This window comes from Geotrypetes seraphini, chromosome 5, assembly GCF_902459505.1.
Source record: "Geotrypetes seraphini chromosome 5, aGeoSer1.1, whole genome shotgun sequence".
Lineage (NCBI taxonomy): Eukaryota > Metazoa > Chordata > Amphibia > Gymnophiona > Dermophiidae > Geotrypetes > Geotrypetes seraphini.
The window spans coordinates 216,543,521-216,615,609 of NC_047088.1; the positions used below are offsets into that span (position 1 = coordinate 216,543,521).

Consider the following 72,089-nt stretch of genomic DNA (forward strand, 5'->3'; position numbering starts at 1 on the left):
ACACATTCTAATACTTTCTCTTCCTTTTCTTCATATTTTTCTAGGTGTAAAAAATGACCACAGTTATGCAAACACTTTGGAATTCTTGGAATCTAATTTACTCAGTAGTCCATCTACAGTCAGATCTGGTTTTCTGAATAAATATAGGTTCTCCAGTGAAAGCAGCTGCAAAAGCAGACTTAGCTCAATGACAGAAGACAGTGAGGATTGTTTCTACCAGATGTCTGCATTTGACGATTCAGCGAGTGAGACATTCAGTCGACAAGCAAGTGTGGAAGAAGACTGTTTTGTTATAAAGAACAATAACATTTCACCTAAGAAGACTTCATTGACAAGAACCAGAAGTATCAGTGTGGCCAGCAATGGAAGTGGATCTCTGTCACCTTCATGGGATTCAGGAAGTGTCTCAAATCTCTTTGGGACGCTTCCACGGAAAAATAGAAGAGGCAGTGTTCGCAAGCAACTCTTGAAGTATATTCCTGGCCTACACAGAGCAGTTGAAGAGGAAGAAAGTCATGGCTGATATTTCAGAATATAGTTTGAATATATTACAGTGTTAGATTAAAAAAAAATAAATTCCATGCAGAAGAACCTTAGTGTGGGTTATGAAAATTATGAGGCATGCAACGAAGGAAAGATGAACCTCTTGGACAATAAACTTTCCTGTCATCTCACACATGACTTTAAACAGAACTGACATAGCTTAGAGGGCATTATCATTGTATCCAACCATTATTTGTACAAAAAAAGAATCAAAAATCTTGTGGTGGATTGTAGCAATACAAATATTTATTTCCTAGGATCAGTAAAAGTACATCTTTAATTGCAGGATTTGTAAAAGAAAGTAGACATAGCGAAGAAGATGAGAGAAAATGATCATTTGCTACATAGCGTAATAAGTTATATGGAAGGGGGAGAGGACAGACAGTGGATGGAAGAGGGAAAGAGGATGGACAGTGGATGGAAGGGGCAGAGAGAGAGAGAGAGAGGGTGGATGCTGCAGGAAAGGAAGAGAGAGGACAGACACTGGATGGAAAGAATAGAGTGAAGAGAAGATGATCAAAGCAGAAATGACAAAAGGTAGAAAGAAATGTTACTTTAGAATAAAGTAGTATTGTAGTTGTATTGTAAATAAGGTAATCTTTTTATTGAACTACATGTTTTACTAATTTACATCTGATATATTTATATTTTGCATAGTATTAGGGGGACGCATGTCACTGTTTCTGTGATGTTGCATTGTATGCAAAATCTGGCTTCTTGGCAGTTCAGTTTAACTATTGTCTACATCAGCGTCTCTCAAACTTTCTCGAGCCGGGGCACACTAAAGATAGTGGTCACAGCTGGAGGCACCAGCAAGGGCGTGGACGTTGCCATGATGACATCACACACATACATGACATCATCACATCGACATCCACGCATGCACGGATGCCCTCCAGACGGGCCCTAAGACACCAGTAGGGGGTGCCTGAAGGGAAGAGGGCCAGAGATAAGGAGAGCACTGGTGTCAGCTGATTGCCTACAGTAGTGTTTCTCAACTAATTGAAGCTAAGTACTCCCTAAGCCTAACAAATATCAACTGAGTACCCCAACCACAGACCACCCAAGCTCCGCCCTAGGCCCACCCAAGCTCTGCCCCAGATCCCACCCCCTTTACTAATTGTAATGCAATTTTTCCATTCATTTTTCATATACACACAAAATACACTGCAGATATAAATTCTCAAAACTGACACATTTCAATCACTCTATTGAAACTAAAATAATTTCCCCTGCCTTTGTTGTCTGGTGGCTTTATTTTTCTGTGCTTTTAACTATGTTTCCAGTGGTATTAACTATTTTTCTCTCCTTCATTTTCTGTCTTGCATCCATCTTTGGAATTAACTTAACATTCAATTTTTCCATTTTTCTGCTTTCTTCACAAAATCTGTACTTCTCCATGTCTTACCTACCTCTCCTATCTCTCTCTCCTTCCCTCCCAGTTTCCATGGTTTGACATCTCTCTCCTTCCCTCCTTCCCCCCTCCCCCCAGTAGTCCAACATCTCTCTCCTTTCCTTCCAGTAGTCTGACATCTCTGTCCTTCCCTCCCTCCTCCCAGTGATCCAACATTTCTTTCTCTCTTTCTCCTACGTGACGGCAGCAGGAAGTCGCTAGACATGCAGCGCTGGCGCCGTACCACATTTTGAGAACGTTTGGTCCGACAAGACATGCCTCTTGCGGTGAGAGGCACGTCCTATAGCAAGTCAGCTGGCCAGCGCCTTTCTTCCTCCTCAGAGTGCCGCGGCACACTTAGAATCTCAGGAGGCACACAGCTTGCGATACACTGGTCTACATATTTCTATTTTTAGTTTGTGATTACTTATCCCATTCTGGACGAGGGTGTATCTGAAAAGGACATGTATTCTATAAGCATTGACTGAGCTGGATCGATCTATATTAATCTGGCTTTAGTTTTACAATGGGTATATTGATGTTCTAGTGCTCACTGCAGTGTTTAAGATGCTACCTGTTCCTAGGTGGACCCTTGCTTTATGGATTACTAGCTGATGCCCCGGCGTTGCACGGGTATTTAATTATAGCAATAACACTGTAAATTGATTCAAATAAAGATACTTTATAGTGGTGAATGAAATTATTTTTTTACAGCTTAATAAAAAGTACAATATTCAAATTATAATGTGAAATATTTGACAAAATGAATACAATACAACTAACGCAAAACGTGATTATAAACAACATTTTTAGTTTCACCTCCTGGAGCAAGAACATATAAATTATTGGGTGAACCCACCCTTGAGCAAGCAACATAGAGTTGTGGGCCGCGAGACCCCCAGAACATATCAGCCCAGGTAGTGAGGGATCTGCATACAAAGTTTCGTTCAAATCGGTCAAGCCGTTTTTGAATTACAGTGAGAATGACAGCTTTTTACATTATTTCCATTGACATGAATGGGTGAAATCTGATTTTCTGTTTGTAGCTCCGTCCACGTGTGCAGGTGGGCCGTGAGACCCCCAGAACATATCACCCCAGGTAGTGAGGGATCAGCATACCAAGTTTCGTTCAAATCGGTCAAGCCGTTTTTGAATTACTGTGAGAATGGCAGCTTTTTACATTATTTCCATTGACATGAATGGGTGAAATCTGATTTTCTGTTTGTAGCTCTGCCCACGTGTGCAGGTGGGCCGCGAGACCCCCAGAACATATCACCCCAGGTAGTGAGGGATCTGCATACCAAGTTTCGTTCAAATCGGTCAAGCCGTTTTTGAATTACTGTGAGAATGGCAGCTTTTTACATTTTTTCCATTGACATGAATGGGTGAAATCTGATTTTATGTTTGTAGCTCCGCCCATGTGTGCAGGTGGGCCGCGAGACCCCCAGGACATATCACCCCAGGTAGTGAGGGATCAGCATACCAAGTTTCGGTCAAATCGGTCAAGCCGTTTTTGAATTACTGTGAGAATGGCAGCTTTTTACATTTTTTCCATTGAAATGAATGGGTGATATCTGATTTTCTGTTTGTAGCTCCGCCCACGTGTGCAGGTGGGCCGCGATATCCCCAGAACATATCAGCCCAGGTAGTGAGGGATCTACATACAAAGTTTCGTTCAAATTGGTCAAGCCGTTTTTGAATTACAGTGAGAATGGCAGCTTTTTACATTATTTCCATTGACATGAATGGGTGAAATCTGATTTTCTGTTTGTAGCTCCGCCCACGTGTGCAGGTGGGCTGCGAGACCCCCAGAACATATCACCCCAGGTAGTGAGGGATCAGCATACCAAGTTTCGTTCAAATCGGTCAAGCCGTTTTTGAATTACTGTGAGAATGGCAGCTTTTTACATTTTTTCCATTGACATGAATGAGTGAAATCTGATTTTCTGTTTGTAGCTCCGCCCACGTGTGCAGGTGGGCCGCGAGACCCCAGAACATATCACCCCAGGTAGTGAGGGATCTGCATACCAAGTTTCGTTCAAATCGGTCAAGCCGTTTTTGAATTACTGTGAGAATGGCAGCTTTTTACATTTTTTCCATTGACATGAATGGGTGAAATCTGATTTTATGTTTGTAGCTCCGCCCACGTGTGCAGGTGGGCCGCGAGACCCCCAGAACATATCACCCCAGGTAGTGAGGGATCAGCATACCAAGTTTCGGTCAAATCGGTCAAGCCGTTTTTGAATTACTGTGAGAATGGCAGCTTTTTACATTTTTTCCATTGACATGAATGGGTGAAATCTGATATTATGTTTGTAGCTCCGCCCACGTGTGCAGGTGGGCTGCGAGACCCCCAGAACATATCATCCCAGGTAGTGAGGGATATGCATACCAAGTTTCGTTCAAATCGGTCAAGCCGTTTTTGCGTGATCGCGGCACATACACACACACACACATACATACACACATACATACCTTCGATTTTATATATATATAGATTACTAAAAAAATATGGATTATTACTAAAATATGAATTATTACAAAAAAAAATATTTTTTTATATAGAGGGAGGGATGTTAAAAAAATTATCAGCTGATTTGAGCTCAAGAATTTATCCGAGAGTCCACCGCCCTGACGCAGCCATTGCAGCGAAACGTCGGCGGAAGCGGACCTGTGAGGACAGCAATTTTGTTATTGAAACATTTCAACTTAGCCTAAGCTAAGTTACAGTTTTTTGGACCATTTACAATCCAGGCAGGAGGGGGAGGGAGGCCGATGAGGTTGTTTCTCTTTCTAGTGCGGATGATAAGCTGATTGCTGGCAGCGCACAGGGATCTTTGGCCCCTCCTCTTATGAAAGAAATTAATCAGTTTACACTTTATTCGGTTTAGAGATCGGGTTGGTGTATTGAGCACTGACCACTGGTCCATATTCTAACAGACAGAGTGTAATGCAGAGAGTTATTATATTTTGTTGCAGTTTTTCTCTCTGGTTCCTACATAATATATATTACAAAATTATCAGCCCCAGGTGTCAAATATACTAGGTGTGCCACTGTGCCAAACTTCTTATATTTTGTGCTGTTTACTGTTTGGCCTGGGAGGACAACTGTGCTCATCTCTCTTGAACTGTTCGCTCTACTAGGATGAGGCAGAACAAGCACAGCTATAAAATATTTGACATTATTGTAGTTTTAGGGGGGAAGTTATCAACTTGAGCTACCCACAGATGTTATTTGACTGTTAATCCCACTTACTAGTAATTAGCTCTCATTCCATAAAAGGGGACCTGCGATTAACAGCACAAATTAATAGTAAAACAACATGTCATAATGGTTGTCCACATTGATACTGTAACTACATCCCTTAGTTGTTTAAATGATGATAGAGAAGCATATCTAACAGGTTAGTTGATTTGTTCAAATAATAATGCTCATGAATTAATTAAAAATGTGCATGCCTGAAATCTGGACTATTTTTAAGGGATAATGTTCTGAAGTACATTTTCACAGCAACTGAACTGGGCACATATGAAGCTAGTGTAAGATTATTCTCCCCCTTGTTCAGGAAATAAAGTTTAAGGTGAACTTCCTGCAAAGTGAAGCAGTGTGGCCTACTTCACATCTGTCCTGATGTTGCAGAAAGTCAGACATGGCTTCCTGCCAGATCAGTCAGAATCAGAAACCTGCACCTGATCAGTCTTCAGATTTGTTTCTTATCTTAAGGCAGCGTCTCTCAAAGTTTTTTAAGCTCCTGTACACTAAATGGAGCATATTTGTTTTTGCGGCACATTATGACTGAAGTTATAAAATCGCAAAACCAACAAAAGATTAAATTTGGGAGTCATTTATTTAAAGTTCTGTAAGAACGAAGAAACTAAAGTAGAATAGAATTGCTAATCAATGTGATGGATGTGCTTGTTTTTGAGTGCAAATGAACTAAAAATGCGGCTCGATAGCCGACAAGCAAACATGTATTTCATAATCCACCATCTACAATTGTTCTTTTTTTTTTTTTCAATTTAATTTCTGTCAGAGCTGAAAAACCAGTGGGCAAATGTGTGTACCACATATAAATATGAGAGAATGAATGCAGAATGTATGGGGTTTAGTAGTTCATTTAATAAAGTGTGGAGCCCAATGAATACATTTGTTACCTCGCAATAAGGGTCATGTATCTTTCCTTTTCTTAGATTTCCTTACACATCCAGGGTGGGTGGGTGGGAGGAGGGAAACGTATTTTGAGGATTAAAATTACTTAATTATAATATTGTAATCACATCATATGTCTTATTGTATTAATAATTGGGAGAAAATGATTGTTATATGTATTGCTTATGTAGTTAATAGTGCGCTTTATGCAGTATTTTATCTTCAATTAATTGTATTGCACTGTCAAAGTTTGAAAATCAATAAAGATTAAAAAAAAAAAAAAAAAAAAAAAGGAGCTGAGAAGATCGAAATGGAGCTGAGAAGATTGAAATGGTAACAAAACCTTGATTGTTTTGTTGCTCAAATTAGAATAAACTAAACTAAACTAAACCTTAGGTTTGTATACCGCACCATCTCCATAGTCGTGGAGCTCGGCACGGTTTACAGGAATTGGGATGAGAAAGGAACTCCAAGGAAAGAAAGAAGATAACTACTGCATAAAAAATAAAATTACTTGCCATTTAGTTGTCAAGAACCAATCACATCAAAGAATGATGCTTGTCTAGGTAGTTGTATCCTTACGCACACAGATGCTCATAACATTGACAGACATACATGTCATCTATTCTCGTCTAAAATAAAGTAAAATTCTGGAATCTCTCTGGCTCACCATGGCACACAGTTTACGAGACACTGTCTTAAGGGGATACATTTTGTGGTTATGAACCTTTCTGATGACTAAAAGGTCTGTAGTGAGCTTCTTACTCTAATACTTGCCTTTGTTTGTGAACTAGATAAGGTTTGTAAATTAATTAATCTGTACGTCTGAAAAGTAGGAACTATTAAAGATTCCTTCTATAAAAGCCTTGCTATGATGTAACACAGACAGCATATGTTTTCATTATGCTGTTATTGTTAGAAAGCTTTTAAAAACATATTTATTCAGACATGGTTTTTGAAACTGTGCAGGTTAATTATCCATAGAATAGGGAACTTATTTATAGCTAGGAAGTAATTTGATGCAATGTTTGCCCATTGTTGGAGCTTTTAGCTTGTCTATTCACTTATAGGCAATGACCACACTGTCCTGAAAGCAATTGTCTTTATTATGTGGTTTTCCCTACAGATAACAAACTTGCATATGTATACATAGCTCAGTTACATGCATGCATATGTGGATATTCATAAATGAATACAATAGCACTGAAAAATGCACACAAATAATAATGCTGATATACTGTAGACCACGTGTCCACATGTATCAAACACAAGGCCTGTGGGCCGAATCTGGCCCACCTGGGATTTTTATGTGGCCCACAGCAATGTTCCCGTTCTTCCCCTTCTGAGCCCAATGTGTCCTCCTTTCTGCGCCAGTCTGACGCCGCCATTCCAGAAAGTCCGCTGGCCTCGGCAGCGACTCGGCAATGCTGTTCATGGCTCCCCCTCCTGCCCTCCATCCACCACGGTCCACCCGGGTGGAAACAGGAAGTTGCGCATCATTGGGGACAGACCACGGCAGGCAAAAAGCAGGAGGAGAAGCCACACACAGCACTCCTGAATCGCTGAGGCTGGCAGATTCCCCAGCCCAGCAGTGACATCGGACCGGCGCCAGAGGGAAAGGCACGATGGGCTGTGAAGAGAGTGAGATGAAGGGAGAGAGGTTGGACCTGGGGTACATAACATAGTAATATAACATAGTAGATGATGGCAATGGTCCATCTAGTCTGCCCAACCTGATTCAATTTAAATTTTTTTAATTTTTTCTTCTTAGCTATTTCTGGGCAAGAATCCAAAGCTCTACCTGATACTGTGCTTGGGTTCCAACTGCCTAAATCTCCGTTAAAACCTACTCCATCCCATCTAAACCCTCCCAGCCATTGAAGCCCTCTCCAGCCCATCCTCCCCCAAATGGCCATATACAGACACAAGGTAGTGTGGAAAAAGAGGGAGAACCGTTGGGAAGAGAAAGGGAGAAATGGTGGACCTGGGGGGAGGGAGGCAGACAGGGGGAGAGATGGGATTGGGGGCCAGTTGGGAAGAGAAAGGGAGAGAAGTTGAATCTGGAGATGGAAGGTGATGGAGAAATGTTAGGCCTGGGGGTGGAAAGGAGAGCTGCAGCATCTCTTTTTTTTTTTTTCTTCCATCTCATTGTTCAGCATCAAGGGGAAAGGGAAGAAGAACAACAGAAAAGAGATGGAGCAAAATGTTGGACCAAGAGGAGAGAGGAGGATAGATAGAAGGAAATGGGAGGCTGGGAAAGGAGTGAGATGGGAAATGGGAGAGCTTCAGAATAAGAGAAGATGGAAAATTGATAGGTAGCTGAAAATTTAAAAAGGAGAAAGATGAGACAGAAAAATTAACATCCATGGAAGTGAGCTTTGAAGATGTGCGCAGGCAGATAGAAAAACTAAAAACTGACAAATCCCCGGGTCCGGACGGAATCCATCCAAGGGTTCTGAAAAAAATTAAAGGAGAAGATAGCGGAACTACTGCAGCAAATTTGCAACCTATCCCTGAAAACAGGAGTGATTCCGGAGGATTGGAAGATAGCTAACATCACGTCCATCTTTAAAAAGGGATCAAGAGTAGACCCAGGAAACTACAGACTGGTGAGTCTCACCTCGGTTCCGGGGAAAATGGCGGAAGCACTGATAAAAGAAAACATCGATGAACATTTGGAAAGAAGCAAACTTCTGAAAACAAGCCAACATGGTTTCTGCAGGTGGAGATCGTGCCTAACTAACTTATTGCACTTCTTCGAAGGAATTAACAAACAGATGGACAGAGAAAACCCCATAGACATCATATACCTGGATTTCCAAAAAGCCTTTGACAAGGTGCCTCACGAGGGTTTACTCCGGAAACTGAAGAACCATGGGGTGGACGGAGACGTACATAGATGGATCAGAAACTGGTTGGCGAGTAGGAAACAGAGGGTAGGGGTGAAGGGCCACTACTCGGACTGGAGGAGAGTCACGAGTGGTGTTGCGCAGGGCTCGGTGCTCGGGCTGCTGCTATTTAATATATTCATAAATGATCTAGAAAGAGGGATGAAGTGTGAGGTAATAAAATTTGCGGACGACACCAAACTATTTAGTGGAGCTCGGACTAAGGAGGACTGCAAAAAATTGCAAAGGGACTTGAGCAAACTAGGGGAATGGGCAACGAAATGACAGATGAAGTTCAACGTTGAGAAATATAAAGTATTGTATCTGGGAAGCAGAAACCCGAGGTACAACTATACAATGGGAGGGATGTTAGTGAACGAGAGCACCCAAGAAAGGGACTTGGGGGTAATGGTGGACATGACAATGAAGCCGACGGCACAGTGCACAGCAGCCGCTAAGAGAGCGAATAGAATGCTAGGTATAATCAAGAAGGGTATTACAACCAGGATGAAAGAAGTTATCCTGCCGCTGTATCGGGCGATGGTGCGCCCACATCTGGAATACTGCGTCCAATATTGGTCGCCGTACCTTAAGAAGGATATGGCGTTACTCGAGAGGGTTCAGAGGAGAGCGACATGTCTGATAAAAGGGATGGAAAACCTTTCATATGCTGAGAGATTGGAGAAACTGGGTCTCTTTTCCCTAGAGAAGAGGAGACTTAGAGGGGATATGATAGAGACTTATAAGATCACGAGGGGCATAGAGAGAGTAGAGAGGGACAGATTCTTCAAACTTTCAAAAAATATAAGAACAAGAGGGCATTCGGAAAAACTGAAAGGGGACAGATTCAAAACAAATGCTAGGAAGTTCTTCTTTACCTAGCGTGTGGTGGACACCTGGAATGCGCTTCCAGAGGACGTAACAGGGCAGAGTACGGTATTGGGGTTTAAGAAAGGATTGGACAATTTCCTGCTGGAAAGGGGGATAGAAGGGTATAAATAGAGGATCACTGCACAGGTCCTGGACCTGTTGGGGCCGCCGCGTGAGCTGGCTGCTGGGCACGATGGACCTCAGGTCTGACCCAGCAGAGGCATTGCTTATGTTCTTATGTTCTTATGAGGGCAAGTTTTGAGTGAACAGAGGCAGAAAAGAAAAAAGGAGAAAAGTTGAAAGGGAAAAATCAATATGTTGGAGACAGGGACTGGAGCAAGAGAGAAGAGGAGAATAAAAATGGACAGCAGACACTGGAAAGAGAATTAGAAGATAGATAAAATCAGAAAGAGAAACTGGGACTAAAAGCAAAATGACCAGACAACAAAAGGTAGAAAAAATAATTTTATTTTCTGTTTTGTGGTTACAATATGTCAGATTTGAAATATGTATCCTGCCAGAGCTGGTGTTAGACAGAAAGCGTGAACTAGGACCTAAAAGAAAGGAAATGTCTTTTTTATTTATTTTGTAGTCGGTGTGGGGTTGGAAAGGTTGCATCCCTATACTTCTACTAAGACTAACCCCTTCCTTTGCTGGCGCGCAGCGTGGGTTTTAGCACCGGCGCCAGCAATTGACCTGACGCTCACAGAAGTCCTGTGAGCATCGGAGCTGCCACCGGTGTTGGGGCCCACACTGTGCACCATGCCTTGATCCCTCCAGTGGTCATCTGGTCAGTTTGGGTACCTTTTCTTGCCCTTATTGGGTCTAGCCCCAAACGTCCAAACTGTGCCCTGGATGTTTTGCAAAAAAATTGATTATTGCTGCAAAATGTCCAAGTGCTAAACCCACCCAAATCCTACCCATAAAATGCACTGCAGCCACAAAAGTCTAGTAAAATGTCCAGAAAGTAGGTTTCAAGACTGACGACTTGGACGTTTTTGTGAGAAAAACATCCGTGTGTCAGTTTATGCCATTTTATCGTCTTTCTGTTTTGAAAATGAGTCCCATAGGCTCTGAATCTTTTTCTCTAAATATAGGATTGAGACTGACTGCTGCTTCTTTTTCTCCAGAACAGAATAGGGGTACCAACATGTTGTTGGTTAAACAGTCTTGCCACTTAGGGATCCTTTTACTAAGGCGCGCTAACCGATTCAGTGTGCGTTAATCGATTTAGTGCTCGCTAAATGCTAATGTGTCCATAGAATATAACGGGCATGTTAGCATTCAGCATGCACTAATTGTTAGCGTGTGCTAAATCCAGTGGCGTACCTAGGGTATGTGGCACCCGGGGCCCATCATTTTTTGACACCCCCCCCCCCCATGTAAAAAAAATTTTTTTTTTTTTTTGCAATAACCATGAAATGGAATAAATGGTCAGAATAGAAACAGGCAGTGAAAATTTTCTTTTATTGAACCTCATATATGTAACCATTATTCCAAACATAACAAAACATAAATTATGTCTAAATTGTCATGACATTAGAAGTACATATGGAGTAGTTGCAGGCAGTGGCGTACTTAGGGTATGTGGCACCCAGGGCCCATCATTTTTTGACACCCCCCCCCATCTATATGAAAAATATGATTTTTAGTACCAATCTACATATCGCACCACAAGAGTGTACCTAGGAAAAGGCTGCATCTTAAACACTGCAGTGAGCACTAGAACACCAACACATACATTGTAAAACTAAACAAGCCAGATCCCGCACAGTCAATTGGTCCTGTAGTCAATGCCAACTGAAAACTATGTCTTTTTCATACACACAGAACAGAGATACACCCTCGCCCAAAATGGAATAATCACAAACTAAAAATAGAAATATGTAGACAAAAGTTAAACTGATCCGCCAAGAAACCAGACCCTGGATACAATGCAACACCACAAAAAACAGTAACACATGTCCTCTAATACAGTGCAAAATATAAAGACAGTAGATGTAAATTTGAAAAAACTGATACATAACAATCACCACTTTATAAATTAACAAATAAAAATAAAACAAATAATGAGATATAAAAAAATACAATTTTATTGGACTAATCCCCGTAAGCTCGGTCCCCATCCCCGCAAACCACCTGATTCCATCCACACAAGCCTTGAATTGTTTATATTAAAGTATAAAAAGAAACAATATTCTGTACAATTGTCAATTTATAAATCAGCGTCTTCTCCCCACTCTCTTCCCCATTTCCCTTCAGCATCCTCAGCCCACTCTCTCTCCACTTTCCTTCAGCGCACGCACATAAAAACAAGCAAGTAATTTTATATCATTTTCATTCTATTCATTCATAGAAATTAAAGTCTAGATAATGCCAGTCACATAACAAAACATGATTTTACAAAAATAATTCCCTGCAGTCAAGCCTGCAAGGATTATTAGATGTCTTTCAGCAGTTCCCCTCCCTCCCTCCCCCTTACCTTTGTGGCCAAGTCAAAATGATCTACCAACAATAAAATTTTAAAAACACAAAGCACGCTGTACGCAGAGAAAATGTTAATTATCATTTATATTCTGCGGGTTTTCAAAGAGGTCAAGGCAGATGACTTTATGCAATGTCACCTCAGTAACAACTATACAAAAATAGACAAATATTCCCCCTCCCTTTTTACTAAACTGCGATAGCGGTTTTTAGCGTAGGGAGCTGCGCTGAATGCCCCACGCTGCTCTCGACGCTCATAGGCTCCCTGCGCTAAAAAACTCTATTGCGGTTTAGTAAAAGGGGGCCATAGTGCAAAATATAGACAGCAGATATAAATTTTCAAAACGGACACATTTTGATCACTAAGTTGAAAATAAAATCATTTTTCCTACTTTTTTGTCTGGTGATTTCATGAGTCTCTGGTCCTTCTTCTGATCCTTCTTCTTTCTCTCTCCCCCTGGCTCCCCTCTTTATTTCTGCCTTTCTTTCTCTCTCCTCCTGGCCCCCCTCTTTCTTTCTGCCTTTCTTTCTCTCCCCCTTGACCCCCCTCTTTATTTCTGCCTTTCTTTCTCTCCCCTTGGTCCCCCTCTTTCTTTCTGCCTTTCTTTCTCTCTCCCCCTGGCCCTCCTCTTTCTTTCTGCCTTTCTTTCTCTCCCCCTTGACCCCCTCTTTATTTCTGCCTTTCTTTCTCTCCCCTTGGTCCCCCTCTTTATTTCTGCCTTTCTTTCTCTCCCCTTGGTCCCCCTCTTTCTTTCTGCCTTTCTTTCTCTCTCCCCCTGGCCCCCCCTCTTTATTTTTTCCTTTCTTTCTCTCTCCCCCTAGCCTGCACAAAGCCATCGTGCCGATTTCTTCACTTCCACGATTCTTTCCCTACCCTCACCCCCAAGCCAGCAGCCGATTTCTCCCTGCTCCTTCCCCGATGTCCTGATGTCCTGAACTTCATCGGGCAGCAGCAGCATTCACAATTCACTGATGTTGCCCGCTTCAGGCCTTCCTCTCTGTCGGGTCCTGTCTTCATGAAAACTGGAAGTAGGCAGGACCCGGCAGAGAACAAGGCCTGAAGCCGGCAACAGCAGCGAATTGTAAACGCTGCTGCTGCCCGAAGAAGGTAATGGAGCACCGAGGCAGTCCGCTTCTCCCCCCTCCCAGCCGAACCCCCGCTGACCCTCCTATCTCCCCCCCCCGTGAACCTTTCCGACCTTCCCAGCGAGAGCAGCAAACCTCCTTCGCGGCTTTCTCCTCCCTCTGCCGCGTTACTGATGACGTCATCAGTGATGCGGCAGAGGGAGGATAAAGCCGACGCTACTGGAGGGAGGTTTGCTGCTTTCGCTGGGAGGGTCAGAAAGGTTCACTTGGGGGGGGAGAGAGATAGGATGGTCAGCGGGGTTTCGGCTGGGAGAGGGGAGAAGCGGTCTGCCTTGGTGCTCCAAGGCCTGGCGCCATTACCTTTTTCGATAATGGCGCCGATGCTGCTTTCGCTGGGAGGGTAGGAGCGCGATAGGGACCGGGCCAGCTGTGCACCCCCCCCCTAAGGCGGCACCCGGGATGGACCTCCCCCTCGCCCCCCTTGGTACGCTACTGCCCTGGGGAAACAGCCTGCAACAAGATCGCGCGATGCCAGAGATCTTTGCCTGCTTCGGCTGTTTCATCCGCCGCGGTCCCGCCCCTCCTCTGACATCAGAGGAGGGGCAGGACCGTGGCGGAGGAAACAGTCGAAGCAGGCAAAGATGTCTGGCATCGCGATCTTGCTGCAGGCTGTTTCCAGACGCGACACCGGGCGCAGGGGGGGGGGGGGGTAACTGGACCGGACCGGGAGCACCCCCTCAGGGCTTTGTACCCGGGGCGGACCGCCCCCCCGCCCCCCCCTTGGTACGCCACTGGCTAAATCAGTTAGAGCGTGCTGAATCGGTTAGTGCCTCAAACTCTTTATCATAATACAACTGTATAGAAAATTTCCACATAGGTGGCTCTTTTTGTGTTGACAGCATAAGTAGATTAGATATGCATCTTGCAACTACTGAAATTCTACATGTGAATGGATGTGGAGACAAACTTAAACACCTTCAGTCAGACTTGTATGTCTCATTATATCAAAATACGCCCATTATTACATAAAAATGACTTCCATGACATTACAAAGAACCAGTCACAAGCAGTGGTGTAGTAAAGGGGAGTGGAGGGGCCATCCATCCTGGGCACTGTCTTGGTGGGGGTGTCGGCACCCATCCTCCTCTTTGCCCCCACCACTACCGCACACATGCCCCTTCCCTTAAGCCTCTCTAACGATCGTGGAACGAGCAGCCATCCCAACCTGCTGCTCGTGCCAGCATTGGCTCTTCCTCTGACGTCACTTCCTGGACCCGTGCCAAGGAAGTAACATCAGAGGAAGAGCCGATGCTGGAGTGAGCAGCAGGTTGGGGTTTGCTGCTTGCACCGCGAACACTAAAGAGGTACGGGAGAAGGGAAGGGGTGTGTGCGTGCGGCAGGAGAGGGTGGGGAAGAGGCAGATGGGGTGGGGTCAAATGTCTTCCATTTCTAGCTATGACACGTCAACACTGTCATTTCACTACAATAGAGACCTTGCCATTTTTCAGTCTGCCTTTCTCCTTCAGATACTTGTCAAAATTTAGACAATGTGCCAGCTGACTGCTGCCATTTGATAACCAACATATTTATTGTGTTTATTATCTTTCAAAACTGCCAGATAATGATCCTGCTCCCATTTCATACCAAGCTACAGGAATCAACTGCCCCCATGGATCAGGTCACATGAAGGACTCCTGAACTTTAGGAAAGCAATAAAGACATCTCTTCTCAGATATTTTTCTTGAGTGCTGACCCCAAGATGGACCCTAGCATTCAGTAACTATGATTTGGATTATTTTTCCCAATGTGCATCACTTTTCATTTGTCCACATTAAATTTCATCTGCCATTTGGACACCCAGTCTTCCAGTTTCCTAAGATCTTCCTGCAGTTTTTGACAGTCTGCATGAATTTTAACAACTTTGGACAGTTTAGTGTCATCTGCAAATTTAATCACCTCACTCGTTGTTCCAATTTCCAGATCATTTATAAATAAATTAAATAACACCGGTCCCAGTACAAATCCCTGTGGCACATCACTATTTACCCTCATCCATTGAGAAAAATGGCCATTTAACTCTACTCCGATAACCAATTCTTTTTTTTTTTTTTTTTTTTAAGAGTCATAGGATAGGAGGCACTTTGTCAAAAGCTTTCTGGAAATCTAGATATACTATATCAACTGGCTCACCTTTATCCACATGTTTATTCACACCTTCAAAGAAGTGAAGCAAATTGGTGAGGCAAGACATCATTCATGGTTTAATTTTGCCCAGTCCCTTTAACATGGAATTCTTTTCGGTCTGCTGTTTCAAGAAACTCTCATAACTTAACAACAAATTTCTAGACTGCATAACCATAAGTTCTATGCGGTTTACAAAAGATTATACTAAAGAAAAGAAAATGTATAGGTTTTATGAAGAACTTCCAAGTACCTAATTTTTTATTTATATTTTTATTTTATTGTAACCCGTTCTAAGCGAGGACGGGCTATAAAAATGAACAAATAAATAAATAAATAAAGAGTGCAGAAACAATTAATTTGTCAAAAATTTAGAAAAAAGATACGTTTCAGCAACTTTCTAAAGTGCTCATATGAAATAGAATTCGTTAAGAGTAATCGGAAATCTTTGTCATGATATGCTGCCTGAAAAGCAAGGGTATGCTCATGATATTTCTTACTTTTGCAGCCCTTAACCGACAGAAACACAAACAGAGCATGCGATCTTCTATTATTCTCTTAGAAGTACAAACTTTCATTTCCTTCAGTGAAGGAATTAAAATCTATTGGCAATATTTCCTGTTCCTTCTCGTATAAGTTTACAATGATTTGGAATGAAATTCCTTATCATATTAGAACTTTTTCCTCTCCAGATTTTTCGTAAATCGATGAAAATAATGCTGTTCCAACAGTTCTTGGAAAACGGTACTAAGGAGTGTTAAGTTTCCTGTTGTTTAGTAATTTCATTTGTTAGTGGTTACATAATTTGATTCTGTGTTTATTGAAATCTTATGTAAACCGAGTCGAGTCCCTGTTTTTAGGAGATGACACAGTATACAAATTTAAGGATTAGATTAGATTATATATTGTAGTTCCTTTTCTTGTTTACTGTGTACACCGCTCTGATATGTTCGTCAACCCAGGCGGTATATTAAGGTTTTAAATAAATAGAAACATAAATAAATGTAAACATGATATTCATTTGTACTCCATAAACTGGAATAAGTCAAGAACTGAAAAGTCAACTCTTCAAAATCTCTTCTGGCCTTCATACCAATTAGAAAACTTGGTAAAAGCACAAAAACAAAGGACCCACAAACATTAACATCCGTTTCTTGTGCACGTAGATGTTCTTTGGAAAATTAAAGCGACTAGACTTGAAAATACATCAGGAGAATGGCAATGAGGAAAGAGTTTGCTGAAGTAAAAGGCCACTGTTTTTACTCAACATCTTTGTCATTTGTCAAAAGAACCGAAAAAATGTGTTGTTTTAGACTTAAGTATATTAGAATTTGATGGGCTAATTTGAATGGAAATCTAATTTTCTGTCCATAGGACAGCATTTCAGTCATAACCACAAAATGCTTCTGATCAAAAACAGGATGTGGGTGGAATGGAGGCATATGTTCAGGTTTTTGCAGTCAGATGTAAGGAGAAACAACCAAAGTTTTTCTCAAAATGGATTGAGGAAAAAAATCTTTTGTTTATGTTTTGAATGCAGACGTGTAGGTTAATAATGAGATTCAAATTCAAATGAATTAAGCTGCAATCTGCTTCTAGAAGGCAAATGAAACACTATAGACAGAAACAGGATGCATCATTTTTTCTCAACTGCTGCAGGAGGTGATATAGAGGTCTACCCATGGGAAGGTTTGATTTAATTGTATTTACCCAAGGCCTTTTTATTGATAGTTGAAAGCAAGTTAAATTTAGGTACAGTAAGTATTCTTTGTCCTTAGAGGGTTTACAGAATAAGGGGCCTATTTACTAAGCCATATTATGGCAATAAAATATGTCAATTGGTATTAAGGTAATTGCCAATAGCACCCCATAACAGAAAAAAAAATTAAGGTCTAAAATGCAGTTAAAGATAATGAATCAAATGAAGCAGTTTATTATTTGCAAACATAATACAATAGTTTACAAATACAATTCACACTCTGTGTTCCAGGAAAGGTAGCAACATCTCTGGAAGCTTTGGCCTCCTAACATGAGATGATACATCTGAGGACTTAGGGCCGGATTCTCAAAACTCGCCGGTAAAATCCGGTGAGTCAATGTAGTGGATGTGATTTTTATTTTATGAACAATTCTCAGCAAAATACCATGTAAATTATATGCATGCTATTTGTGTGAAGAATCGCCGGTAAAGAGCGAGAGGAACTGTGCCTGGCGCTTGCTCAGAAGAACAATCGCTAAGCACAGCTCCTCTTTTCTGTCAAAGCTGTTCTCCCTGCCCTGATCAACTGAACCGCAGTTCCCCCCCATGTCCTGCTGGATCAGCTGATTAATTGGCAAGGAGAGCAGCAGAATGAAAAGTCCCCCCCCCCTCGCCAGCCGCTGCCTGTACCTCCCAACATCCTGTACAAGATCGGCAGGAAGGATGCACACTCCCTCTTGCCTCCCCCGCCCCCCTGTACCTTTAAATTGAAAGATGGCAGGAGGGATGCCCACTCTCTCTTGCCTCTGGCATCCTCTGCCCCCCCACAACCTCCCGACAGCCCCTCAACCCCTGTACCTTGAAATTAAAGGATGGCCAGAGGGATGTTCCTGGAGGACTCACAATGAAAAGAATTAAAAGAGTTAAAGTAGGATTTTAACTTAGGTCCTTTGGTTTAAAGTCCACTTGGCTAACCACTAGGTTACTCCTCAGACTTACATTAAACCCAGCTTTTTATATTCCATCATAGCCCTTATGAGTTCCAAGCGGATTACAATAAAGCAAATGACCGGAAACAAACCTGGCTAAACAGGCAATATTGAAAAATCATAAAAACAATCAGTTCAAAAATTTCTTGAATAAAACTGTTTTTAAAAGCTTTCTAAAATCTTAGGGGTCCTTTTACTAAGACGCTCTATCTATTTTAGCGCACGTTAAACACTAACGCATCCATTATAGTCTATGTACGAGCTAATATTTAGCATGCGCTATAACGGCTAGCGCGCCTTAGTGAAAGGACCCCCAAATAAGTTTATTCCAAATAGTTGGAGTTTGATAACTAAAAGAAGCACTAAGTTGACGGAATAGCTTAATTGAATTAGGTGATGGAAACTGTATCCAGCAAATAAGAAGGAGCTGAGCCATGTAAAATATTAAAAACCAATACAGAGAGCATATAAATTATCCTAGCAGAAATTGGTAACCAATGTAATTGAACAAAGTGAGGTGTAATCCTTTCATATTTGTTAAGAATGCCTATAATGGAAAGGTTTATTGCATTGCAACGGGGTTACTTTAAGAAGTTTCAGGATGTGTGGAAACCATTAACAAAGTATTGTAAAGATTAATTTGAAATTGTTTCCCTTATACTTATCGATTTAAGGTGTAGGGAGGGGGGAATTTTATTATTACATGTTTTATATGATGATGGAATATAAGGGTGGGTGGGATGGGAAAGGGGAAGGGATATGTTTTTATGCAATATATCAATGATTCTTTGTAAGTGAGGTAGTAAATGTTAATCTGAATGAATATTTTTAACACTGAATGTAATTTTGAAAATGAATAAAGAATAAAATTAAAAAAAAGAATGCCTATAATGCCTGAAGCTGTCAGAGATCCTGGTATCCCCTTTCAGTTTTCCTTTAAGGAGAAAGGAAGGGGTTAGCAACCACTGGGGGATTAAGGAGGTATCACGTCTTAATCCCCCTAGTGGTCAGAATCACAATTAATCTAATCTAATCTAATCTAATCTTCTATTTGTGAGTTGCACAAACCTATACAAACTCTATACAAGCAATTAAAGCACCTTTTTGTACCCTGGATGTTCCTGAAACAGGTCTAAATAAGAACATTCTTCTTTTTAGGCTTGGATGTTTCTTCCCCTTCATTAATCGCTGCTGGATGTCCTAATTTTGGGATCTCCCTAGTCATGCCCAAAACATGCCCACACCACACTTGCTATTTGGACATATGTGCATATCGGACTTCCAAATCCTGCATGATTGGGATTTGGATGTTTCAAACACATGGATGTCTATACGAAGGGGTGCTGAAAAGTTCTTAGCCCAATCAACCAACTTCCTAAATTCTGAGCATTATTTTGTCACTGTAACTGAAAAGAGTGTTATCTTATTTCGTTAAGTGACAAACGAAATCTGCAGAAACAAAATTCTGTGTTTTGACATTATTTCAGATCATTAATTGAACCATAGGCAGCAAAACGCTTTTTTTGTTGGGGGGGGGGGGCACAAGCTTCGCCCCAGACTCCACCCTCATAATAGTACTAATTCTAAAACCATTTTTTCCATTCATTTTTCATATATACGCACAATATAATCTTATTATTTTTTATTTAAATATCTTTATTCATTTTAAAGCTTAAAATAAGTGCACTTTAACAGCACTTAAATTCTTTCAAATTATATTTCATAACAAACACATGCATCATCCCCCCCCCTTCTATATATCCAACAATTGCACTTTACCATAATTAAATTAAAAGTATTTCCCCACCCTGGACGTGTATGTTCAAAGGGCAAAATCAACAATCACTCCATACAGAATTTTGTCAATGGCTCTCAAACATCCTTAAATTTCCTATAATGGCCTTGCTGTATGGCAATCATATGTTCCATTTTAAAAATGTGGCATAAAGATTCCCACCAGAAATTATAGTTTAACCGGTCCCAGTTTCTCCAGTTCTTCAAAATAAGTTGTATAGCAACTCCCATCATGATAAAGAGAAGTTTATTATCATGGGAAGATATTGGGCTTTTAGCCCTCATTAACATGCCAAATAGCACGGTATCGTACGTCAATGCCACTGGATTTTCCAATATTTTATTCACTTGACCCCAGGGAGGGACAGGCCTTCAAGGGGGGGACAGGCCTTCAAGGGGGACAGGCAGGCAGGCATTCAAGGGAGGGACAGGCCTTCAAGGGGGGGACAGGCCTTCAAGGGGGATAGGCAGGCAGACCTTCAAGGGGGACAGACAGACAGGCCTTCAAGAGGGGGACAGGCCTTCAAGGGGGACAGGCAGGCAGGCCTTCAAGGTGGGGACAGGCCTTTGGGGGGGTGCAGGCCTTCAAGGGGGGGACAGGCCTTCAGGGGTGGGAGGCAGACCTTTAAGGGGAACCGGCTTTCAGGGTTGGGGTGCCCTGGTGTAGAAGTACACAGAGGGAAGGGGGGGTGGTTCAAAGAGACGCACATATGCCGGACTTTGGGTGGGAAGAAATAATGGGTCTGAAAATAGAGGAGAGAGAGATGATGGACCATGGGTTTTAGGGAGGGAAGGTACAGAAAGGGAGAGAAGCTGGACACAAGGGATTGTGTGGAGGGGGGGATAGAGATACTGTAGTTGAGAAAAAAAAGGGAGAGATGGTGGACCCTGAGGTGGTGGAGAAGGAGGGAGAGATGCTGGATGAAAGGGTAGTTAAGAAAAGGTGGATCTGTGGAGGGAGATGAAAAAAAGGAAAGATGCCAGACCTCCTGGGGAGGGAAGGGAAATGGAAGGGGAGGACAGAGATGGCAGATGGATGGTTAGCATACAGAAAGAAGAAAGAAGGAGACCCTGGCAAGCAAGTTATCAGAAGACAACCAGAGCCTTGGACCAACAAGATCTGAAAAATAACCAGATAACAAAAGGTAGAAAAACTAATTTTATTTTCTGTTTTGTGATTACAATATATCAGATTTGAAATGTGCATCCTGCCAGAGCTGGTGTTAGACCGCAAACGTGAGCTAGGATTTAACAGAGAGGAAAAGTCCTTTTTGTTTCTTTATTTTATTTACACCACAGCGCCAGTGTAGTTAAGAAAAGCCAAAGAGGGGTGAAAAAGCTATAAAATAAACCCAAAAGGATGTTTGAAAAAAAACACCCAATTGGGCAGGAAAATTGAACCGAAAAACCAATTCAATAGGCTGAATCGAATTGAAATGTTTTTTTTTTTTCCTGAATCGGGCAGCACTAGTTTGTGCTACTGTCTTAGACTTTAGGACCTGGGATTGGGGAGAGATGGCATCTTCAGTACTTTATAATGCAAGTGAAATGAGAATTTGGTCAGACTTTTGAAGGGTCTGCAGAAGAAAAATATTGTATAGGCCGGGGACATGAGACAGCAGGAAACGGGAACTTTTCTTCCTTCTATTTTTGTGAATGGCAAGGCTGAGGATGCCAGAGAGTTCAGTTAAAATATGTGCTTTATAAGAAAATATAATAATGTGTTTTATAAAGTTTATAAGCATTGCTGGCCTACCCGGTGAGGTGTTCCTAGTGGTGGTGGTGGTGGCAGTGTTGAGAGGAAGAGGTGGTCTGGGAAATTCTGCTGAGCAAACTCCGGGCCCATTTCCACCCCCAGTTAGTTCACTCCACTCAACAGGTTCACACACTGAGTGGGTCTTTGGGTGTTGTGTCTGGGTAGTTGTTTTGGGATCTCTTCCAGTGGTTTGTCAGTATCTCCTTGTGGTCCAAGGAAGGAAACTTTGTTAACCTTAGCATTGACCTTCAGAATATGTTTGTAACAGCGCTGCTTGTGTGGCATTAGGCTATGTAGTGATCGAAAGAAAAAACCAGACCTTTGCACATTTTTGCACTATATGGTGGGTGTATGAGGAGATTCACATTTCCTGCACAGCTAAGTCCGTGTGAAGTTACCTTGTGCTGTATTTGACATCTAGCAAGGTCTCTGTTTGGAAGGAAAGATCTAAGATTAAAAATGAAGTGGCCAGAAGTTATGGTAAAAAGCAGATAGCATAGCTGGTTTTAAGAAAGATTTGGACAAATTCCTGGAGGAAAAGTCCTTAGTCTATTATTAAGACATGGGGGAAGTGTCTTTTTGCCCTGGATCGGTATCATGGAATGTTGCTACTCTTTGGGTTTTGACCAGGTACTAGTGACCTGGATTAGCTACCATGAGAATGGGCTACTGGGCATGATGGACCATTGGTCTGACCCAGTTAGGCTCTTCTTATGTTATGTTCTCATCTGTAGGGGCCTTTGTTTTCACTTCTTATTTTAATGTATTTATTTTCTCGGAACTTATCAGTGTTTTTTATAATGGGAACAAAAATAGAAGAGAATGAATGTATGTGGAATGGGGGGGGGGAGGGTAACTAATTTCTTCAGCTAAATAATTCAATCCACCTCAACCAGACATAGGAGAACTCAGGCACCATTCACACATCCTCCAACCAAAAATGTCAAAAGAAAAAAACTGTTTGACAGCCTCCTAGCCATTCGAGCTTCAACACTCGACCCCCAACTCTACAACCTATTGACCTCGACCACAGACTACAAAACCTTCAAAAAAGAAATGCCCAGATCACCACTACATCTACAAGTATACCCCCACAACGTCTACACTTTTTGCCCATAATGAACCAAAAAAACGCCTAAGCCCCAAACGTCTAACACAAGGGCTTTTAGGCGAAGGAGGAGCCAGTCCTTCGCCTAAAAGCTGGATTCTATAACCGGTGTCTGTCAAAAACACCAGTTACAGAATCCCCCCCCACAACGATCCAGGCAGGAGGGTGCCCAAGCCCTCCTGCCATGTCGAACCGCGACCCCCCCCACACCGACAACATCAGGGCAATAGGGAGCTCAAGCCCTCTTGCCCCGTCGAACCACAACCCCCCCGATGGCATCGGGGCAAGAAGGAGCTCAAGCCCTTTTGCCCCGCGGCAGCTGCAGCACCCCCAATGATATCGGGGCAAGAGGGAGCCCAAGCCCTCTTGCCCCAGCGATCCTGCCTCCCCCAACTCAATATGGCCAGGAGGGAACCCAAGCTTATTCTGATTGGCCCAGGCACCTCAGGCCCCACCTGTGGGTGGAGTTTCTGCCGCCTGGGCCAATCCAGCCCCATTCTGAACCCGGCTGGCCTGCCAGACGGGCGGGTTTGGCACCTGTATGTCTGGCCAACTAAAAGGTACTGGGAAGGGGGGGGTGGGGGGGTCGGTGGAGTCGGCCAGGGGGGTCGCGGGTCGGTGGGGGGTCAATCGGGGGTTCTGGGGGGGCAGTCATTGGGGGGAGGGGGGTGGTGTCAAGGGCAGGAGGGCCTGGGATCCCTTCTGCCCGTATTGTAGTGGGGGTGGGGTGTAGGGGGTCGCCGGGGACAGGAGGGCTTGGGCTCTATCCTGGCCCAATCCAGTCGGGGAGGTCGCCGGAGCCAGGAGAGCTTGGGCTCTCTCCTGGCCCGTTGTGTCGGAGGGGGGGTCACTGGGGCCAGGATGGCTTGGGCTCCCTCTTGCCCTGATATCGTCGGGGGTGCCGCGGCTGCCACGGGGCAAGAGGGCTTGAGCTCCCTCTTGCCCCGATGTTGTGTGTGTGTGTGGGGGTGATGCATCGCAGCAGGAGAGATGCCTCATCTCCCCTACCACGATGCCATCACTTCTCTACCCGAACTGCTGTGACCCGCTGCAGGAGAGATAGGGCATCTCTCCTGTCCCGGGTCGGGGCAGTTCGGGTAGAGGAGTGATGGCATCGCGGTAGGGGAGATGAGGCATCTCTCCTGCCATGATGCTTGCGGTGGAGGGGTAGTCAGGTTTCTGGGGCCGCTGAGCTGATCGCAGCAGCCACAATCAGCTCAGCGGCCCCTTTTTCGGCACTTAGATCTGGTTTGACTTCGTCTAAGTCAAAAAGGTCTAAGTGCCGACTAGGCAACCTGCCTACGGTTTTGGTTATACCTGTTGTACGCCTAGGTGTAGGTCGGCCCACCTCCCGCCCTTTCCCCTCCTGTAAACACGCCTCTTTTCTCTCTGTGCGTTTAGTGGCAGGGGAAAGGCCTAAGCTGTTTTTAGATACATCTAAAAACCAGCTTTGGTTATGGGTACTTGGACGATCAGGCTTTTTGATCGTCCAAGTAGCCATTTAGGACACTTTTTAGATGGGGTTTTTAAAAAAAAATTATGAACCCCTTAATATGCTACATCCACATGGACTTAACAATGAGATAGAATGGCTGGCGTTTCTTTAATCTTTAAGTTTGACAGCCCCTCTCCCAGGACATTCTATACATGATGTCATCACGTTTACTACATCATGATGTCATGACGTATTTTTTTGAAAAACCGTGCTAGTGGACCGAGTCTTCCTGGCAGTTGGAACATTTAGAATTCACTTTTTCACCCAGCAGCGGTATGTATCATTATTAAGTTTTTTGCGTTTTTCGCTCATGGTCAGCCTGGTGAAAGATTATAAGGTTCTAGTGTGAGTATTGGAATCTTTTATCCACACTTGACGTAAATTTTTTCATTTTTAGATGTGATTGCATGTCACGAAGTTAATGAGCTAAGGAATCCTTTTGAATAGGCACAAATTCGGGTCTCTTGAAGTAGGAATCGAAACGGGGCTACGTCGGGACCCCATAAATCCTATTTAAAAGCTAAGTGGAAGTATACTACTTTTGAAATACAGTGATGATTGCATGTTGATACATGAAGAGAAGTTATCACCTTTTTTGTATTACTAAAAGATTTACCAAAGTCTTGGAGTGTGATCAATGTTTTATGAAGTTGCAATGACTGGAAGGTGAACTCTTACCACAGGGAGGTTTTCAGTCTTCCCTTCAGAGTTTCATGTCTCTGAGCATTTTATATAGATTTTTGATCACCCTTCATAGATAGGTTATTATTTTTTGAGGTCAGTTCATTTTTGTGCATACATCCATCTTTAGCATTAACTTTTAACATTCAACTTTTTTCCATTTTTCTGCTTTCTTCTCAAAATCTACTTTTCCATGCCTTCCCTTCCCATCTATGTGCATTCTTTCTTCTCCCCTATTCCCATCTATCCATAAGAAACATTTCTTCTTATCTCTTCCCTGCCACACCCACTGCTGTGCATCATCTCCTCCCTCTGTCTCCCCTTCTCCTCCATCCCTATGCACCATCTCATCCCTCTCTCATGGTCGGACATCTCTGTCTTCTGTCCTCCCCCTTCAAATGGTCTGGCATCTTTCTCTTCTCCTTTCCAAAGCCTGGAATCTCTCTCCTCTTTCATGGTCTGGCATCTCTCTCTCTCCTTCCCTCCCACTTCCTAAGGTCTAACATCTCTCTCCTCTCCTGTCTGCTGTCTGGCATCTCTCTCCCCTCCTTCCCTTCCATTCTGTGGTCTGGCATCTCTCTCTCTCTCCTTCCCATTCCAGTGGTCTGACATCTCTCCCTTCTTTGGGTCATCTCTCCTCCTTCTCAGTGTAACATTTCTCTCTCCCTCCTCTCCACCACTATCATGTCCAACAATTCTTCCTTTCCCCATACTTGTACATCATCTCTCTTTCCCTCTCACGCCACACACCTATGTCCAACAATTCTCCGTTCCTTTTCCCTTCCTGACAGCATTTCTTCCTCTCCCTTCCCACTACTCCACCTTTGCAGCATTACATTACATTACAGATTTCTATTCCGCCATTACCTTTTGGTTCAAAGCGGGTTACAAAAAGAGTTATGGAAGAAGGGTTACAATGTTAGATCAGAGAAGGTTTCCAAGAGAGGGAAAAGTAGGATCTGGGGTTAGGGAGGGGATGGTAAGAGGGGGGTTAAGCTTTATCATGGTATTAAGCTTTATTAAGGGATTTCTTGAAGAGTATAGTTTTTATTTCCTTTCTGAACATCTTTCTGAGCAGCTCTCTTTTCCTGTTTTCCTAATACCCCCCCGCCCCCATGCATTTGTCCTTCCTAACCCTTTCCCAGTATGTGCAGTATAAGCCTTCTCAACCCCCTGAGCATCTGTCCTCCCTGCCTTCCCAACTCCCTACCCCCTGCACCCAGTCTCTACCTGCCAGGCTCTGCACCCAGCCCCCAGTCCCCCCCTGTCAAACTCTGCACCCAGTCCCCTTCCATGTCAGGCACTGCACCCAGCACCCCTACTGCTACTATTAATTATTTCTATAGCGCTACCAGACATACACAGCACTGTACAGAATCACAAAGAAGACAGTCAATGCTCCAAAGAGCTTACAATCTAAACAGACAAACAGGATGTCATGGATACAGTTAGGGGGAACGGTTAATCTGCTGGCTAGGTTGGAGGGCAGAGGATGGATTTTCAGTGCATCTTCTTGTCCAGTTTGTCTGTCTTGTCTAGATTGCAGGCTCTTGTGAACAGGGACTGTCTCTTCTGTTTTGATGTAAAGCGCTGTGAATTAATTGTAATAGTAGCAGTAGAGGCTGGGAAAGAGCATGCTTTGACATTCAAGACCCTGCGCAGGCCTGGCAAGAGGAAGAAGCTCTTTCAGAAGCGTGTTTGGGCCCCAAGCGAAGGCGCTCACTCAGCAGTGTCTCCATTCAAAGTGACACACAGCTCCTTCCCAGGATGCGGCCAAGAGCCACACGGAAGTACTCCGTCCCCTCTCACCCAAGCTCTGGCGCCCACCTCTTTACCACTGTACTATAGCGCTTGTACTCCTCCTCCTGCGCCCAACACATGGCCACACTCCAAGCCTTCGAAGCGCCTGCTTCTGCCCACTGCACCTCTGGACCACCAGGGATCAATTTTTTGGGGAGGCCATGGCCCCTGTGGGCCCCCCCCCCATTCTGACGCCTATGGATTGAACCATATCCACATCATTCTCTTCTTAGTTGTGCTGAGAACTTTTCAGCACCCCTTCGTATACTTTGAAAATAAGCACCATAGGCACCCATGTGTCTTCAAAATGAGAGGCTAAAAATAAACACCTTCTCTGTCTCTCTGCCTAAGCACCCTGTTATGAAAGTACCCTCCTCATTTCTAAATGCATCTTTTAATTTTAATTATGCAAGACATTAGACTTGTCCAAGGGCACAAATAATATAGGATGGAAACCTATGTAGGAGGTTTTTCATATCTTTTCAACCAACCACACCAAGTCAAAACCTCTAATTTTTCCATTTCTAAACTGTTGCCTCAATGTAGTATTTAGCCAACAATCTGCCTACGTTGGTGGTTGATAAAAAGATCATATCATCCTGCCTAATTTGAATTCACAAAAAAGCTTGACACTCTGTTTCAAGGTTTAAACTTTGCAGATGTAACATTAAGCATGGACAAATATAATGCTACTCTAATCACTTGTGATAAGTGTGCTCATGTCCAATTCAATTCTCTCTATCATAAATCTTGTAGAGAATGGAATGAGCTACTTCCTTCCAATCAGATACCAATGGCACCCTTTCATTCTGAGTAACAGTTGTTGAATAATAATTGAACTGTAATATGAGTTTTGATTTTCTGCTTGCTCCAGGGACCAATGACGGCACATGTGACTGCTCCCTACTGCATTCAAGATGTAATTCAGTTGTAAATATAGATGCATTTAAATGTGCCTTATGTGTTAACTGTAATCTCCAATTTCAAACCCAGAAAAGAAAACAGTCTAAGAAAACCCATTGCCTTATTCCATTTTCATTTAGAGCCACTAAGATCTAGAATAGCATCTTGAAATATTGAGAATTATTGCAAGTTTCAAGTTTCAAGTTTATTGGTTTTTTATATCCCGACCATAAAACAAATATCTGGCCGGTTAACAATAAAATTCAAATAGGAAGAAATGACATATTTAATGGAGATTTAGGAAGATAAGTGGGAAAAATAACAACATATAAAACATATAAACGGACCTGACAGTGAGGGTAAATGGGGAGGTAGGGAAAAAAAGTTACATAATCTTAGCAGAAATGAGATAGAGGGAAGGGATATAACATAGAGGGCGGGGGTGCATGATATGAGCGAAATGCGCTGAAGATAAAGATTGGATATAAAAAAAAAAAAAGGTAAACAACACATCTATGACATGCTTAGAGATCACCCTGTTTTGCTTTCACAAGAAGGCATATTGTATATTGTTAGTTTCATCTTGTGCCACTCATCCTGCAGCTAGCAATTTGCAATCACACAGCTGCCATCCATGTTCAATAAGTACATGAAGAATTTGAGCATTCATATTTACAGTTGAGTTATGTTTTACATCAGAACTGTTTAATCTTGGACACGTGGAGGGTAATTCTTTCTATCTAGTTCTAGGTGGCAAAAGGCACTTACATGGAGATATATTAGTAATTTATGCGTGCAAGCTACCATGTAGCTTCTTATATCCCTATAATCACAGTTACTCTTTATAAGTATAATTAAATATTGTTATATATTGTGGAAATCTCAGACCCAAAAACCCGTGAATGGTGATGTCACCATAATGAGGTTCAATTAGGGGACCATCATAGATTTTCACCGTCCCCACAACCATCCAAGTAAGAATTATGTGAAAAACAAAATAAACAAACAAATTGAACAAAACTTATCTGTGGATAGGATGGTATGATATCGGTATTGAGCCTCATCGGTGATTGAATGATTCTAGTGCTTGTGACATGTTAAAAACAATCGTTGCAATTCCTTTATACTATATGCTTGTCCCTCCGACTCGAGTTTCGAATGACTTCCTTCTTCAGGGAAGGACTGTATAAGAACAAGTATACTGGAAAAACAGGAAAGACAACCCAAATGTATCGAAAAATTTTTTATATAAATATCCTTACTATTATATACGGGATTCTGTGTTAGCCTAATCGTAAATGAAAATTCCTTCAAAGTCAAAATAAATCTAATATTACTCACGAATCTCATGTTAGTACCGGCTCCACAGTACGGAAAGAGCAGAAAGCTGGACTGAGTAAATCTAAAAACGCACTGGCCTTAAATAGGATTGAAATTGGATTAAAACGAGGCAGACGTCACATCTAACACATTCAATTTCCTGAGTTACTTTGAATCAACAGTTTCTTAATTAAACGAGAAATTGTGATCGTGAGTTAAAAAGGCTCCCGAAGCAGGCCGTATCGGCCAAAACACGTGCGTGTTGAGCCACCGCACAAGACTATGATTTGTTGATTAAAATTGTACACCATCATTTTCGAACCTCCACTGTTGTCTGCTGGCTCTGATTGTGTGTGTGGAGGTTTCTCTCCTAGTTTTTGCTTTGGCTTCTTATATCTCGCAGTTTTCAGCAAGGAATCATTGCAGCTTACAATAAGATTAGGATCAAGTGAATGGTCTCTGATTTGAGGTTTGATGGGAAAGTTCGTTGGTCACAAATTTGAATTTTGGTGGGAAATTCATTCCTGCCTCATTCACCTAAAGCCCCAACCAACTGGGTGTGAGGACCCACTATATATATAGAAAGACAGACCTCATAGCAAGCCCTGAAGAAAGCCACAGCATGATGGCTGAAACGTTGGTTCTACCTCACCAGATGTGGCAAGGCCCAGATAATTGCAACAAGCATGATGCCAGCCATGGAAACTTAAGAGAACAAATTTTAAAGATGTTTTTAGGTCTTCTGCATGTAGCTTTGGGGGTAAACATAGTGGTGGCAGTTTTTTTGCTAAATAAGAGAAGATATTTACTTCATACAGTTGAAAGATCTTAAGAACTTTGACCTTCTTTAAAGACAACCATTTTTTTGAGTCTTCAAAGTGTGACCACGAACCTGGAAGGTGAACTCTTTTTTAGGGAGGTCTAACATCCTTCCCTTCAGAGTTTCATATCTCTGAGCTTGTTTACAAGTCACTCGGGCCACACTTTACAGACTTGTTTTCAATGAAACCAGGTTGTTGTGATATTTATACCTTTACTGGTTTCTCTTTGTTTGATATTCATAACCCTGAACTATTCTTAAGGAAAAAAGTTTTTATATCTGGCACACTACCATAAATGCTTTATAGTTTTTGTAAGTACTTAATATAGCTTTTCCGACCTCACACTTGCTGGGCATGCTGAACTCCATCTGTGTATTATACAGTATATAGGTAATTAGATTTTTACATTAAAGTTTAAAACTCTACATAATTATACATGAGTGCGTATTATATTCAAGAAAATATGATATATGAATGCTGCCTGCATAGAGGTCCCACCCCTAAAGAGTCTAAGGAGTACAAACGAATCAAGCATAAGTCTTTTGTACGGCAGCATATGCAACAATGCTCATCGGTTTCAACCCACACATCTCTAGTATAAACAGTTCTTTCCTTTCGTTATATTATCTGTTTAAATAGAATTGAATACAGCTATGATTTCAATTACTTGCTCTTGTAGGTGTTCCCTGCATGTAAGCTTAGTGTAATAGCATGTAACTATATATAAAATGTGTCTCCCAAGTGCAGTAGAGTGTTATCTGCACCCTATGATGCAAACCAACCATTTGTGTAAATGTTAATGTTCTCCTTAAGCCATGGGGAGAAGGGCAGCTTGAATAACATTTTTTTTTCTTTTTTTGTCAAATCTTTTTATTATTCAAAAAAGAACAGAACATGAAATAGAGTGACATTTCCATTCTTCACAATTCCATTATGAACCATAAACATGTCAAACAACTACTTAAAATCAGACAAGTGACTTTCTTACAAAATGTGCAACCCCTCTTCAAAGGTCATGCTCTTCTCCTGCCCAACACTTGACCCCCCAAAAGCTAAATTATCCACTCTTCTACAAATTAAACTTTCTAATGTACAAACCATTATACATAGTGGAAAATTAAGCAACATTAACCAATTACTGATAAGACAGATATTGGTGCTTAGCAGGGAAGATGAGGGCATTGTTCACAGAAATAGAGAATGAGGGAAAAGGAGAGACAGGTTTAGGTAGAAAGATAAGATGCTCAGTCTTGGCCATGTTTAATTTTAGATGGTGGTGAGACATCCAGGTAACAATAAGAACATAAGAATTGCTATACTGGGACAGACCGAAGGTCTCTCAAGCTCAGCATCCTGTTTCCAACAGTGGCCAACCCAGGTTCCAAGTCCCTAGCTAGATTCCAAGTAGTAAAACAGATTTTACGCTGCTTATCCTAGGAATAAGCAGTAGACTTTCCCATCTCAATAATGACCTATGGACTTCTCTTTTAGGAAATTATCCAACTCTCTTTCAAACTCTGCTAAGCTAACTGATTCCACCACATTATGCCACAACAAATTCCAGAGTTTTAATTAAAAACCGAGTGAAAAAATATTTTCTCCAGTCTGTTTTAAATCTACTACTTAGTAGCGTCATCATACGTCCCCTAGTCCTAATATTTTTGGAAAGAGTGAACAAGCGATTTACATCTACCCTTTCCACTCCACTCAGTATTTTATAGACCTCTTATCATATCACCCTTGAGCCGTCTCTTCTCCAAACTGAAGAGACCTAGCCACTTTAGCCTTTCCTTATAGGGAAGTCGTCCCATCCCTTTTATCATTTTTGTCACCCTTCTCTGTTCTGTTTCAGACAAGCAGGTTGAAACATAAGATTGAATGTCTGTTGAGATTTCAGGTATAGAAATATAGATCTATGACTTATCTGAAGGCCATTGGAGGAGATTAGAGCACCAAGGGAAGAATAGATGGAAAAAATAAATGGTCCCAGGACAGAGTTCTGAGGTACGCCAAGTGACAGTGGTGAAGGAGGATCAACCATAGTATATGCTAAAGCTAAAAAGCCTACCTTTTAGAGGCCTCTGTATCGCTCCATGTGCAACTTCATTTTGAGTATTGTTTTCAATTCTGGCCACCTTGTCTCACAAAAGATATAGCAGAACTAGAAAAGGTTCAAAGAAGAGCAACCAAGATGATAAAAGGCATGGAACTCCTCTTGTAAAAGGAAAGTCTAAAGAGGTTAGGGCTCTTCAGCTTGGAAAAAAGACAGCTGAGGGGAGATATGATTGAAATCTACAAAATCCTGAGTGGTATAGAATGGGTTCAAAAGGATCCATTTTTTTATTCCATCAAAAATTACAAAGACTAGGGGACACTTGATAAAATTACAGGAAAATACTTTTAAAAGCAATAAGAGGACATATTTTTTCACTCAGAGAATATGAGGGGTGCTCTACCCCTCATATTCTCATATTATCTACCTGAGTATGAAAGAAAGTAGCAAGCGGTTTGAAACAAGTCTATGCATGCCGTGACATCTCTCAACATTACTCATGCACAGTTGCAGCTCAGTGTGAGATTAACATTCCAAGAGATAGGATGCCAGAAGAGTCCTCATGTGAATCAAGTATGAAACTGCTAGATTTGGAGCATCGTTCAGTGATAAAATTTCTCACAAAAGAAGGGAAAAATCCAAAGGAGATCCATGAATGCATCACTGTAATTTATGTGGGGTAGAGAGTCCATTGAAGATGACCCTCACACTGGATGGTCAGTGAAAGCAACTTCAACAGAAATGTGCAAAATAGTCGAGGATTTAATTTTGTCAGACAGATAAATTAGTTTCCCAAATAGCTGGAGAAATGGGCATCTCGGCAGGTACAGTTTGGAAAATAATTCATAAAAAGTTGGGCATGTACAAGGTTAGTGCAAGATGGGTTCCAATTATGCTGACCCCATGTCAGAAGGCCACAAAGCTCCAGTACTGTCAGGAGAACTTGGAGATGCTATATGAAGACCAAGTGAATTTTTTTTTTTCATCATTTGGTGACTGGAGATGATACTGAGTCTAAAATAGAGTCAATGCAGTGGAAGTACAAGTCATCCCCCACCCACAAAAAATTCAAGAGAAAAGTCTGCAGGCAAAGTCATGGCAAATGTCTTCTGGGATGATGAAGGACTTTTGCTTCTGGATCATGCCACATAAGACAACCATAACTGGGGAGAGTTACACCAACACAATGATCGCTTTACAGGAGTCAATCAAGAAGAAAAGACATAGAAAACTCACTGCATTTGTGCTGCTTCTTCACTATAATGTGCCGATGCACATGTCAGAACAATTACAGGATGTAGATTTCAGCAGTTGAACCATCCACCCTACAGTCCTGACCTGGCTCCCTTGGATTATTTCCTGTTCCGCCAGAAGACGTATGAGGAGAGACTGGAAGCCCTGAATATGTATACCCTAGAGGAAAGGAGAGACAGGGGAGATATGATTCAGACGTTCAAATACTTAAAGGGTATTAACGTAGAACAAAATCTTTTCCAGAGAAAGGAAAATGGTAAAACCAGAGGACATAATTTGAGGTTGAGGGGTGGTAGATTCAGGGGCAATGTTAGGAAATTCTATTTTACGGAGAGGGTGGTGGATGCCTGGAATGCGCTCCCGAGAGAGGTGGTGGAGAGTAAAACTGTGACTGAGTTCAAAGAAGCGTGGGATGAACACAGAAGATTTAGAATCAGAAAATAATATTAAATATTGAACTAAGGCCAGTTACTGGGCAGACTTGCACGGTCTGTGTCGGTGTATGGCCGTTTGGTGGAGGATGGGCAGGGGAGGGCTTCAATGGCTGGGAGGGTGTAGATGGGCTGGAGTAAGTCTTAACAGAGATTTCGGCAGTTGGAACCCAAGCATAGTACCGGGTAAAGCTTTGGATTCTTGCCCAGAAATAGCTAAGAAGAAAAAAAATAAAATAAAAAATTTAAATTGAATCAGGTTGGGCAGACTGGATGGACCATTCGGGTCTTTATCTGCCGTCATCTACTATGTTACTATGTTACTATGAGTTTTGAAGAAATCTCTCCGTGGACAGCGGTTTTCAAAAGATGAAGACGTCATGGAAGCTGTGATGTCTTGGTTTGAGGGTCAAACAGAAGAATTCTTTTCAAAGGGATTAAAGTCACTGGAGTTTCAGGGGTTCAGGATGGGGTGCTGGGGGGGTCAAGGAGGCCCATCAGTAGGAGGGAGTGGGCATTCCTCCTGTTGATTGGATGTGTGTGTGTGTGTGTGTGTGTGTGTGTCAGGGGTGTTAGGCAGGAGGGAGTGGGCATCCCTCCTGCCGATTGGATATGGGAATATGTGTGTGTGTGTGGGGGGGGGATCAAGGATCGTTAGGTAGGAGGGAGTGGACATCCCTCCTGCTGATCATGGATGTTGAGGCATGGGTGTCAGAGGCATTGCCCCCCTGATCAGCTCAGCCAGCAGGACTCCCCGAAGCCGTAGTTTTGAGGAGTCCTGCCAGCTCAGCTGATGGAGGATTCCCATGCCATAATCAGCTCAGCCAACCGTGTCTACTTTTGCAACTGAAACGTAGGTCAGTATTTTGGAGGCCTACATTTCAGGCATCTGTCACAGCTCTAGGGAGATGCATAGGGACACTTAGATTCGCCCAAGGCCACTTTCGTGTGAAACCACACCCACGCCCCTCTGCGTCTCCCTAGACCCGCAACAAATATCTACAGTGTAAGTGTCCTTCCTGCATGCTTTTATTTTAACAATGTGTGTTTTGATTGGCTGCCAGATGGCGATAGGACACCTACTGCCGCCTACAATTGGGATGCCCGTTTGTAGAATCAGCCCCTATGTGCCTTATGCACTTTAGTAAAAGGACTCTTGTGTGTGTTACCTTAACTAACTATGAAATTATTTGTATCTGGGAGATAGTTTTGTTCTGGTTTGTATGGTTTTAAAAAATATTTGAACTAAAAAAGACTGATCTTTCATTTTTGAGTTCTTTTATACTTCTGGAGAGTATACCATTCAGTCCTGAAGATTTATTAATTTTTATTATGTCCGTTTGCTTCATTACATATTCCAGATTCACCATAATGTGCTTAAATTCCTGATTTATCACCATCAATGAATGTGTTTGGTTGGATATTTATTCAACATCCATTTCAGTACAGATTCAAGCAAAAAAAAATTTTTAAATTGTTTTTCAGCTATGTTCTCATTCTTCCTCATTGTCCCTTTTAGCTCTTGGTTATCTAATGGCCCAACAGAATCCCTGGCAAACCTCTTGATTTCAATATACTTCGAAAATATCATTATTAATTTTTTCTATATGGCAAATTTCCTTTCAAATTGGATTTTGTTGACCTGCCTTATTAAAGCTTATCCTCTAATTTGCTATTCTTTATGCTCTTTCCTTTTTTTCTTTATTTGAATCAGCTTTTAATTTTTTGAAAGATGTCTCTTTTGCCATTAAGGCCTGGATTCTATAAACGGCATCTTAAGTTTGGTGCCAGCAGGCGCCCTACCAGAACCTAACAAGTTGACAATGCCAATGAAATAAAAAAAGAAGAAAAAAGCATTTAAAATAGAAAATGTGGCACCTAAATTAACAGCACCTGATTCACGCCTACGGAGGCGCTTTGTGATGCCTAACACCACTGTAGGCATGGCTAATGCTGGAAGTTGGACTTAAAATAATTGGTAAGGATCCCCTTAGGCTCCCAACGAGAATGGCACCTGCAGTTTAAATTTGACACAATTAAAAGTATACAAATAACGGGATTTCAGTACGGGCTCAATCAACCCTCCGAATCACAAGAAGCCCCAGGCAGGCATTCATAGGTGATTAGCACCAGACCGGAGGTCTAAATAAACCTTGCCCCGTACATCATCTGTTCCCTTATTTTAAAACAAAAATTTTTTTGTATAAATAAATATAAATATAAAGTGCAGGTGTGCATTCAAAGAAGGGAGGAAAAGGAGATATAAGGTGCTTGAAATCCCCCCAAAATCAATCAGAAATAGTGATCAGTCAAAAATAATCATGGATGACGTGTAAAGAAAAAAGTCACAATTAAATAGCAGGCCTCTAAGGTGCAATTCAACTTAGCTGAGTTCTCTCCGGTTCATATCGCCGCTATATCTCCTCTCGACAAGGCCCCGTTTTGAAATCTTCGTCAGGAGTGGGGAGTGCTGAAGAGACGAAAGAACCAGTCTTATTAAATCAGAGTAAGTATGCAATCAATCCTGCTCCGCTGACAGCAGCGTAGTCACACTGGAACTGGAGACAGTGAAAAACAATGGTGTCCAGAGAATTCAAAGACGCTCAGGAGCCCCGCCCACAGCAACGCACTCAGAAACGTAATGACATATGTTTAACGTAAGAACTCACAGCTGAAAAATATAAAACATTAAAAGGACTGGAACAAAGCCCCATATGCCAAAACAAACCTATGTAAACGTATACCGAATGTTCAGTATTTATGTGGAAGAACACTTATGTACATTTTCATTCAATCCAAAAGGGGGGAATGCCATAAGATGAAAAATCCAAAAGTTCTCCCTTTGTAATAAGTAAGTATTTCTGTCACCACTGGAGAACATAGGTATCTGTTCCAAAATGCACTATTTAAGTTGAGCAAAAGTATGATGACGCATGATGTTATGGGAAACCATGGGGGCCGACTGTTTCCCCGTATTCAAACAACTACGGTGTTCTATTAATCTGACTTTTATTGCCCGAGTTGTACAACCCACATAAATGAGATCACAGGGACAAGATATCACGTAAATTATAAAACTTGACTCACAAGACGTAATGGACTTGAGGCTGTAAGTCTACCCAGTTGTAGGATGAATCCAAGAGTCATCAATGTGAGAGATATCATACAAGGAACAATAACCACATGGAGAGTGGAAGCCAATGTCTGTGGAATGATGAAAGTTCGAACAAAAATCAGAGGAAACTAAATGTTCAGATAAGTTCTTACCTCATGTGAAGGCAATACATGGATTATCTCTAAATGCTGGATGCAGTTGTAAAATATGCCAGTGATTTTGAATACTTTTAGCTACCACTGATGTTTGAGTGGAGTGGGAAATGACACAAACTTGACTGGAAGTGGCATTAGGCATCATAAAGCACCTCTGTAGGCATGATTCACATAAAAGATAGAAGCCAGAAATGTAGGCCTTGAAAACCCTGCCCTACATTTCTACATTTTCCGAAGCTGCGAGTCTATAAATTGCACCATTGCATGATTGGCATGCGATTGGTGGCCATTTTTAAGGTATCCACCAACAACGGCACCATTTATAGAATCCGGGCCTAATAGCCTTTTATTTTTTACTTCACTATTTAATCATGTTGGCGGTCCTTTGGTCTTTGTTGATCTTTTCCCACTTACCCTTGATCTGGACATCAAAGTGTCCATGCCACTTGCAAACTTAACCTTTGTAACTGCTTCTTTAAATGCACATGGGGCTCCAGGCTGGAGATAGGACTGTTCTACTACTAGGACTAACTATACTTTAAAGAAGAACAACTACACGATGGTGGTTTGAAAAAATTTATTTAAAAAAAGCAGTTTAAACAATGTAGTCTCCATCAAGGGCTATATACTTAGTTCAGCGAATTTCCAGGTTTTTCATAGCTTATGAAAAAATGGAAACTTGCTGTATAGCTCTCAATGGAGACTATGTTGTTTAACTTGCTTTTTTTTTTTTTTTTTTAGCAAACTTTTCAAACCACCCTTGTACTTTACAGAAAAAGGTTTACTCAGAAAGGGAGTAAAGGGGACAGGTGATTCAATGGGTATTTTCTAAAGACTGAGAGAGTGAGGTAAAGGGTCCAGCAAGGATGCTTCCAATTACAAAACTGGTTAAATTGAGCTTGCAATGTCTCAACATTGCTTAAAACTATGATGTAAGCTGATAATCAAATTATTATCATTTTATCAATGTTGTAGGTTGGATTTTGAATTTTATAGGGTCAAATAATTTGTTTTATTTTTCCAAAAACATATGAAATAAACTCATTGTTTGACTAGTAGTACTCAAGATTTATTAGACCAAAAGCTATTTGGGAATGTTAAGCTGGTTATACATAACTAATGTGATGAAAGGTGGTCACTTGCTGTGGATTAAAGACTTAGAACAATTGTAGCTCCAGTTTTAAGAGAATGCACAAAGAGCCATTATGACAAAACTACACAATCACTGTTTATTCCCACTAGGCTGACATGCTGAACGTTGACCTCTACATTCCAGCACAAAAGATTCATTACTTCAGATGTTTTCTCTATGTAAGTGAAAAAAAAAAAAAAATCTGTGCAATTAATTATGCAAACAGAAAATGCAAGCAACGGAGAAGACTGATTGGCTAGGTTTTAGAAAGGAAATGCTGGCCAATCTTTGATTAAATCCTTTCCTGTAGTTTGCTATAAGCCTTCAGATGAAGAAACTGTTGAGTGTTAGAGAAAAGACCATATCGTTGATGTGCTTACAAAACTTTAGATTCTATTACCATAAGGAACGTGTGCTATTAAGAAGATAATTAGAGAGAGGAAATAATTTTAATCATGTCAGATGAAGCCTTAACCTCCTCAAGCATATCTGAGTATTATGGAAGCATATCCAGTGAAGACACCCAGGTACCGATAATTGATATTATTGATGGAACTGGAAAACCTATTGGAATGGTTCTTCTTGAGAACGCAAAACTTGGATCTGAAGACACTTTTGTGCATGAAAATCAAGAAGAAAATAGGAAGATGGCACATGACATTTCAAAATCTGGACGTTCAGTCCAGCTGCCAAATGACATGAAAACAGAAGGTATTGTGACTATGTCATTTCAAAACTGAAGTTTGTTTTTTGACGTAATGTTGGTGACAAAATGCACCACATGGGCTTTTATTTCAAATTTCTGTTGGAAGATGCTATTGAGAATGATGGCATGCTCACATTTAAAATGGATAACAAATAGTGGGCAAGCCTTAGCTTAATCTATAATTTAAACAGTATGTAGAAAATATGAAGGCAGATAGGGATAGTACACCCTGCAGGAGTAATGTAGACTCCCCTTTAGATCTCCAATTTAGCTTCATTTCTTGCATGTTCTTATTTCATGCTTTCTGGAAGTCTGTTACAGTTTTGCTTCCACCACCTCTACATCAGAGGATATATCCACCATCTTACAAAGAAATATCTATTTATTTTATTCTTCCTTTTTTTATTTTTTAGTAAATTTTATTTAAAAAAAACACCCAGGACTAAAAATATGTCACTCCAATAATTTTTTTCATAAACTCAATATATAGATGCTGTCATCAGAAAGCTTATGGCTAATTCATTCACAGATCACACGAGTGTCTATAGTAAGTGTGATCGAATTAAGTACTTTATATATTTATGTACTATTTCTTTGAATCTCTGAAAATAATGCAGTAATCCTTCATAATTTTCCCATAGACTGCTTAAATCGTCCTTGATCCCATTATTTGCTTATTTGTTTATTTAATTTAACTTATTTATATAACTTAACTAGCTGATGGCCCGGCGTTGCACGGGTATTTAATTATAGCAATAACACTGTAAATGGATTCAAATAAAGATACTTTATAGTGGTGAATGAAATTTATTTTTACAGCTTTATAAAAAGTACAATATTCAAATTATAATGTGAAATATTTGACAAAATGAATACAATACAACTAACACAAAACTTGATTAGAAACAACATTTTTAGTTTCACCTCCAGGAGCAAGAACATATAAATTCTTGGGTGAAGAGACCCCCAGAACATAGCACCCCAGGTAGTGAGGGCGTTCAAATCAGTCAAGCCGTTTTTGATGTACTGTGAGAATGGCAGCTGTTTACATTTTTTCCATTGACTTGAATGGGTGAAATCTGATTTTCTGTTTGTAGCTCCGCCCACGTGTGCAGGTGGGCCGCGAGACCCCCAGAACATATCACACCAGGTAGTGAGGGATCTGCATACCAAGGTTTGTTCAAATCGGTCAAGCCGTTTTTGAATTACTGTGAGAATGGCAGCTTTTTACATTTTTTCCATTGACTTGAATGGGTGAAATCTGATTTTCTGTTTGTAGCTCCGCCCACGTGTGCAGGTGGGCCGCGAGACCCCCAGAACATATCACCCCAGGTAGTGAGGGATCTGCATACCAAGTTTCGTTCAAATCGGTCAAGCCGTTTTTGCGTGGTTGCGGCACATACATACATACACACATACATACCTCCGATTTTATATATATAGATTAGTAAAAATGACTTTGCTTAAGCACTTATCTTTCTTTTTCAAGGATTCTGTCATATTGATTTCTATTCATCTCTACTTGTAAATTGTGAAACATTGTAAACATTGTAGAGACAGATATGTCGCAGTTAAATTCACAATGTATATGATGGTTTCACAATTTATCTTTAGAAGAATGAATAGCATTTAAGTCTTTGCAGTATAACATAGATAAAGAGAAACAGAAAAATGAAGGCATATAAAGATCACATGATCTACCTAGTCTGCCCAAACAACAATCTGCTATCCCCTATATTGTTGCTCCAACATCATCTTTGATAGAGAGCACTTTCAATCTCCTCAGCAAACTAAAATCACCCTTTGTTGAGCAAGATTCTACCCTACTCCTTTATCTATACTTCCCACATAGCCAAAAAGTTCTGACTTTCCCAATAGATCATCCAAAACATCCCTTATCAGGGCTGGATTAATCAATAGGCACAGTAGGTACATGCCTAGGGCCTGAAACTGTGAGGGGGGCCCACTGAAGGAGGACAACTCACCTTGCCATTTTTTTAAAAACAGCAACGGCCCCCTCCCGGCATCCATGGTAATGGGCCCCCCCTCCTGGCATCAAAGGCAAAGGGCCACCCCCCCATCGACGGCAATGTGGCTGGCTCTGTTACAGGAAGGTCCCGCGATGACTGCTTCTGCTGGTCCATCCCTCTCCAATGTCACTTACTTGCTCCGGAAGAAGTGACTTTGGAGGGGGATGAACTGCAGACGTAGTCATCGCGGAACCTTCCTGTAACAGATACAGCCACATTGCTGTTGATTGTGGGGGGAGGCCCGTTGCTGTTGTTGCAGGGGAGCACATTGCTGTTGATGCGGTTGGGGCCCATTGCTGTTGATGCAGGGGGGGGGAGTAACAAGTTGCTGTCAGTTGTTCTAATTCTGCTTTTGGGCTGCCTTTTGCAAAGGAGCTCAGAGGGCAGAGCCGACAGCTGCAATGTTTGGAGGGGAAGAGAGAAAGGAGCATGGAAGGGTGGTGGAGGGAGAGAAAGGGGGCAGGGTGGTGGAGGAAGAGAAAGGGGACAGGGTGGTATGGAAGGGTTGTGAGAAGGATGGTATCGAAGGGTAGTGAAGGGAGAGAAAGGGGAAGATGCTGATGGAACTGGTGTGCAAGGAAAGGGAAGAGAAACATAAGGGGGAAGGATACTGGATGGAATTGGGTTGGAGGAAAGAAGGGGGCAGATGCTGATGGAATTGGTATGTAGGGAAAGGGGAGAGAGACATAAGGGGGAAGGATACTGGATGCAATTGGGTTGGAGGGAAAGAAAGGGGCAGATGCTGATGGAAGTGGGGGGAAGGGAGAAGAGAGAGTGAAATGCCAGATCACGGGGATGTGGGAGAGGGAAGGAAAGGAGAGGAAAGAGATGCCAGACCATTAGAGGAAGGAAGGGAAGGAGATGGATGCCACAACAATGGGAGGGGAGGGAGAAAGAAATGGAAGGGAGAGCCAGACAATTTCTGGAAGAGGCAAAGAAAGAAGGCAGATGCCATATGGAAAAGGCAGAGAGATGGCAGACAGTGGATGGCAGGAAGAGAATGATGAGAAGATGAGGAAAGCAGAAACCAGACAACAAAGGTAGAAAAAAATTTCTATTTGTTATATTTATTTATTTTTGCTTTAGGATAAGGTATTATTGTAGTTGTATTGATAATCATTTATAAATAGAAAATGGAAATAAGATGATACTGTTTATTGAACTAATTTTAATACATTTTATACTAATTTAGAGACCATAACTCCTTTCTTCAGGTCAGGACAGGGATACTGTAACAGCAGTATAGTTTACTGATCTGAAGAAAGAGGTTTTAACCTCTGAAAGCTAAGTGAGAAATGTATTAGTTCAATAAAATGAAGGGCGCTAAATTTTCTTCCCGGCATGCCCCATGCCTCCTACCCAAATGCAAAATATAAATCGGTGGGCTTGCCAAAGCCCTGCCAGCTGAAGATCTCTTCCTCTAGGAAGGAAGGGGAGTTTTGCTCAGAGATGTTTGGAGGTTGCATAGAAGAAAAACTGTACACTGGCACTGGTATGGTAATCTTTGTTGTTAGTTTTGAATTTTAAATTAAAAGAAATAAAGTGAATAAATAAAGAAGTAAGTAAGAAAAAGAGTAAATACATGGGGGTGTGGCAGATGGCGGGGCATGGTGGGGTGGGGGCATGGGGGCCCAGTGTACTTGTGTGCCTAGGGGCCCTCGACAAATTAATCCTGCCCTGTCCCTTATATGCTTGATACTTGGATGTCAGAAAAGCAGAGCTTGCCAATAGGGTAGGAGCCCTATTCAAATTGTCCCCCACCTCCCCCACCCCACACACACATAACACTGGGTTTGTAGCAAAGGAGAATTCTTCAAATTGATTTCTAAAATCTCCTCAGGTACAGAAGGTCCGACCAGAGAACAAGGTGCAAAGATTTTCAATTCAGAATCCTTTTCTAGCCTATGCACAGATGGTGGCCGCCTTACATAACCTCAGTTGCCAAGAGAGCCATAAGTGATTTAATATCTTCCTTCCATGCCCAGAAGTTGATGCCCATCATAATCTAATCTAATCTAATCCACGATTTCTGAATCACTCTAATACCATTTAGTTCAAGGCGATTTACATCAAAAAGAAGTCATAATAATTCTATGGGAAAATGCAATTCCTTGGATAAAAAGATATCTTTACAAATCTTTAACAAAAAATACTAACTTTACAATCTATCATATAAAAATGTTTTCAACATTCTTCAAAATTTCCAATAATTAACTTCTGTCCTTATTTGTATAGGTAAATCATTCCAAATAAGAATAGAAGTATATGTAAAAGAAGAATTAAATTGACATTTTAAAATGTATACCTCTGAAAGGGGGAAACTGCAATATAGATGTATTACTCAATCTAATAGATGAATAATGCAAACGTGAAAAGAACAGTGAGACGATTGGAAGCTTCTGCCTGTATAATATGATAAATCAAACAGTTTTAAACTCTATGGGGCAAATTCTATAAACGGCGTCCTGATTGTAGGCAACAATAGGCGTCCTACTGCTGTCTAACCAGCCAATCGGGACACATGTTTTCTTAACCCCCCCCCAAGGGAAGCCACCTACATTGTAAGTGTCTGTCGTGGGTGCAGGGTGGTGCCTAGGGATGCTTAAACTCGCCGAAGGCAAGGACTGGGTGTGGTTTCGCTTAGAAGTTGCCTTAGGCGAGCTTAGGCGTCTCCCTAGGGCTGTGGTAGGCACCTGAAATGTAGACCAGCAGGCATGATGCCCGCTATCTCCTGCTGGAACCCCTGAAACAATCCCTCCTGTCACCACCTCCAAAATAATTCCCAGCAGAAGGGATGCCCACTCCCTTCTGCCAGCCCCCCCAAATACTTGATCCTCCTGAACCCCCCTACCCCCAAAACCCCGACCCCCCCATACTCCATAGTCCACCCAGACTCCCCCAGACCTTAATGAGCAAGGCCAGCTGGAGGGATGCCTACTCCCTTTGGCTGGCAGGCCCGCCTCTTCAGAATGACGGGCCTTCTCTTTCCCGGTGCATCCTGGGATGGACTGGGGAAGGGCCTAAGACTCTGATTGGCCCAGGCACCTAAGGCCCCTCCCATAGGAGGGGCTTTAGGCACCTGGGCCAACAGGAGTCTTAGACCTTCTTCCCAGTGCATTTTGGGATGAACTGGGAGTGGCCTAAGACTCTGATTGGCCAGATCCCTAAGGCCCCTCAGCCCCAGCCTGATAGTTTCCTCCATGGCATCCCGCATCTTTGTACTTCCCTCCTTTTCAACCCTCTCCCCATGGCATCCAGCATTTCTTTCCTCTCCTCCGTCTCCATTGGATCAAGAATTTCTTGCCTTTCCTACTTCCCTCACCCCCCTCTTCAGCATCTTTCTCTTTTCCTTCCTCCCACATCATTTCTAGAATTTCTCTCCTTCCATACCTCCCTCACACCCTTTTCAGCATGTCTCTCCTTCACTCCTCTCCTCATGGTCTCTAGCATCTCTCTCCTTCCTTTCCCCACTTCAATATTTCTCTGCTTTTCCAGCATTTTATCATGAGTTGATTATTTGCTTACTTTATTCCTCCTGGACTGCAACTCTACAATCTTCATAAGAAGAGGCATTACAGGGCTAAGCAGTGCAGGGCCTTGACCATCTTGTGCATGCTCAAGGCCCTGCAGCTTCTGTCCCCCCAGAAACAGGAAATTCAAATGGGAGAAGGAGCTGACAGTCCACGAGCATGCCCAGATGCCCAAGGCCCCACACTGGCTGGCCACACAATGCCTCTTCTTATGCAGATTGTGGAGTTGTAGCCCTGGGGAAGTGAGGTGAGAAGAGAGGCAGGAAAGGAAAATTTTGGGGGGTGCTATGGCACCTATAGCTCCTTAATTCCAATGCCTATGATGGTTTTCACCAACCTATGGTATTGCAGTCCCACAGTTTGCTGACGCCTTTGGCAAATGAATAATGCAAGCGACTTTATTTCATGGACCTGGAAGCACTGGGCAAGCTGCATTATAGTATTTACAGTATATAGTACGGAGTTGCTTTACATGCATTCGTATGTAATGAAAGGCAACCTATATATTGTTGTATTAGGGCACCACAATCAGCATTAGAGCCATTCAACACAAATAAAGGGGCAACGCAGCTTGATAAATACTCCTCTTAGGTTTTCACATCTCTTTTAAACTTAGCAAACTTAATAATCACCTAGGCTGAAATAGTTTTGCAAGATTAGATTCAGTAATAATGAACAAAGAAATGTATATATGCTTATGTAAATGAAAACCACCGTATATAATACCTAAATTATATGCCTTACTAATAATGCTACATGGAATTTTAATCCGTATATTTATACTGTCAATTCTGTCTTACATTTTCTACAGAAAATCAGGTAGAAAATAGCTCTTTTATGGAAGAGAGAAAAGATGACATGACCTCCCAGGAATCAACAATTAATGAAATGGTAGCAGGGAAAGGTAACAAGAAATAAAATACAGCTTACATTAGCAATGTTGAAAAAAACTAAACAATTTAACATGATATGGGGATATAAAATGCTTCTTGATAGTAAATAATATGAACCGATATGAAAGAATGTTAGCAGATCAATCAGGAAAGACCAAAAATGTTAAAGACATTTGGAATCTATTGGATACATTTGTTAAATACCTTAAAGATTAATAATTTACCAGCCAGATTTAATTTATTTTTATTCTAATGCACGTACATTCAGGACAGGGGAGGGAGGGTATGGTTAATTGACTCACGTTTAATGCAAGTATATAAGTGCTATTTATTGAAATTTTGGATGTTTAAATGTTGCGCTTTTTATCTATATATATAAAATCGGATGTATGTATGTATGTGCCGCGATCACGCAAAAACGGCTTGACCGATTTGAACGAAACTTGGTATGCAGATCCCTCACTACCTGGGATGATATGTTCTGGGGGTCTCGCGGCCCACCTGCACACGTGGGCGGAGCTACAAACAGAAAATCTTATTTCACCCATTCATGTCAATGGAAAGGATGTAAAAAGCTGCCATTCTCACAGTAATTCCAACTATAAAACACTTTCTATGACACTATAACCACTAGGGACATTGTTTCTATTCTACCACAGACACCATACATATAGAGTTTGTATGTTCTAACTGTGTTTGTAACTGTTTCCTTCATGCACCCCAGTTCATAATGTTATTACATTACATGAGTACTCACATATGCTGAACTAGGCACACAGGTTCCATTCTGAACCGGGAAAAAACTGCATGGAGTTTCTTTTCAACCTGAGTTTCCACATATTGAGTTGTTTAAATCAATACTGAAACTTTTGGATGCCACTTATTCCAACAGATCTTCTTTTTCAGTTTAAGAGATTGCTAATTCCAGTGAGACTTGCATTCATTCACCACTATAAAGTATCTTTATTTGAATCCATTTACAGTGTTATTGCTATAATTAAATACCCGTGCAACGCCGGGGCATCAGCTAGTATGCTTTATAAAATCAATAAAGAATTTAAAACACACACACACAAAAAAAAACATGATATGGGGATATAAAATGCTTCTTAATAGTAAACAATAAACGGTGCTAATTTAATGAATAATGAAAATGCAATAGGCCTGACTTAACTTGCAGACTAGTGACTCTGTGATCACGTGGGAGTGAGCTGCCTCGAGGGAGGGATACCCAGAGCTTAACTGACCCAAGGAGTTCCAAAGGTCAGGAATAGATGACCGGAAGTGAACAGGCAGATGGCTGTATCAACCTAATTCCTGAAAGGGGGTACTAGTCTATCCAAGAGAGGCTAGGTGGGTGGAGACAGGAATAAACTATCCCAAACTTGCCAAAGTGTTATGTTTTGTTGGAATATGAAGGGGAACTTTATGTTTGCAATGAACTTACTCAACTGAATTGCATCCTCATTTGCGTACAAACTGGAACAGATAAAAAGGAGCCTTTTGAAATAGAAAAAATGACTCCTAGAGATTTGATTCAACACATAAGAGAGAAGACGACTTTCTCTTTTCTGCCTCCTGTGGTGGACTCCAGATGTTTTCACCCTGAGAGAAAGGAGACCCTGTTGTTTGGACCTTTGGAGCAAGAAGGCATAGAAGCGGAGAACTTGGAATAGGAACTCCATGGATAACCCTCAAGGGCAGGAATGCTGGCATTAAGCCTAACCCTTAGCAAGCTCAGACTACAAGACTCAATCTATCCTATCAATAGGCAGTAAAGGAAACCCTCAGCAGGCAGTGGAGACTCAGCCTATACTGTCAGTAGGCAGCACCAGAGCATCACAGAATCATATAAGACAAGAGAGGCATGGCTGACCACAAGATAGTTTTGACTAAAAATTAGCTATGTTGAAGTCCCCCCCCCTGGTCTATAGCAGTGTTTTTCAACCTTTTTACACCTATGGACCAGCAGAAATAAAATAATTATTCTGTGGACCGGCATCGATCCGTGGACTGGCGGTTGAAGAACACTGGGCTAAGTCGTGGGCCAGAACCTGCCCATCTCTACCCAATCTCCACCCCAGACTCCGCCCCCATAACAGTACTAATTGCACCTTGCACGTCCCATGCCTCATCTGGATGCCTTCCCTCTGATGTTGCAACATCAGAGAAAAGGCTTCCGGTTCAGGCGCAGGATGCCCGTAGGAGCCACTGCCTGTGGCTTTGTGCACTGAATCAGTTAGGAAGAGGGAGCTGGCTCGAAGATAACGCCGCATCGATCGGCGGTTGAAAAACACTGCTTTGGGCCTGATGCACTTGCTGGCCCTGTGGACCGGCAGGAAATTTCTGTGGACCGGCACTGGTCCATGGACCGGCGGTTGAAGAACACTGGTCTATAGTATTACAATTTAAGTGCAATTATGAATTGCCTACAGTGTTATTAATGTGTGTGGCACTTTGAGCATGAGTATATTATGTGTGTAAATATTTAGAAGAATGGTATCTATGTACATATATGTACACCCATTTGCATAAATGTTGAAATTCCATCAAAGCGCTATTTTGTAAATACTTGTTTAATTTACATAACATGTACTGTATTTGAAAGGGGGGGGTCAAACCTATGCACTTAACTTATAGAAAACTCTGCAAGTTACTGTATGTGCTTATTTCCAATATTCAGGTGCCATCACACATCAGCTTTATGGCTGGCATGAATACTTGTGCCTAAATTCTAGACCTGTATATCACCTGTCAAGCTAGTATTTTATAAAGGAAAGTAGGTGCCTATATTCCTTTATAGAATAGGCTTCCTACCAGATGGCCTGTTATAGAACTGCCCTGAGATACCGTTAAGAACATTATAACAGTCACACTGGGTCAAGCCAATAGTGCATCTAGCCCAGTTTCCTGTTCCCAGCAGTGGTTAATCCTGGACATAATACCTGGCAGAAACACAAATAGTAGCAAGATTCCATGCTACCGATCCAGGGCACGTAGTGGCTTCCTCCATGTCAGTCTCAATAGCACACTATGGACTTTTTCTCAAGGAACATATCAAACCTTAAACCTAGCTACGCTAACCACTGTAATCACATCACTGTTTGCATGCATGTGCTTAGATACATTTGCATGCACATGTGAATTTTGTTAATGAAATTCCGCTAACACTCCCCTCCCTGACCTCGATATGCCTCCAAACTCTCTGACTTCGCCTACCTTGCCAAGCCACTATATGACCTCTCATAATCAATCTCTGTTTTATCTAAATGTCCTGTCTTTGTTATGCCTTTATATTATATGCCTTATCATTGCCATGTATGTAACATCGCTGTAAATGTACAGTCTCTTCTTTTGTTAACTGCATTGAACTTCCATGGTATTGCGGTATACAAGAATAAAGTTATTATTATTATTATTATTATTCAAACTATGAATTAGCAGCTTGGCAGTAATACTGTTTATGCCTTCTTCCACAGGTTAATTAGTGTGTGTTTACTAATCAGTGCTTGGTCAGGATCAGAGTATTTATTGGAGCTAACAAGAACAACACAGAAGAGATGAAGAGTGAGAGAGGATGAAGTAAAAAAGGAGATAAAGGAAGAAGAAGAAATGGTAGAAACGGCAGAGAGAGACACACACACACACACAGAAGGAAGGCAAACAAGACAATATACCTCAGAGACCTCAATTAATTTTTGCTGCCTGCAGTAGCCTGGCAAGCTTCTCTCTGCTGTGTCCTGCCCTCGTTGACATCACTTCCTGTTTTCTTACAGATGGAATACAGCAGAGGGAAGCCTGTCAGACTGGTGCAGGCAGTGAAAATGAATCGCTGTGGTCACCTCTGTAGCATACCAAGGAGGGGGGTTCAGAGATAGTGGGTGGAAGATGGAGGAGAGAGGGTCAGGATGAGGTGGCGTGGGCTTTGAGTACAATGCCAGTAGTTGGGGAGTAAGGTCAGTGCTTAGCAGACTTCCATGGTCATAGGAAAGACTGCTCAGGATCAAATATGGGTATTTTATATCATATTTGTATCATATGCTAAGGATATGAGCGTTATATATCTCTGTGGGGAGGGGAAGATATCTTAAATTTGAAATCAGAGAGTAGAATGTTAATTTAGTGATATGGCTGGATTGTTGGTTTAATTGTTATCATAATGAATGTGACTATATTGAGGCAATAATAAATTAAACCATTGATCAGACTATTGGCAAGGAGTTGTGATATTGCAGCGCAGAGCTACTTCAATCAACTATGGGGCCCTGGACAAACTTTCATAAATGCCTCCCCATCCAGCAGCACAGCTCCCAGTCCAGCAGCACAGCTTCCTTATCCCCTGCCAAATGAATGATGGAGCCATTATCTTGGCCATGCTGTTGATGGCTTTGCTGGTTCTCCCACTCGGAAGCCCATGTCAGAAAGGGGCAGGACCAGCAGATCTATTAGTGATGTGGTCTATATACAACAGCTTCACACCTTTATACCACCTTTTTTTTCTGGGAAACAATGGGAGTGGTGGGGGTGGAAGAAGAAAGCTGTTGGACCAGAGGAGGGGAGAGAAGAAAGATCCTGGAACAGAGTGCAGAGAAACTCTTTGGGATGGGCCACCCTTGATGAGTGTGAAGGCTAAATGTAAGTTTTTCTCATGTTGCATTCAGGGTTTAAATTTAGCATGGCGGTGAAGTTCTGCTGGCTAATTTGCTTGACAAGTAGAGCCTTCATTTCCATTTTATTTCAAATGAAAGCACAACTCTCCTAGGGGACGTTTTGTAATAAAATAAAAAAGTTTTAACAGCAAAAGATTCTAGATGCAAATAAAAAGAGGGTATTTATTGGATAAACACTGAAAAACATGACTTCCCCTAGTATTCTCTTATCCCTCCCTGAATTCTCTTATATCCTACACTCAGTTCTTGTCCTTTTATTTGTGCTAAGTGACACAAACATATATATTCCACCAGAAAAGGTGTCCAGTGATAGGACTGGTAGCACAAAAACACTGATACTGACTTTATATACCTTCAGAAATACCTTAAGGGGCTCCTAATCGAAACGGAAATATGTCTAAAATCCCATCTAAATCGGCACTTGGATGATTAATAAGCAGGCGGGATTAACCAATAGGCTCAGTAGGCACGTGCCTAGGGCCCGAAATAGTCAGGGGGGCCCGCTGAAGGACAACTTACCATGCCATTTTTTTTTTTCAGATGGCAACGGGCTCCCTCCTCTTCTCTCCCTCCACGTCAATGGGCCCCCACCCGATGACGACAACAACATCGTCCCCCCCCCAGGCATCAACAGATGGCAATGCAGCCAACCACCGGCATCAATGGCAACACGGCCAACACAGCTCCAAGAAGGTCCCGCGATGACTGCGTCTGCCGGTCCATCCCCCTCAGACGTCACTTACTTCTTCCGGCAGATGCATTCATCGCGAGATCTGCATGAAGTTAAGCCAGCTGCCTTAACGTTGATGTCGGGGGGAGACTGCGTTGCTGTCCATTGATGCCAGTGGGGCGGTGATGTCATCGTCGATGCCGGGTGGGGGCCCGTTGCTATAGGGGGGCTCGTTTCCATTGCTGGGGTGCGTTTCTGTTGCTGTGTGGAAAAGGTGGTGAAGGGAGAGAAAGAGGGCTAATGTTGATGGAATTGGTGTGCAGGGAAAGGGGGAAGGATAATGGATGATTTAGGTTAGGGAAATTTGTTCAGAGATGTTTGGGGGTTGCATAGAAGAAAAACTGTGCACTGGTATGCTAAAAAAAAAGAAATATAAGTGGAAATAAAGAAGTAAATAAGAAAACAGATAAATGGGGCGTGGTGTAGGCGGGGCATGGGCAGGGTGTGGGCAGGGAAGGCCCGGGGGGGGGGGGGGGCAGTGTACTTATGTACCTAGGGGCCCTCAAAGAATTAATCATGCCCTGTTAATAAGACAAGTCGTCCAAGTGCCGATAACCGAAATGGGTTTTAGACGTCTTTAAAAACAGCTTAGGCCTCTTCAGTGCTGCTGTACGCCCAGAGCTGAGAGGGGCATTTTAGGAGACGTGGTCAGGGCAGGATTTGGGCGGGACGTGGACTGACCTAGACTTAGTTGTACTGCAAGTATAACTGAAAATTTAACGAGGCTGCCTGGATGGAACTTGTACGTTGTGACTTAGGCGATATAAAACCAGGTCTAAGTGCCCAGAAGGTATCCAAAGTGACCAGATAACCACTGCAGACACAAAGTACAGACCCCCCCTCACGCTCCCCCTAGTGATCACTGACCCCCCCAACATCATAAAAATTGATTAAAAACGTACATACCTGCCTCCAGAACATCAGCACCTGGCATAGGAAAGCCTAGTAGAGCAGCACACAGGTGGCTTAAATAGTTTAGGGAAGTGGTTGGCAAACCATGGCTCGCGAACCGCACATGGTTCTTTAGCCACTTGAGTGCGGCTCTGCTAGAGAATGCGGCTTGTGCGGCCCAGCTTCTCCTTCCCTCCCTCCTTTCTGTGTCTCCCTCTGGCAGGTAGTTTTCTGGCCAGCTCCCTAAAACTCATCCAAAATGGCTCCCTTGCTGCAGTTGTCCGTGGGTGGTGTCGGCTCCTTGCGGCCGTGTCAGAAGTGTTCCATCTGACGTCACAACATCAGAGAGAAGGATTCCGAATCAGCCACGAATCACGCGCGAGGAGCCGACACCGCCCACAGACGATTGCAGCAAGGGAGCCAGCTATTTTGGATGAGTTAGATTCTAACCAAGACGACCAAGGCTTAAAGATCTTTTGACTGAGTAGTAAGTAGGAAAAATAATTTCCATGTGAGATGTTTTGGCAATTAGGGCTCCATCAGCACTAAGGATGGCTTTATGAGAGTAGATATAATGGTTTTGGCCTTGCATGGAACACCAGAAAGAGAAAGGGAGAAACAGTAGACCTGGGAGAGGGAGGCAGGCAGGGGGAGAGATGGGGTGGGAGGCAGTTGGGAAGAGAAAGGGAGAGAAGTTGGATCTGGGGATGGAAGGGAGGTATGGAGAAATTTTAGGCCTGTAGCCATTTCATTGTTCAGCCTCAAGGGGGGAAGGGAAGAAGAAAAACAGAAAAGAGAGGAAGCAAAATGTTGGACCATAGGGATATAGGAGGATAGATGGACCCATGGGAGGGCAGGAGGGAAGAAAGCTGGGATAAGAAAGGAGATAGAAAGAAAGGGACAGGGAGTTATAGCCTGACCAGTGGAGAGAGGGAGGGGGATTCTGAAAGTGGTGAGCCATGTGGTTGAGGAGATGAGTGAGATAGCAGTGAGTACAGTGGCAGAAATGTGGTAATGGGGAGTAGATAGCAGGAAATGGTCTAATGCCTGGCAACTAAAATTCAATGCAAAGAAATGCAGAGTAATGCATTTGGGGATTAATAATCGGAAGGAACCGTATATGCTGGGAGGTGAGAAGCTGATATGCACGGATGGGGAGAGGGACCTTGGGGTGATAGTGTCCGAAGATCTAAAGGTGAAAAAACAGTGTGACAAGGCAGTGGCTGCTGCCAAAAGGATGCTGGGCTATATAAAGAGAGGCGTAGTCAGTAGAAGGAAGAAGGTGTTGATGCCCCTGTACAGGTCATTAGTAAGGCCCCACTTGGAGTATTGTGTTCAGTTTTGGAGACCGTATCTGGCGAAGGACGTAAGAAGACTTGAGGCGGTCCAGAGGAGGGCGACGAAAATGATAGGAGGCGTGCGCCAGAAGACGTATGAGGAGAGACTGGAAGCCCTGAATATGTATACCCTAGAGGAAAGGAGAGACAGGGGAGATATGATTCAGACGTTCAAATACTTGAAGGGTATTAACGTAGAACAAAATCTTTTCCAGAGAAAGGAAAATGGTAAAACCAGAGAACATAATTTGAGGTTGAGGGGTGGTAGATTCAGGGGCAATGTTTGGAAATTCTACTTTACGGAGAGGGTAGTGGATGCCTGGAATGCGCTCCCGAGAGAGGTGGTGGAGAGTAAAACTGTGACTGAGTTCAAAGAAGCGTGGGATGAACACAGAGGATTTAGAATCAGAAAATAATATTAAATATTGAACTAAGGCCAGTACTGGGCAGACTTGCACGGTCTGTGTCTGTATATGGCCGTTTGGTCGAGGATGGGCTGGGGAGGGCTTCAATGGCTGGGAGGGTGTAGATGGGCTGGAGTAAGTCTGAACAGAGATTTCGGCAGTTGGAACCCAAGCACAGTACCAGGTAAAGCTTTGGATTCTTGCCCAGAAATAGCTAAGAAGAAAAAATTAAAAAATTTAAATTGAATCAGGTTGGGCAGACTGGATGGACCATTTGGGTCTTTATCTGCCATCATCTACTATGTTACTATGTTAATAGACACTAGAAAATGACATGGGATTATTTCCTGCGGTTATCCGCGGCGGACGGGGACGGTGATGAATTTTGTCACTATGTCATTCTTTATTAGAGATGTTTAAATACCTATGTAGCATTAATATGCATGAGGTGAATCTCTTTCAATTGAAAGGCAACTCCAGAGTGAGAGAACATGGAATGAAGTTAAGAGGTGATAAGCTCAGGAGTAATCTAAAGAAATAGTTTTTTACAGAAAGGGTGGTAGATGCGTGGAATAGTCTCCTGGTAGAAGTGGTGGAGGCAAAGCATGGGGTAGGCATGTTGAATCTCATATGGAGAGGTGATAGTGGATACTGCAGATGGGCAGACTGGATAGGCTATTTGGCCTTTATGTGCAGTCATGTTTCTAATTGACCACACCATTGAAGTTAATTGATATATATATATATTTTTTAACCAATTAAGAGTTCCGTGCAAAACTCAGAGTGGCACCTAGTGATGCCTGATTTGAGACGCCCTCCAACGCCTATAAACTACGTAAAAAATAGGCATGGTTAGGGGCGGAGAATAGTCATGGCTGACTTGGCATCGCTAGGCATCTGAATTAGGCGCCAGCAAATTGTGCCTGGTAAAACCTGGCCTAATATATCATTGACTACCTCTACAGCACCTAGAGAGACTTAAGTCCGCTTAGGCACCGTTAGGCGTGATTCTATAAGCAGCATCTAGCAGTTGATTGACAACCACGTGGAGCAGCATTGACAATGTAGGCGTGTTTAGGTGACGTTTATAGAACCTGGCATTAAGTGCTCCCATATTAAGTCTGCATTATTCAGTTAGAGCCTACTATTCAGAATGTGCTAGCTGAATAATGCTTGCACCCCCTATTTCCTGCCCATGACAATAAGTATTTAATTTAAAAAAAACATGTGATTAATGCACACAAAAGGGGAAATTACCCAAAATGCTTATCACATTTTTTCAATAAGCATTTCCTCATGTGTTAGGTTTTAACACCCTTTAGTAAAAAGGCCCCTTAATTAGCTGGAAATTACAACCCTAAATTTATTCGTTAGCAATTTCAAATATTAAAGATAGTACGTCACTACACTTTCAATTGGAGAAAATGGAAAATTTAATGAGCGCTAGGAACTTTAGGTTCTTGAGTTTTCCTATCTCCCATTATTTAGCACCACTGGAGCTCCTGAAAATGTATGAGTGATGTTCTTCAATACTTTCAAGTAGATAGTTTTTCTCCTGAGAATGCTTATTACATTTCTAGGAGCTCCAGATGTGTAACTGAAAAGGGGAGAATAGATCATTTAGTTTCTCATGATAGTTTAAATATTTCTCAATTTCTGGAATCATCTAAAAATTATATAGCTAGACAAGTTACTTTATTGGTTACTTTTCAGACAGAATTGGAAAAGCAAACTATTTTAAAATTATACTTTGCAATGAGGTAGGCTTTGTTCTGTGACCAGCAATTAACAGTTTTTCCAGATGTGGCCAGACAGACACAATTTCGCAGGAGGCACTTCCTACAGCTGAAGTCAAGGCTTTAGCTGTGGGGGCTACATATATTCTTAAATTTCCTTGTAAATGTCTGGTTTCCTTTAGAATCCATCCCAATTGGAGATATTTCTTAAAGATAAACCGGTACTTCAAACAGTTTCAGAAACTAACAATTATGGTTGATGATAACAGTGACTATTTCTCTATTTTTTATTTTGCTTGTCTGTAGGTATATGTGAATATGTTTACTTAATATAATATTTCTTAACCCATTAAGGAACAAGACAGTCCTCATAATGTGGCCTAAAATTAATGGGTTACTTATGTTTTTATATTTTCCTTGTTTTTGATATCGCTTTTCTTGATTCTTTTGTTATGTTATGTAACAAATAGATTAAAAAAAAGAAAAAGAGAACCCTAAATTTATACTTTCTAAACATCTGGGAATAGAATTCCTAAGAATAATGCATGTACTGTATATACTCAAATATAAGTTGATCCTAGTGTAAGACGAGGTACCCTTTTCTCCCCCAAAAAGGAGGAAAAAAGGTTGATTTGAATATAAGACGGGGGGGGGTGGGGATAGTTGATATCCATGTGCCCTGCCAGGATCTGTGCCCTGTCCCCAATCCCTTCCTCCCTCCCCTGCCAGGCTCTACACCCAGCCCCCCCTCCCTTCCTGTCAGGCTCTGCATCCAGCCTCCCTCCCTGCCCTGTACTCTGTCCCCCCTCTAACCCGATGTCTTTCAGGCCTCCATCGGGCCTGTTGTATGACCTGGTGGGCCGGAACAGGAGGGATCTCTTCTGTCTCCTGTCCCAGCTGACTGTCAATTTTTTTTTTACCTCCCTCTCACCTCCCCCCACATACTTTTTTGAATACCTGGTGGTCCAGCTGTGTACTGGGAAAGATCAAGCTTTCCTCACTCCTGCCCAGCACTGAACTGCTTACTGAATGGCTGACGCGTGTTTTTATGAGTTGCGTGAGAACTCGAGGCAGTCATTCAGTGAGTGGCTCAGCACTGGGCAGGAGGAAAGCTTGCTAATGCCCGGTATACTGCTGGGCCACAGGAACTCAAGGCGGCCATTCACGGAGGGGATCAGCACGGGGCAGAAGCACAGAAAGCTCGCTCCTGCCCAGTGCACCGCTGGACCACCAGGGATTCATAAAGGTATGCGGGGGGAGACGTGAGGGAGGTTAAAAAAATTGGCAGAGTTGGCTGGAACAGAAAACGGGAGGGATCTCTCCTGTCTCCGTTCACCCACCAGGCCATACGGTGGAGGCCATACGGTGGAGGCCTGTAAGAAGCCAGGGAGAGGGATGGGTGGGTGACGACCAAATATAAGCATTGCAATCTCAATGGAAAAAGCTTTTTACAATCCAGCACTACACTCGTTCGGGCACTTGTTTTTTCCTTTAATGCTGTTTGCTGCAAAACCTTATCTATCACGGACCCCTGAGGAAGGTTTGTTGTCCGAAACACGGACTGTATCGGGTCCCTCGGTTGGTAATAAGGTTGTATATACCATTAGAGTTTGAAATAAACAGTGCCTGCATCTTGTACATAGTCTGCGGTTGTTTTTGGTTTTTAGGATATCCATAATGAATATGCATGAAATTGATTTGCATATAGTGCCTTCGTTATATGCAAATCTTTTTCATGCATAATTATTGTGGATATCCTGAAAACCTGACTGGCAAGGGAGTACTCCAGGACAGACATGGGAAACACTGGATTAGCAGACTGAATAGAAACATAGTGACATGATGGCAGATAAAGGCCATATGGACCATCCAGTCTGCCTTTCCACTGTATCTGCTATCTCCTTCTATTAACTGGTTAAGTGCCGGTTCTTCTCAATCTGTACCCACCATCTGTCCTGGCATTAACCAGACAGTATTGTGCACTCAGAGCTGATATTCAGTGGCACTGCTGATTAAGTGCCACTGGCTATCAGCAGCCTGCTCAATGTAATTAGAATGAGAAACAACACATAAATTAAACACCAATGTCTGGTGGTTTAACAAATTCCATTAAAACACTGATTGCTTTCTTGTTGCAGGAGCACCTGACATGGCAATACCAGTTGAAAGCAATGAAAATGAAATAACTTGCCAGGACCAGATGGCAGCTGAAAGACCTGATGACTCATTAAGAGATGAAACTGATGACTCATTAAGAGATGAAACTGATGACTCATTAAGAGATGAAACTGATGACTCATTAAGGGAGATCAAAGAAGGGGAAGAACTAGTTGATTCTGGAGAGAAAGCCAGAGCTGAATTACAAACCGTGAAAATATTGGAGGAACTAGAGATGAAAACGGTTGACCAGACTATGCAGTTGATAAAAGACCATGGAAAAAATGGAAAGGAGCTCTGTTCAAGCACTCAAGAAAATAGCCCCGCTCGTTCATCTTTTGTCAGTTCTAGTGCAAAGGTACTGCAAGGCTCAGGGAACAACCCTGATATCGGCAGACACAGTTATTCTAGATATGACACGGTATCATATCGAAAAATCAGAAAAGGAAACACCAAACAACGAGTAGATGAATTTGAGTCCATGAACTTATAAACTGACCTTGCTTGCGTATGTTCCCTCAGTCTAGACTTCCTGGTTGGGCGGTACTAACTTATGCACAATTTAGAATGATGGCACAACCATCCGAATCCTTGCTTTCTGTAGCCGAGGTGGTTGATATTCAGGAAACGTCACAGTGAACATTTTGACCATATTGTTTCACTTTGAAGTTCTCTGATGTTGCAGCAAACGATAGCAGGTGCCATTGCATGCAAATTTGTAATGCAAGATATAATTTTAATCTCTATAGTCTGTCTTGAAATCATGAGGAGGTGTCGTCTCCCCCCCCTGCTGAGAAGAAAATCAAAGTTTGCTAACATGATTTGATTTAAAATAATCCTGATTGCTTACTTTATTACAAAATGAAGGAACCATAGAAGATGACTAAGTCAATCATGATGTAGTAAATGTATCTATGATGGATACAATAAGTCATTGTTATTGTTTGGTTTAACAGTTAAGAAAAATGGGCAATTAGTTGAAAACCATAATAATCTGTACTTTGGATTCTTTAGTGACGCGTTTGTTTTTAAAGATGTGTTGTCACAATAATTTTTGCTTGGTGAATCATTTTGCAAGGTTTGGGGTATTTTTCTTTTCCTGCAAGACCTTGCATCTTTTAATTTCTAAATATTCTGTTTGTCCAAAACCTGGCAAAGGTTTTAAAACGGTTAAAAACCAAAAGTCTATACTACTAGTTTGTCTTTTGTTTATTACAGTTCTTCTTATGCTGCTCTCAATAAAAAGCTATTACAACTTGCAAATAATGCTGCTTCCATTTCAAGTTTGTATTTCAATTTATATCATTACTATGGCATGTAGATAACGTAGGCTGAAATAACCAAATTCCGTCGCAGAAGCTCACGTGTTTTTACTGTATTTTCACAAAATGCTTGTGATATTAAGCCCAAACTATTCAAAGTATGACCACAGAATCCAAGGTTGCTTGACAATTATGTCAGTAATAATTTTGGGGGCTCCTTTTACAAAGGTGCGTTAGGGCCTTAACGCGTGGAATAGCACGTGCTAAAATGCCACGTGCGCTAGCCGCTACCGCCTTCTCATGAGCAGGCGGTAGTTTTTCATGCAGCGCACACTAATCCGGTGCGTGCGCTAAAAACGCTAGCGCACCTTTGTAAAAGGAGCCCTCGGTGCATGCAATGTGCCTCCCCATGTATGTCAGTTGAACTGAGCATGTGCGGCGGTGGTGGTGGCAGTGACAGTGTCACCGGGGTGACAGTGCCGGTGTGGGCAGCTGAAAATACCCTGCTGACTGTTGGGATGAGACTGCTCAGGAGAACTCTACTACTACTACTTTATCACTTATATAAGCGCTGAAAGGCGAACGCAGCGCTGTACATTTTGACATTTATAGACGGTCCCTGCTTGGAAGAGCTTACAATCTAACTTGGACAGACAGACTTGACATATAGGATTGGGCATGCAGAACGCAAGGTGAGAGGGGTTAGGAGTCAAAAGCACTCTCAAAGAGGTGGGCTTTTAACTGGGCCTTGAACACTGCCTGAGATGGAGCCCGCCGTAGGGATTCGGGCAACTTGTTCCAAGCATACGGTGCAGCAAGGCAGAAGGGACGGAGTCTGGAGTTGGCATAGAAACATGATGGCAGATAAAGGCCAAATGGCCCATCCAGTCTGCCCATCCGCAGTAACCATTATCTCTTCCTCTCTCTCTAAGTGATCCCACGTGCCTGTTCCGGGCTTTCTTGAATTCAGGCACAATCTCTGTTGAAGATAAGGGCACAGATAGGAGGGACCTACCAGCTGAGCGGAGCTCATGGGGGGGGGGGGAATCATAGGGGGAAATAAGTGAAGAGAGATAGAGAGGGGCAGCTGAGTGAATGCATTTGTAGGTCAGTAGTAGGAGCTTGAATTGTATTAGGAAACGGATAGGAAGCCAATGAAGTGACTTTAGGAGAGGGGTAACATGAGTACAGCGCCTCTCCCGGAATATAAGTCATGCAGCCAAATTCTGGACAGACTGGCAGGGAGTGAGATGGCTAAGCGGAAGGCCTGAGAGTAGTGAGTTGCAGTAGTCTAAGCACGAGATGATGAGGGCGTAGATAAGTGTTTTGGTAGTGTGCTCAGACACTTTATAAAATAGGTGCCTCTATGGTCTTCACATACAGAGAATCTGTTCTAAAATTACCCAGGGAAGACTAAATTCCATTTATGTCACCTAAAAAATCAGCACTGAAAAAAAAATTCATGCTTAATGCTATTCTATAAACTACATCTGGAGTTACGCGCAGTTTGCATAAGGGGAACGGAATGGGGACTTGTATAACTCCTTTTTGTGGGTTTGGCATGTCAAAGCTGACATTCAAAGCGGTGGTCACTGGAGAATTAAGTGCCCAGGGTCACAAGTAGCAGCACCTGGATTTGATCTCACAACCTCTGGGTGCAGAGGCAGCAGCTCGACCAGTGAACCACACCAGTGACTAAAATTTTAGGTGTGGTCATTTACGCAAACTAAAACCTTGCATAAATGCCTGCACCTAAACTGTGTGGATCAGGCATATTTTATAACAGGGTGCCTAATTTTTTGTAATTGCTTTGTAGAATATGGTTTTTTTTTGGGGGGGGATAATAAAGAATATCGCTTTGGATATTTATTGCAATCTAATGCAACTAACTCATCTGCACCATGATCACAAATCCTGCTCAAACTGTTCACACAGCAGCCCCAATTTGTGAAAACTCTCCCAAGTAATACTTCAACTAGGATGTTGATATATCATATGAATGGAAGATCTTAGTACATAGGACCTCATATAACATATATGTTATTTCAACTCCATATCCTGTATTGGTAAATACCGTATAAGCATTTATATCAGACCTCCTTCCCACCCTTAAATGTAATCTTAATTGGTGCATGACTAAATTTTCCTTTTATTTTTAATTCAAAATCAAATTTACTAAAGTTGCTAACTTTTGGTAATGCCCATGACCTGCCCTTGCCTCCTTTTGAGATCTGTGTATTAGAATTTACTCACACCATTTTATAGAATATGCTTATGTAAATTCTAATTAGTGCCAATATTTGCTTGTTAATTGTCAATTAGTGCTCAGTGGTGTAGTGAGAGGGGGTAGGGGTAAACCACCCCGGACACCATCGTGGTGTGGGGGGCTGGCCCCTCTCCTCCTCTCTGCCCCCAGCTCCTTCCCGCCCCTCCCCTCCCACGCACCTTCACTTCCCTCCATACCTGATTGCACCAGCCTCGGTTCTCCCTTTGATGTCACTTCCTGGTAGAGCACTGGCGTGGGCAGTAAGTCGGAGACGTGTCTCTTGCTAGGGAAGTTAAAGAGGCACAGGGGAAGGGAAGAGGCATGCATGCCAGGGGGGAGGGGGGAGAAGAGACGAGGACGAGGGACGCCACCACCCCAGGCACCTCCCACCCTCACTATACCACTGTCAGTGCTGATTTGCTTTTTAACTAATTGACCCCCCTCTTTTACTCAGGCGCGTTAGCCGATTTAGCACGCGTTAGTGTTTAGCACATGTTAATATTTAGTGCTCGCTAAATCAGCTAGCGTGCCTTAGTAAAAGGACCCCTACGTTGCACACACAAATCAGAATATGCATAGATTTGCGCGTACAACTTTGGTCTCGGTTTAAGAACATTGGGGGTAAATGCATAAACATCTTTGAATATCTGACGTCTCCTATTTCCTTTGTCCATTTAATTATGCATTGTGTTTGACCTTGGCTTGTTCTGTCCTTTTCTTTCTCATTGCTTGACACCGACATTTGCTTTAGTAAAAAGTGCTGAATAAATATATACAGAAATGGAAGTATACAAAATAAAAACAACAACGGTAGAAAAATAGCTAAACAGAATGACTGAACCACTGGCCACAAAGATGAAACATTGAGTTTGTGTGTCTTAGCTTGGCAAGTCAGGTGACTGAATCAAAAACACTTTTGTAAAATAAAATAATTCACCCGCTCTCATTTGTTTGTGCTGCCATATATAGAGGACGATTACGTATTGCCTCAGTAAAAAAAAAAAAAAAATATCAAAGACAATTCTTTATTGTGAAAGGATAACAGCTCTCATTGTACTATTCAACAATTTGTTACAATGTCTGCACTTGGAGTTGTTAAAACCAGGGATAGCTGCTGTGTCTGGTAAGATAAATAATAATTCAGTTGCGAAAATCTATTTTATTGAATGCTTCAAAAAGTAAAAAAAGAGGACATTTATACAGGAAATGCTGAAACCCGGAGAGCAAAAGACGAAGCATGGTGGAGTAAAGGAAGTAGTGCTCACCTGGCTTCAGGAGCAACCCCAAAACTTCTTCTCTGCAGGAATGCAGAAGCTAGTTGAACGATACAACAAATGAATCGTCTTGCATGGGGACTATGTGGAAAAGTGATATGTTCAATTGCTCACAGTTACTGCTATTAAAGCTGTTAAATTTATTTTGCCTTTACTTTTTGATTTACCCTCGTATTTATTTTATTATTATTTTTTTTTTTTTAATTCAATTTTCTATACCGTTCTCCCAAGGGAGCTCAGAACGGTTTACATGAATTTATTCAGCTACTCAAGCATTTTCCCCTGTCTGTCCCGGAGGGCTCACAATCTACCTAATGTACCTGGGGCAATGGAGGGATTAAGTGACTTGCCCATGGTCACAAGGAGCAGCATGGGTTTGAACCCACAACCTCAGGGTGCTGAGGCTGTAGCTTTAACCACTGCGCCACACTCTCCCTCTCTATATCTTGTCAGTTTACAGGATACATCCCATGTACTGTATTTTGGTTATGTTTAAAGGGTCCAATTCTATATACTCTGCCTAAAAGGTCGGTGCTGACTAGAACATCGCTATTCATGATTCTATACAACCAGAATGAAAGAAGTTATCCTGCCGTTCTATCAGGCGATAGTGCGCCCGCATCTGGAGTACTGCCTCCAATATTGGTCGCCGTACCTTAAGAAGGATATGGCGATACTCGAGAGGGCTCAGAAAAGAGCAACACGTTTGATAAAAGATATGGGAAACCTTTCATATGCTGAAAGATTAGAGAAACTGGGGCTCTTTTCCCTAGAAAAGAGGAGACTTAAGAGGGGACATGATAGAGACTTACAAGATCATGAAGGGCATAGAGAAAATAGAGAGGGACAGATTCTTCAAACTTTCGATAAATACAAGACCGAGAGGGCATTTGGAAAAATTAAGAGGGGACAGATTCAGAACCAATGCTAGGAAGTTCTTCTTCATCCAAAGGGTGGTGGACACCTGGAATGAGCTTCCAGAGGGGGGTAATAGGATAATGTACGGTATTGGGGTTCAAGAAGGGATTAGATAACTTCCTGAAGGAAAAGGGGGTAGAAGGATATAGATAGAGGATTACTATACAGGTCCTGGACCTGATGGGCCGCCGCGTGAGCGGACTGCTGGGCACGATGGACCTCTGGTCTGACCCAGCAGAGGCACTGCTTATGTTCTTATATTATAAAAATTAGGTACATTGTATAGAATCACACTTAGTGCTGCCTAAGCAGGCTTAGGCATCGCCGGACATCCTATCTTTAGGTGCACCCAATTTATGCCAGTGTTTTCTTCGCCTAAATACCTGGGACTAAATTAGGTACCTATCAGTGCCTAATTCACAAAGGGATGCCTAACTCGAAAACACGCCCATGATCAACCCACCTAACCATGCCCACTTTTAGGTAGGTGCTTTGGCTTTGATACCTACTTTTTATGGAATCGTGTTGAGTCAGGTGCCTAACTTTCAGTTAAGTCCAACTAAAGTCAATTATGGGGTAAGTGCCAATTATTGACATCAATTAAGCCTATTAATTAATTGTAAGCCACCTACATCAGCTGGAAAATGTAGAAAATCAACGTCATTGAGTGCAATGCAAGTAATTAATGTAACATCAACATACTGCATGGTATATAAAATGTAGTGAATATTTATAAATACTGTATGCATATTTATTTAGTTTTATAGCCCAGAACTGTCCCCAAATTTGCATCCGCAGTAATACTGAAGACATTAGACAACCTAGGTGAACATAAGACATTAAGTAGCAATAAGTTATGTGTCCAGGCAACCTTAAGCAATTTCAGGAAGAGCTTTGAAGCTTACAGGTATGTCGAACAGCTGTGAATCTGTCATATGCAGAAGGACAGAATGGACTAGATTCAATAAACGGCACTCAAAATTCCATTCCAAAATAATTGGTACTGAATGGCATTCAATAAAGGGCGCTCTGGGATTGGTACCCGTAATAGAAAAGCATGTGATGCAAGCATTTGTACTCAATTTTGGGCATAAGGATATACATATATCATCTAAAGACAGGTATAAATCCCAGCACATAAGTTCCCGGTATTCTATAATACTGTGCACATCTTTAGTGAATGTCCCTGTACTTACCAAGCCCCTCTCATGGCCACAACCCCTTTTGAGTTGCACACTAAAAGATTTGCACAGATCTTTATTGAATAGCGCATAGCAAGATAACATAACAGATAACTTCTATACTGCATAACCTTGTAAGTTCTGTGTGGTTAAAAAAACCCATATAGTCATTAAGAATAATCATTATTTAGGAAACAAATATGTCTTCAATTGCTTTCTGAAATGATAATAGGACTCTGAACTCAGTAATAGAGACTTCAAGCCCTTGTCCCAGAGTGCTGCCTGAAAAGAGATGAAACTTTTTATAATGCCAACTTTTTATCGGAGGAAAGTTAAAAAGACCATGACATTTTCACATACGAGTTGAGTGAGCAATGGCGAATAAATCCACTAAGTAGCTAGGAGATAAACCAAATAAGACTTTATAACAAAGGCAGCCACATTTAACATGGGCCTCGACAGGCAACCAATGAAGTTCCCGATAATAAGGGAACACATGCTCAAACTTCTTCAATCCAAAGATGAGATGAACGGCACCATTTTGTACTATTCGCAATCTTAATAGATTCTTTCGTGTGCCCGCTCAATACACTATGTTGCAATAATATAATTGCCTCAATACCAAAGACTGGACTAGCATTTTAAATGGAGCAACATCAAAGTATGATTTTATACTACGCAATTTCCATAAAGTATAAAAGACTTTCCGCACTAATGCATCCACAAATAATTGATGGTTACCTCCCAACTATTGGCACTGATTAGCTCATTAGTCAATTCATTTGCGTTCACATCATGGGATCTTGTACAGTTTTGCACATGGAAATCTGTACACATACCGTATGTATAGAATCCATCATTCCAATAGAAAGCCTATTTCATGCATTCACCATTATTTCTGTGAAAAAGATATTTTCTGTAACAAGTGGGTGATATTATGTTTCCAAAGGAAGGATAGAGGGAGGCAGAGATGAATATAGCCTCCAAGTTAGAGAAACTGGGCCTCTTCTCCCTCGAACAGAGGAGATTGAGAGGGGACATGATCAAAACATTCAAGGTACTACAGGGAATAGAGTTAGTAGATAAGGGCAGGTTGTTCAACCTCTCCAAGGTAGGGAGAATGAGAGGGCACCCTCTAAAGTTGAAAGGGGATAGATTCTGTACAAACATAAGGAAGTTCTTCTTCACCCAGAGAGTGGTAGAAAACTGGAACGCTCTGCTGGAGTCTGTCATAGGGAAAACAACCTCCAGGGATTCAAGACAAAGTTAGACAAGTTCCTGCTGAACCAGAACGTACGCAGGTAGGGCTAGTCTCAGCTAGGGTGCTGGTCTTTAACCAGAGGGCCGCCGCATGAGCGGACTGCTGGGCACGATGGACTCTGGGTCTGACCCAGCAGCGGCAATTCTTATGTTCTAAGATGCAAAGAAGAGATAAAAACGGCATCAGAATTCAAGTTTTGGATGGGAAAAATGCAGGTAACTAGAATCTTTATCCACATGGAAGTGAAGAATAATCTGGAAATTAGTAGTAGGGGTTAGGAAAGGGATGAGGACTTGTATACTGCCTTTTTTTTGTAGTTTTACCACCACACTCAAAGCGGTTTACATAGAGGTACTTTAAGCACTTTTCCCTGTCTGTCTCAGTGGACTCACAATCTATCTAATAAACCTGGGGCAGTGGAGGATTAAGTGACTTGTCCAAGGTCACAGGGAGCAGTGGGGGTTTGAACTCACAACCTCGGGGTGTTGAGGCTGTATCTCTAACTACTGCACTACAGCAGGAAGGTAAAATGGGTACATTATTTAGACCAGGGGTGTCCAACCTGCGGCCTAAGGGCCGCATGCGGCCCCGTGAAGTATTTTGTGCGGCCCCGGTCGAGGGCGATACAGTGTTTTCCTCTGCTGCCCCCGGGTGTTTACCGTCTTTCCGGCTCCCTTCTCTGTCTTACTGCAGCGTTTGCGCGGCCCCAGAAACATTTTTTTTTTGGCCAATGTGGCCCAGGGAAGCCAAAAGGTTGGACACCCTTGATTTAGACCTTTATGCCTTTATCTGTTCCCTAGGTATTAAGCTGCGTTAGCAGCTAGTGCAGATGCCATTCTAACAGATAATATGACACTAACTGTGAATGCATGCTTGCTGTTAACAGTTAATATGGAAAGGGCATGGAATGGGAGGACAATTGGCAAAGACTGTATGGTACAATTAACATGAAGATATTTATTATATGCCAATTATTAAAGTGGTAAATAACAAAGCTCAGGGTGCTAATTGAATGGGAAACCTCTGGATATGTCCCGAACACTTAACACAGAGGTTTTGAAGTTACGTGTTCATTTTGGCAAGTAACATACAGTACGTGTATAATCTTATCACACAGGGCCTCCTATGTCTCTATGTATCAGCTAAAATCATACAGACATTCCACTCCTAGTTGATCCACATCAGTATCTCACCCACTATCATTTATTTATTTCTTGAGATTTATTAACCACCTTTATGAAGAGTTTCACCCAAGGCGGTGCACAACAGGTATAATTCTACATAAAGCTTAACAATTTTGTTAACAGCATAACAGTAGTAAAAAGATCAAATCTATATATAAATTCAATGAATGAGGCAAAGTAAAAATCAGTAAATTGAAACTTATTAATAGGACTACCATGAAACAATTTAAAGATATAGAGGGGCATAATCAAAAGGGGCGTCTAAGTCCGTTTACGTCCATCTCGCAAGTCATCCAAAGTTAAAAAGAGCTTAAGACACATTTTCGAAAGATACGTCCAACTTTTTTTTACTTTTGAAAATCGTCTAATTAAACGTCCTGCCGATCTGATTGTCCAAGCCACTAAATCGTCTATCTTTATACCACATTTCCGTCCAAGTCCAAAATGCCTAGAACAAGCCCTGTTGGACGTGGGAGGGGTCTGCAAAGTGATGGACTGCACACCCAGACATGCCGCCTAAATAGTGGGGTACCTTACAGGGCACTGCTGTGAACTTCACAAAAATGGTGCCATGTCTTCTCCTCCCTACAGCTCCCTTATAGATTACGGTGAGCCTCCCAAACCACCTTCAGAATCCCCTAGACCCACTTATCTACCACTCCAATAGCCCTTATGGCTGCAGGAGCCACTTATATGCCAGTAAAAAAGGATTTAGGGGGTGTATAGGGCAGTGCACATGTTTAAGTATCAATGCAGTGATTACAAGGGCTTATGGGCATGGGTTCTCCTTTCCATGAGTCCCTAACCCACCCCCAAGATGACTTAAGCTGCCTCTGGGCTGGATGACTAGGCTTTCCTATGCCAGACGGCCAGGTGATGACGGTCTGGAGGCTGAAATTTAAAGTTGTGAATAAAATTTTTATGGGGTAGGGGGGTTGGTGATCACTGGGGTAGTGTTTAGGGGTCTGTGTTATGTGTTTTCTGTGCTTATCTGGTGAGTTTAGGTGGATATTCAATGATGTTTTTAATTAATATACAACTTTATAATCTTTCTTATCTTTTACATTTTTATTTATGTTTTTATTCCCTCCCTATTGTTGTAATCCTGAAATATAAAATTTGATACATAATGTAACCCTTTAAATATCATTTTCCTAATGTTTCATGATTGTAAGTTTTTGTAATTATGTAATTTTATTTGTCTATGTAATAACTACCCCAAGTTTTTATTTATTCATTATTGATTGTATATCGCCTAGAATGTAGAATAGGCGATTAATCAAATTGCATAATAAACTTGATAAACTTGATTTTTGTGACTTAGACCATGTTTTACATGGTCTAAGTCATAACGTCCAAGTTCCTTCTAGGCTCTGTTAAACTTTGGGTTATACATGATGTACGACTAAGTCTAAGCCGGCCCACGTCCCGCCCAACTCCCGCCCTTGACACGCCTCCTGAAACACCCCGTTTATCTTCGGACAATGAGTGGCACTATGAAGGCCTAGGTCATTTTTAAATACGTTCAAAATCCGGTTTTATTATCGGCGCTTGGACGTTTTTGAGAAATGTTCATCCAAGTGCTGACTTAGGCTGGTTTTTGGACGTTTTTCTCTTTCAATTATGAGCCCCATTCTTATTAACAGAATTAAAATTTAAATGAGAGATATAATACATATGTGTTAACCAATTATATGAGGATGCACAACATATAATAAGATCCTACCAAGTGTTTAAGGATGATAATTTATTTTATAGCTGGGACAACACTTGTGGGGTGCCGCAGGGCTCTCCTTTATCCGACTTTGTTTAATATTTACCTTAATTCGTTGGGAAATCTGTTGCAAAGTCTAAAGCTCAACTTTTATATTTACGCAGATGACATCACTGTGGTTATTCTGTTAACTTATTTGTCACCTGATTTTATTAAGTTTTTAGCAAATATTTTAAATCAGATCGAGCTTTGAATGACCGCTTTTAAATTGAAATTAAATACTGAAAAAAACAAATTTTTTTAGCAACACCTAACGAAAAGATAAAAGAAAATATGATTCATGTGAGCGGGCGGGAATATAATATTGAACAAACTATAAAAATACTGGGTATAACTCTTGAAAAGCATCAGACTCTGGAAAAACATATAGACCTACTGTTTAAGAAATGTATCTCAGTTTTATGGAAGCTCCGCACCATCAAAATTTTTTTTGATGAACCTTCTTTTCGTTTGCTGGTGCAGACATCCATCTTGAGTATTTTGGATTACTGTAATATTATCTATTTAGGGGCTTACAAAAAAATACTCAAAAAAACTGAGACTGATTCAGAACACGGCGGTTCGCCTCATTTTTGGACTAAAAAAATGGGAGCATATTACCCCTTTTTATCAAAACCTTCATTGGTTACCAGTAGAGTCCAGAGTTCTGTTCAAGTTTTCTTGTATTTGTTACAAAGCAGTCTTTGGGATGCTATCTGATTATCTTGCTTCTCAGTTTTCTTTGAACTACTCCAATAACAGTACATGTAGAATAAATCTATTTAATTACCCTTCTCTAAAATCATGATAATATAAGAAGTTTTTCGACAGAATTTTATCATTCCAGGCCACTAAACTGAATACATGGCTTGGAAAACCTATATTAGAGGCTCCTTCTTACTCTGATTTTAGAAAATCACTAAAGACATGCCTGTTTGACATGTTTACATCTTAGTTGTGGTCATTGCTTAACTTTCCTATGCTTTTATCTGATGTATTCTTTTATTATGTATTCTATATTTATCGACTGTATGTATTTTTCCTTTGTTGTGAACCGCTTTGAACTTTTTGGTATAACAGTATACAAAAAAATGAATTATTATTATTATAATAATAATTCAAAATGTGTGATCGTGGCACCGAGGTACCCCCCTCTTCAAACCCAGCATGCACCCAAAAAGAGGGAGAAAGAGCATCAGACTAATGTAGCAGTATAGAACCAAAAAGTACAAATCAAAACTGCTTTTGATACTTTCACTGGCAAAAAAAACTCCCTCACAGAAAAACTCAGGTTTAGAAAAGGGCAAAGTCACCCGGAGGCAGGTTCAAGGACTTAGCTGACAAAAGACGACTTGAGCTCCAACGCTGTCACGTCTTCTCCAATCATAATACTTATGAAGCATCTAATAAGCACAAATCAGAGCATTCAAATAACAGAGATATATGACACTGATGTTTTTCTATAATACAGCTTATTCTATAGCTGAGGGGTCAAATGCAGATAGATATTAGATTGGGACAAGATGGGTGGTATAGCACGTGCTGGGATAAATAGATGAGAGGCTAAATTCAAGGCAAGTTGTTTATACAGCTACACAAGATATAAGGAACTGATTTACTTGGTGTGTGTGGCAAGCTAGTCCTGGTGCAGAATGAATGTACAATCACCCTATGTATTAAAGGCTTTTTAGATTTTGGACCCCAAAGGCACAAATTTGAATTTGTTTGTATTAAACCTTAATTGCCAAACTCCAGAATTATTTGTAGACTTTCTTAAATTACTCTTTGTTTCTTTAGCCTCACTTGGAGCACCCACTGTACAACTTCATACAGGCTCCCTCTCAAAAATAAAAAAAAACCCTGCACATTTAGCACACACAGATGATAAAACTAATCCAGAACACTTTAGCGCATCTTGCAGTAAGCTTATTTTCCTGCTTTAAGTGCATGTTAGTGCTTATGCTACTTAATAGCAAGGGGAGACTGCCAAGCTTGGTATAATTGAAATTGAAAACTTCAGTAAAGCATAAATCATGTTATCCTGTGGCTATTATTGTCCATCTTTGTGTATACTTTTAAAATAAAAGAACAAAACAAGTGAGCATTAACCATGGTACTGTATATTGTCTAGCAATGGCTAGTATTTATTTGCAAATATGTTCAAACTGGAAAAATATGCAAGTTGAAGTGATGGAAAAAGTAACTGTTCTACGTGGATTTAATCAATGAAGTAAACGGATATTGTTGCTTCTGTCTGCATACCTTGCTTATTGTTCCATCATGGTTGTAAAGAAATACGGCAACGGGCAGGTAACATCTCCTGTTCTCTTGTGGTGTAAAGAAATATGAACACATTTCAAATTTCTATGTTGCCAAATCCAAGAGTACCTCTTTAAAACATCATGCAGTATGGATCAAGAATGAGTTAACTTGAGGTTACACATCAGAACTGCCTTCAGAAAGGTGGGCAGGCCTTAAGATTAGCTCTTTGATCATGGCAAACCATATGGATCACCCAATAACATGCAATTTCTTATCCAGAGTTCTTGTCTGAATTGTTACATTCAATGAAACTCTCTTTGTTATGAAGAAATAATTGAACAAAAGCTCTCAAGAGCACTATCCAGTTGCCTCCAGCACATCACTGAGACTATGCATTTTTTCCATTATGTGGAATTTATACTTGTATAGTGCATACATGTGCAACCATCAATTTCAGATGATTTAGCTTCTGGAAAATAATGTTCTCAATACTGAAACAAACAACGATCTGTACAAAATATTGCAAGCATTAAAAGACTCTGTTTAAATACCCAGACAGCAAACCTACCATGGACAAATGGGACCATCACAGCACTACCTATGCTCACAAAGGTCTTTCAAGTGAAAACATAGTATGAGGGTCTGAGATGACCATGGGGCTCTTATTCAAAAGAGAAAACCATTCAAAAAGTGGCATAAAGGGGCAGATGGGTGTTTTTCTCCCCAAACCCTTCCAATTTGGTCTTTTTGAAACCTACTGTATTTACTAAGATGGATTTCTATGCTGTTTGTCTAAATTTCAGAGGCGATGTGGGCAGGAGTAAAGGTGAGCTTATATGACTTGGCCATTTTTCTGCCATACTCAAACATTTTAGAAAACGTCCAGGGCACATTTTGGATATTTGAGTCTAGACCTGTTTTAATAATGAAAAAGTGCCAAAAAAGGTGAAGGTGCCCAGATGACCACTGGAGAAATGTAAACATGACCCCCCCCACTCCCCAATGGTCACTGACACTCCTCCCATCCACCCCCCTAAGAGATGAATGATACAGTATATACCTGTCTATATGAACACTTCAGATGTTATGGCCAGTCCTAGTGGAGCAGCAATCTGATTCCTAGAGTAGTCTAGAGCAGTGCTCTTCAACCACAGGTCCATGGACCGGTGCCGGTCCACAGAAATTTCCTGCCAGTTCACAGGGCTGGCATGTGCATCAGGCCCAAAACTGTGTTCTTTAATTGCCGGTCCGCAGTACGATCGATGCGTTGTTAATAAGATTATATTGTGTATGTATATATGAAAAATGAATGGAAAAAATAGTGTTACAATTTGGACTATGGGGGCAGGGTCTGTGGTGGAGATTGGGTAGAGATGGGCAGGGTCTGTCCCATGACAGCCCAGTGTTCTTCAACTGCCGGTTTGCAGACCGATGCCGGTCCACAAAATAATTCTTTTATTTCTGCCGGTCCATAGGTGTAAAAAGGTTGAAGAATACTGGTCTAGAGCAGTGTTTTTCAACCTTTTTACACCTATGGACCGGC

At 41.8% G+C, this 72,089-nt stretch overlaps 1 protein-coding gene across 1 annotated transcript; it reads left to right on the forward strand.

The window, feature by feature from the left end:
* The first annotated feature begins 38,556 nt into the window (after window positions 1-38,556).
* ERMN (ermin) lies at window positions 38,557-57,678 on the forward strand. The gene is made up of 3 exons (XM_033944128.1): window positions 38,557-38,812; window positions 45,179-45,271; window positions 57,167-57,678. Exons 1-3 carry the CDS (start codon window positions 38,557-38,559, stop codon window positions 57,676-57,678), a joined length of 861 nt encoding a protein of 286 aa, XP_033800019.1.
* Window positions 57,679-72,089: the final 14,411 nt, after the last annotated feature.

Excerpts from the sequence above, each read along its gene's own strand:
- ERMN (XM_033944128.1), top strand. The coding sequence starts at position 38,557 with ATGTCAGATGAAGCCTTAACCTCCTCAAGCATATCTGAGTATTATGGA. Across the intron at positions 38,813-45,178 it reads AAATGACATGAAAACAGAAG|AAAATCAGGTAGAAAATAGC; the intron begins GTATTGTGACTA and ends CATTTTCTACAG. Across the intron at positions 45,272-57,166 it reads TGAAATGGTAGCAGGGAAAG|GAGCACCTGACATGGCAATA; the intron begins GTAACAAGAAAT and ends TTCTTGTTGCAG.